Raw genomic sequence first — 71,158 nt, 5'->3', positions numbered from 1 at the left:
GCCAAGCCCCGTGGTAGATACAAAACAATCAGGTCAGATGCAGTCCCTGTCCCACATGGGGCTCAAAGTCCAAGTAGGAGGGGGAACAGATACTGAATCCCCATTTTACAGATGAGGCAAATAGGGCCCAGAGAAGTGAAGTGACTTGCCCAGGGTCACAGAGCAGGCAAATAGCAAAGTCAGAATTTGAACCCAGGTCACCTTTTTTATGGTATTTATTAAGAGTTTACTATGTGCCAAGCACTGTCCTAAGCACTAGGGTGGATACAAGAAAATCGGGTTGGACACAGTCCCTGTCCCATGTTGGGCTCACAGTCTCAATCCCCATTTTACAGATGAGGGAACTGAGGCCCAGAGAAGTGAAGTGACTAGCCCAGGGTTACAGTGCAGACAAGTGGCAGAGCCAGGATTAGAACACGTCTTCCAAGTCCCAGGCCCGGGGCTCTTTCCACTAGCCCACCCTAGCCCACCCCCCTTCCCCTATGGGTCTGGCCTGCCCAGAATGGCCCATCCAGACCCTCCAAACACCCCCACCAGCACCACCACCCGGGGTCATCAGCCACCTATAGGATTTTGGGGTGGTGGGGGGGGTTAGTTTCCAAACCAGCCACTCCACCATTTCCCACGCCCCACCAGATCTCACTGGGGCCCAGGCCCCATCTCTCCTCTCCCCCATCCTCTCCTTCCCACTCCCAGCCTCCTCCGCCTTCAAAAACCCAGACCTCTCCCCGCTGGCAGGCTCACCGTGGACCCCAGCAGAGGCCGGGGCGACGGTCAGACGCTTCCACTTAATTTCCTGTTTTCGGTTTTGTTTTCTTCCCGGTGATTTATAGCCCCCCGGAGACGTCCCTAGAGCTGTAAACACGCGTTTATTTGTCAGCTGTATCCCCAAGGCCGACGGGGTAATATATGGTTTTATTCCCCCTCTCACTTGATGCTGTCGGGATTAGGAGCCCCGACATATTTTATCGGCGTCCCGGAGGGATGGTCCTTTGTAAATCACTGCAGCGGGAGCGCCTCTGCCCACTGCACGGGAGGGAATAATTAACTCGGGGGGCGGGGGATAGGCGATTTATCCCGGGCGCTGGGCCAGCCCCGGGTGCATATGACCAGACTGGGAGAGTCCTCAGCTGTCCAGGAGGAGGGGGAGTTTGTGCCATGAACTTGTCGAATAAATCTCAGCCCAGACGGAAGGAGAGGGCGAGAGAAAGAGAGAGAGCCCAGTCCAGTGCTCTGCATGCACCAGGCAACCAGTACAGTACCCTGCATAGAGTAGGTATACAGTACAGTACCCTGCATACAGCAGAGCGGTGGTCTGGACAAAGTGGTTGCTCAATAAATACTGATGATAAGGGTGGTGATGATGATGATGATGATGTTGAACTCCAAGCCCCACGCCAGAGACACGAGCCCTCTCAGAAGTTTCCAGAGTGTGTGCAGTGTGTACCCAGAATAATGCAGTGAAAGGCTGTGTGTTGGTTCCCTGCTGCATGTGATGGGGGAATGGGGAGCAGGCTCAGGCACCTTCTCATTCTGCAGTTCTCACTGTCTCCATCAATCCGTCAATCGTACTTACTGAGCGCTTACTGCATGCATAGCACTGTTCTAAGTGCTGGGGAGAATACAATAGAACAGAGTTGGTAGGCATATTTCCTGCTCACAAGGAGTTTACAGTCTAGAGGGGAAGACAGGCATATAATAAAAATTATGGTACTTGCTGAGCGCTTATTATGTGTCAAGCACTGTTCTAAGCACTGGGGTAGATTCAAGCTAATCAGGTTGGACACAGTCCTACATGGGGCTCACACCCTTAATTCCCATTTTACAGAAGAAGTAACTGAGGCTCAGAGAAGTGAAGTGACTTGCCCAAGGTCACACAGCAGACAAGTAGTGGCGGAGCCGGAATTACAGCCCAGGTCCTTCTGACTCCCAAGCCCCTGATCTATCCACTGAGCCACGCTACTTCTCTAAACAAATAAATTACGGATTTAGTACATAAGTGTTGTGGGCCTGAGGGAGGGGTGAACAAAGGGAGCAAATCTAAGTGCAAAGGAGACGCAGAAGGGGGTGGGAGAAAAGGAAATGAGGATTTAGTCAATGAAGGCCTTTTGGAGGAGATATGCCTTCACTAAGAACCTGTGTTCTAATCCGAGCTCCACACTTGTCTGCTGTGTGACCTTGGGCAAGTCACATTACTTCTCTGTGCCTCAGTTATCTCATCTGTAAAATAGGGATTAAGCCTATGAGCCCCATGTGGCACATGGACTGTGTCCAACCTGATTAGCTTGTATCTACCCCAGCACTTAGTACAGTGCCTGGCACATAGTGAGGGCTTAACAAATACCATTAAAATAAATAATAAGGCTTTGAAGGTGGGGAGAGTAATTGTCAGTCGTATATGAAGAGGGAGAATGTCCCAGGCCAGAGGCAGGATGTGGGCAAGAGGTCAGCTTCAAGAGAGACAAGAATACAGTGAATAGGTTGGCATTAGAGCTTAGTACAGTGCTCTGCACACAGTAAGAGCTCAATAAATGTGATTGGATGAATTAAAGGAGTGAAGTGTCCGGTCTGGGTTATAGTGGGAGAGCAGTGAGGTTAGGTAGGAGGGAACAAGGTGATTGAGTTCTTTAAAACCTATGGTAAGGAGTTTCTGTTTCATGCACAAGTGGATGGGCAACCACTGGAGGTTCTTGAGGAGTGTAGAAACATGGACTGAACGTTTTTGTAGAAAAATGATCTGGGCAGTAGAGTGAAATATAGACTGGGGAGAGGAGAGACAGGAGGCAGGGAGATCAGCAAGGAGGCTGATACAGTAATCAAGGCAGGCTAGGATAAGTGCTTGGATTAACATGGTAGCAGTTTGGTTGGAGAGGAAAGGGTGGATTTTAGCAATGTTGTGAAGGTTTAACAGCCAGGATTTAGTGACAGATTGAGTATGTGGGTTGAATGAGAGATGAATCAAAGATAATGCCAAGGTTACAAGTGTGTGAGACAGGGAGGATGGTGGTGCTGTCTACAGTGATGGAAAAGTCAGGAGGAGAGCAGGGTTTGGGTGGGAAGATGAAGAGTTCTGTTTTGGACATGTTAAGTTTTAGGTGTCAGCAGGACCTCCAAGTAGAGATGTCTTGAAGGCAAGAGGAAATATGAGACTGCAGAGAAGGACAGAGGTCAGGGCTAGAGATGTAGATTTGGGAATCAAGCGATAGAGGTGGTAGTCGAATCCGTGAGAGCAAATGAGTTCTCCAAAGGAGTGGGTGAAGATGGAGAATAGAAGGGGACCCAAAAGTGAACTCTGAGGGACTCCCACAGTTAAGGGGAAAGAGATTGAGAATGAGCAGCCAGAGAAACAGGAGGAGAACCAGGAGAGGACAGTGTCATTGAAACCGAGGTTAGATGAGACTTCCAGGAGGAGGGGGTGGCCCACAGTGTCGAAGGCAGCTGAAAGTTCAAGGAGGATTAGGATGGAGTAGAGGCCATTGGATTTGGCAAGAAGGAGATCATTTATGACCTTTGAGAGGGCAGTTTTGTGGAGTGAAGGGGACGGAAGCCAGATTGGAGGGGGTCAAGGAGAGAATTGGAGGAGAAGAACTGGAGACAGCAGATGTAGACAACTTGTTCAAGGAGTTTGGAGGGGGATGGTAGGATGAAAATGGGGCGATAACTGGGGGGAGCCATGGGGTTAAGGGAGGATTTTTTTAGGAAAAAGGAGACATGAGCATGTTTGAAAGCAGTGGGGGAGAGTTGAACAGTTTAAAATGGTCCTCAGAGAGGGAAGAACTCACACAGCACTTATGTATATATGTATATATCTATAATTTTATTTATTTATATCGATGCCTGTTTACTTGTATTGATGTCTGTCTCCCCCCGGCCCCCTAGACTGTGAGCCAGGAGGGCCTCCCTCATCTGGTTCCTCTGAGCGTCCTAGTGCTACTGCTGTCAGTCAGAATCCTGGGCTGGATGGACCATGGAACTGAACCTTGATCTGATGAGAGAGACAGAAGCCCAGAGAGAGGGAAGTTAGGGATGTTAGATGGGCAGGGGGAAAGCTAGCAGACTGGCTCGGGACTCATCTCACATGGTGGAGGACCCTACCTTGGATCATAGGGTTGTGGGGCTGAGGGTGGGGTGAATATAAAGTGCTTAAAGGGTACAGACCCAAGTTCAAAGGCCACAGAGAAAGGAAAGGGAGTAGGGGAAATGAGGGCTTAGTTGGGGAAGGCTTTATTCCCATCCTAGTTCTCAGCCAGAGGTGAAGCCCCATTCCCACCTCCACAGAGGCCTCCCAGCCTCAGTCCCCTCATGACACACAGGACACCAGAGCTTCCAAGCAGGGCCGGAAAGACTCAAAAGTATATCTTTCTGATTGGTTTGCTCTTCCCCGCCTGCCTCAGGCTTATCCCACTGGCTCTTAGCCCTCCCTGCAAACCCTGCCCACAGTGAGAACTTGGCCCCTCGGGTCCCTCCTTTGCTCCTGCTCAGCTCTCCAGGAAGACTGACCAAAATTCCCTCTGTCCCCATCACCTCACACTAGATCCCTTCCGGGCCAGATGAAGCAGGGGGCCATGGCTGAAATCTTTTGCCTTGGCGCTCACCCAGGCCCCAACCCAGATCCAGCCTCTGGAGGCTGCCATACCTGGCTCACCTTCAACAGGTCCCCTAGGTTCTCTGCAGTTTCTCTTGCTTCCTCTCACCCCAAGTTCCTCTACCCTCTCTGGCTGGCCCAGGGCCACAGAACTGGAGTGACCTCTCCATGTCTTTCATCACCAGCCTGGACCTCAGGGCAAGTGGGCGGGGGATGGTGGGGGAAACATCTCCCATTGGTATGCATCCAGTTGACTCTGGGCAGCCGTATTTCGGCTCCTTTTCCAGCCCAGAGAGCTTTAATGGGAACGATTTCCCTCGGAGAAGCTGGACCAGCCGCCCGGCTCCCTCCGGTGAGATCTTGCTTTCCAAGGTAACCAGCATTAGCTCCAGACTGATTACTCCAGCGGGAGCCTCATGAATGTTACACAGCGTGTCCACCGCATGGCTTGGAAAAGACCTGCTAGCCATGGGGGAGGAAGGGCAAGCCCTGACTCTCAGTGGTGGGCACTATCCGGCCCCAAGTTAGGCAAAGTTGGCACCACAATATGGGACAGAGGGGTGGAGTGAGGGAGGGGTGAGCACCACTGACCAAGCGGTTGTGAGGGAGAAAGGCAGGAGGAGAAAGGGTGAGATGACAGGCACTGGATAAGCTAGTTCTCTCCTCCCCATTACCTGGCACAGCTACCCACGGTGCCCACTCTGCGTGAGGCCCCCAGATAGCTGTGTTAAGATGGGACCTCTCTGTTGCAACTCTTCCACTTCTGCCTCTGGGCCAAGTTAGGAGGAATCAGTCCTGGATTACCACCACAAGTGGAGTCATTGCCTGTGAGATGGGGGGGACCCCACTGTGACAAAGGGGCTCCGGGTACTCCTGGGGGAGCAGTTGTGACCTCGGGCAAGTCACTTCACTTCTCAGTGCCTCAGCTGCCTCATCTGTAAAATGGCGATTATGACTGTGAACCCCAGTTGGGACATGGATAGTGTCCAACCTGATTACCTTATATATACCCCTGTGCTTAGAATAGTGCTTGGCACATAGTAAGCACTTAAAAATACCATAAAAACAGGTGCAGAAAGCAGATACTCATTTCCTCCAAGTCCAGTTACCTCCAGGGAGAAAGAGAGAGAATATGAAACAGTGTGGCCTAGTGGGTAGAGCACAAGCTTGAGAGTCAGAAAGACCTCGCTTAGAACAGTGCTTTGCATATAGTAAGCGCTTAACAAATACCCACATTATTATTATTATCTGGACTCCACCACTTGTCTGCTGTGATCTTGGGCACACCACTTCATTTCATTGTGCCTCAATTCCCTCATCTGCAGAATGGGGATTAAGACTGTGAGCCCCATGTGGAACATGGACTGTGAGCAACCTGATGATCTTGTATCTACCCCAGCACTTAGTACAGTGCCTGGCACATAGTAAGTGCTTTACAAATACCATTAAAAAAAACCCAAACAGGTCTCAGGGCAGCTGGAAGGAGACTGAATGGGAGACTCCATCTTGGCTTCAGTGCAAGAAGTTGCTGGAGTTGGCCACTCTGCTTGGTTGATCACCATCTGTCCACTTTGTGTGCTGGCCCAAGAGTGTCCTTGCCACTCTAGTGACTGAACCTAGGACTCAGGAGACTTCAGTTCCAGCTAGGGCTCTGCCACGGCGTGACCTGGGGCAGGTCACGTAACCTCTCTGGACCTTAGTTTCTGTTAAATAGGGCTAGTACTTGCCTCCTGGGGATGAGGTGAGGATAAATGGTGCCACACAGACTAAAGTAGGAATGTCCCACCCCTCCAAGGAGATATGGAGGGGGGTGGTCCTGGCTTGGCTCTCCACTTCCCTGGGGTCCCAACCCAAGGCAGGGTCTGCTCAAGAAATATCCCGGAGTCATCACCTGTGAGGAGAGCAATAAAAGGAAATGGATTAAAAGAGACATTCAGAGTGAGATGATCAACCGACCCAGGCAAACAGGAAAAGAGACAGAGAAAAACAGAAGAGAGTTCCAAGGCAATGAAGGGAGAGGGATCCCTGAAACTAAGAGCTGACAGTGGGAAGTGGATCTGATTTCCTTTCTCCATCGTGCCTGGAGCCTGAGAGGTGGGAAGCTGTAGATGCATTTCTATTCTATTCTATTTCTATTTCAAGTCATTTCTATTTCCAGCCTGTTGCTCCTTCCCACGACCCCATGAGAGAGGTGGGGTGATTCACCTCATTTTGCAAATGGGTGCATTTAGTGCTGGGAATAAATTGGGATGGGAATAAGGCCTTCCCCGACTAAACCCTCATTTCCCCTACTCCCTTTCCCTTCTGCGTTGCCCTTCGCTTGGATCTGTGGCCTTTAAGCACTTGTTATTCACCCCGCCCTCAGCCCCACAGCACTTATGTCTGAATCTCTAAATCATTTTAATGTCTATCTCGGCCTCTAGATTGTAAACTCTTTATGGGCAGGGAATATGTCTATATCAACCCAGTTGTGTTATGCTGTCCTAAACATCAAGTGCAGTGCTCTGCACACTATTGTTTTTTTTTTAAATGGCATTTATAAAGTACTTAGTATTTACCAGGCACTGTACTAAGTGATGGGATAGATATAAGATGATCGGGTTGGATACGGTCCGTGTCCTTCATGGAGCTCACGGTCTTAATCCCCATTTTAGAGATGAGGTAACTGAGGCACAGAGGAGTTAAGTGACTTGCCCAAGGCCAAACAGCAGACAAGTGGAGGACCTGGAATTAGAACTCATGTCCTTCTGACTCCCAGGCCCGTGCTCTATCCACGAGGCCATGCTGCTTCAATGAATACCACCAACCTCCCTGTCTCACAAGCTCGTAACCTTGGTGGTATCCTCAACTCATCTCTCTCATTCAACCCACATATTCAATCTGTCACCAAATCCTGTTGGTTCAACCTTCACAACATTGCTAAAATTCGCCCTTTCCTCTCCATCCAAACTGCTACCACGTTAATCCAAGCACTTATCCTAATCCACCTTGATTACTGCATCAGCCTCCTTGCTGACCTCCCTCCCTCTTGTCTCTCCCTTCTCCAGCCCATACTTCACTCTGCTGCCCAGATCATTTTTCTACAAAAACATTCAGTCTATTTTTCCCTACTCCTCAAAAACCTCCAGTGGTTGGCCATCCACCACCACATCAAACAGAAACTCCTTACCATAGGCTTTTAGGCACTCAATCACCTTGCCCCCTCCTACCTTACTTCCCTGATCTCCTACTACAACCCAGCCAGCACACTTTGCTCCTCTAATGCCAACTTACTCACTGTACCTCCATCTCCTCTACCTCGCTGATGACTCCTCGCCCACGTCCTGCCCCTGGCCTGAAACGCCCTCCTTCCTCATATCTGACAATCACCCTCCCCACCTTCAAACCTTAGTTCATTCATTCATTCAATAGTATTTATTGAGCGCTTACTATGTGCAGAGCACTGTACTAAGCACTTGGAACGAACAAGTCGGCAACAGATAGAGACAGTCCATGCCGTTTGACGGGCTTACGGTCTAATCGGGGGAGACGGACAGACGAGAACAATGGCAATAAATAGAGTCGAGGGGAAGAACATCTCGTAAAAACAATGGCAACTAAATAGAATCAAGGCGATGTACATTTCATTATCAAAATAAATAGGGTAATTAAAATATATACAGTTGAGCAGACGAGTACAGTGCTGAGGGGATGGGAAGGTAGAGGGGGAGGAGCAGAGGGAAATGGGGGGAAAAGAGGGTTAAGCTGCGGAGAGGTGAAGGGGGGCGGTAGAGGGAGTAGAGGGAGAAGGAGAGCTCAGTCTAGGAAGGCCTCTTGGAGGAGGTGAGTTTTAAGTAGGGTTTTGAAGAGGGGAAGAGAATCAGTTTGGCGGAGGTGAGGAGGGAGGGCATTCCGGGACCGCAGGAGGACGTGGCCCAGGGGTCGACGACGGGAGAGGCGAGACCGAGGGACAGTGAGGAGGTGGGCGGCGGAGGAGCGGACCGTGCGGGGTGGGCGGTAGAAAGAGAGAAGGGAGGAGAGGTAGGAAAGGGCGAGGTGATGGAGAGCCTCGAAGCCTAGAGTGAGGAGTTTTTGTTTGGAGCGGAGGTTGATAGGCAACCACTGGAGGTGTTTAAGAAGGGGAGTGACATGCCCAGATCGTTTCTGCAGGAAGATGAGCTGGGCAGCAGAGTGAAGAATAGACCGGAGCGGGCGAGAGAGGAGGAAGGGAGATCGGAGAGAAGGCTGACACAGTAGTCTAGCCGGGATATAACGAGAGCCCATAGCAGTAAGGTAGCCGTTTGGGTGGAGAGGAAAGGGCGGATCTTGGCGATATTGTAAAGGTGAAACCGGCAGGTCTTGGTAACGGATAGGATGTGTGGGGTGAACGAGAGAGACGAGTCAAGGATGACACCGAGATTGCGGGCCTGAGAGACAGGAAGGATGGTCGTGCCATCCGGTGATAGGGAAGTCTGGGAGAGGACCGGGCTTGGGAGGGAAGATGAGGAGCTCAGTTAAAACACACCAAGAGGCCTTCCCTGACTAAGCCCTCATTTCCTCTTCTCCCACTCCCTTTTCTGTCACCCTCCCACTTGGATTTGCACCCTTTATTCACCCCTCTCTCAGCCCCACAGTGCTTTTGTCCATATTTGTAATTTTTTTTATATTCATGTCTGTCTCACCCTCTAGGCTGTAAGCTCCGCACGCTCTGCTCCTCTGCCGCCCACCTCCTCACCGTCCCTCGGTCTCGCCTATCCCGCCGTCGACCCCTGGGTCACGTCCTCCCGCGGTCCTGGAACGCCCTCCCTCCTCACCTCCGCCAAACTGATTCTCTTTCCCTCTTCAAAACCCTACTTAAAACTCACCTCCTCCAAGAGGCCTTCCCAGACTGAGCTCCTCTTCTCCCTCTACTCCCTCTGCCACCCCCCCTTTACCTCTCCACAGCTAAACCCTCTTTTTCCCCTTTTCCCTCTGCTCCTCCACCTCTCCCTTCCCATCCCCACAGCACTGTACTCGTCCGCTCAACTGTATATATTTTCGTTACCCTATTTATTTTGTTAATGAATTGTACATCGCCTTGATTCTATTTAGTTGCCATTGTTTTTACGAGATGTTCTTCCCCTTGACTCTATTTATTGCCATTGTTCTTGTCTGTCCGTCTCCCCCGATTAGACTGTAAGCCCGTCAAACGGCAGGGACTGTCTCTATCTGTTGCCGACTTGTTCATCTCAAGCGCTTAGTACAGTGCTCTGCACATAGTAAGCGCTCAATAAATACTATTGAATGAATGAATGAATGAAAGCTCATTGTGGGCTCATTGTGGAATGTGTCTTAGCAGCTCTGTTATATTGTATTCTTCCAAGTGTGCACAATAAGTACGATTGATTGATCAACTGACTGATGGACTGAAACTCTGCTCCGGTATGAGGAACAGGATCGGAGCTGCTTTTCTAGTTATGAAAATTGTTCTGAGGTGGCTGTGACCATGGCAGCGGCCCTTTTGGCCGGTGAGGAGAAGCCAGAGAGGGGTTGCAACACCCAGCCCGGCCGTCAGCTGGTGGGGCTGGCAGGGCAGGCAGTGAACGGGGTACAGACCAACCCCCCCAGTCAGAGACCTGGGGGGAGCAAGCCCTGCTGGAGGAGGAGGCCCAATATAACATAGCTAAGAGTGCAGGCTGGCATGGTGTCTCCCCAGTGCAGCCCAGTCCAGCCAGCATGGCCCAGTCCAGCTAAGATTTCCTGATCCAGCCAGTACTGTCCAGTCCAGCAAGCACAGCCCAGTCCAGCCAGCAAGGCCCAATTCAGCCACAACATAACAATAATATAATACTTGTTAAGTGCTTTCTATGTGTCAAGCACTGTTTCAAGCTCTGGGATAGATACGGGATAATCAGGTCAGACACAGTCTCTGTCCCACATGGAGCTCATAGTCTAAGTAGGAGGGAACTGAGTAATAGAGAACTTAAGTAACCTGTCCAAGGTTACCCAATAGGCAAGTGTTAGTTCCGGGATTAGAACCCAGGTCCTCTGACTCTCAGGCCTGTGCTCTTTCCATTATTTCATGCTGTTTCCAAGACCAGCCAGTGCCATCCAGTCCAGCCAGCACCACCCACTCCAACAAACATGGCCCAATAATAATAATGATGATGATGATGATGGTATTTGTTAAGTGTTTACCATGTATCAAGCACTGTTCTAAGCGCTGGGGTAGATACTAGCTAATCGGGTTGGACACAGTCCCTGTCCTACATGGGGCTCACAGTCTTAATCCCCATTTTACAGTTGAGGGAACTGAGGCTCAGAGAAGTGAAGTGATTTGCCCAAGGTCACACAGCAGACAAATGGCAGAACCGGGATTAAAACCCAGGTCCTTCTGCCTTCCAGGCCCATGCTCTATCCACTAGGCCATGCTGCTTCCCTGGGCGGTGCAGTCCAGCCAGCTCCACCCAGTCCAACAAACAAGTCCCAGTTCAGCCAGCCCTGCCCAGTACAACAGAAATGACCCAGTCCGGTCAGCATAGCCACCTTCCCTGTCCTCATCCTTCTTTCTAGATTTGACCCCATTATTCCTGATCATCACCCAGGAATCTCAGCCCCACGGGTGTCCCCCACATTCCAGGCTAAGAATCGCGATGCACAGCTCCAGGAACTCTGGGGGGTTGGAGCAGCCTGGATACAGGAGATATTTTTAGACTTGAGTGCAAAATCTTGAGTCTGTCATGTAATGGTTATATAAAGGAGGCAGCTCAGTCCTCCGCCTGGTCCCCAAACATATAGTTGCCAGGCCAGGCAACCATCTGAAGGGTGAACTGAAGTCTAGAGGGCTCAGGGTAGGTGAATGGGTATGAGTGGACATACAAAGGGAAGGCTGCTTGCCTGCCTGAGAGACTGGCTAAAGGCAGGTAGGCACTTGGGGATATTTGTTTATGTGTGCTGTGGGCACATACATGTGATGAGGATGATCTGCACACAGTCAGCACTCAATAAATACGATTGATCGATTGATTGATGATACTGGTATTTTGTTCAGGGCATACTATGTCAAGCACTGTTCTATGCGCTGGGGTAGTTACAAATTAATCAAGTCAGACACAGTTTCTGTCCCACATGGGGCAGGAGGAAGAAGAGGTGTTGAATCACCACTGTACAATTGAGGAAACTGAGGCACAGAGAATCAATCAATCAATCCATGGTATTTATTGAGCACTTGTTAGGTGCAGAGAACTAAACAAAGCGCTTGGGAGAGTACAGTGCAACCGAGTTAGCAGACATGCTCTCTGCCCATAAGGAGTGAAGTGCCCAAGGTCACACAGCAGGCAAGTGGTAGAACCAGAACTAGAACCCAGGTCCTTTAACTCCCAGGCCCATGCTCTTTCCATTAGACCACACTGGATTTAGGTTTATCTGGGTTGCATCTTGGTCTAGAGAAGCAGTGTGACCTAGTGAAAGAGCACAAGCTTGGGAGTCAGAGGGCCTGGGCTCTAATCCCAGCTCCGCCTCTCATCTGCTGTGTGACTTGGGGTAAATCACTTCACGTTTTTGTGCCTCAGTTCCCTCAGGTGTAAAATGTGGATTAAGACTGTGAGCCCAGTGTGGGACATGGACCATATCCAACCTGATTAGCTGGTATCTACCCCAGTGCTTAGTATAGTGCCTGGCACATAGTAAATGCTTAACAAAATACTATCAGTTAAAATAGGTGTGTATAGGTGCATTAAAGTGAATGTGTATGTGTGACAGACATCATCTTTTATTTTAATGGTATTTGTTAAGCATTTACCATGTGCCAGGCACTGTTCTAGGCACTGGAGTAGATACAAGCTAATCAAGTTGGACACAGTCCATGTCCCTCATGGGGTTCACAGTTTTAATCTCCATTTTACAGATGAGGTAACTGAAGCTCAGAGAAGTGAAGTGACTTGCCCAAGGTCACACAGCAGACAAAGGTCAGAGCCAGGATTAGAACCCAGGTCTTTCTGACTCTCAGGTCCATGCTACTTCCACTAGGCCACATTGCTTCTACTGCACCAGCCTCCTTGCTGACCTCCCTGTCTCCAGCCTCCCCTCTCTCCAGTCCCTGCTTCACTCGGCTGCCCCGATCATTATTCTAAGACATTGTTCTGTGCACATCTCCCCACCCCTCAGAAACCTCCAGTGACTGTCCATCCATTTCCGCATCTCATCGGCTTTATAGAGCTCACTCACCTCTCTCCCTCCTATCTATCCTTGCTTCTACTACAACCCAGCTCGCACGCTTTGCTCCTTTAACACCGACCTACTCACTGTGCTTCACTCTCATCCCTCTTACTGTAGACCCATTATTCATGCCCTCCTTCTTGCCTGGAACTCCCTCCCCATTCATATCCGACAGACCACCACTCTCCCCATCTTCAAAGCCTTACTAAATTCATGTCTCCTCCAAGAAGCCTTCCCTGACTAACCTCTCATCTCCCCACCTTATTCTCCCTCTCTTCTGCATCACCTATGCACTTGGGTCTATACCCCCTAAACCCTTTGATACTCACCCCACCCCTGCAGCACTTACATACATGTCCTTACACTCTGCCATTTCCCCTATCCGTAACTTATTTAAATGTCTGTGTCCCCATCTGGGCTTTAAGTGGGCAGGGATTGGATTAATTTTCTCTATTGTATTATCATCTCCCAAGCACTTAGTATAGTGTTCTGCACACAGTAATAATGTTGGTATTTGTTAAGCGCTTACTATGTGCAGAGCACTGTTCTAAGCGCTGGGGTAAACACAGGGGAATCAGGTTGTCCCACGTGGGGCTCACAGTCTTAATCCCCATTTTACAGATGAGGGAACTGAGGCACAGAGAAGTTAAGTGACTTGCCCACAGTCACACAGCTGACAAGTGGCAGAGCTGGGATTCGAACTCATGAGCCCTGACTCCAAAGCCCGTGCTGTTTCCACTGCGCCACGCTGCTTCTCTAAGCACTCAATAAGTAAGCACTCAATACATACCGTTGATTAATTGATTGAGTCCAGCTCAGACAGCAGTGAGAGTGGGAAAAATGGGGTGGGGGGGAAAGAGGGGAACACCAGTCTGCCATTACTCCTCATAGAACCAGAGCTGTCAGGACCAGCATGATCTGAGAAGACCCAACCTAAAAGTCCAGTTCCCAAATGAGGAGAACTGACCAGTGACCGCAGAGAATCCACCCCCGCAAGAAGTGACCCCAAAACTGTTTTCTGTCTATCCCTAGTTCTCCTGAAAGACTGAGGGAAATAAAGAAATGAAAGAGGGGGGCTTTTAGTCCCATGTTCACCCCTCAGCATCTACTCCTGACTTCAAAGTTTACTGTTCTTTTCATCTGTCCCAACAGGAAACAGGCAGGGCCAGAGAGGAATCACTGGGGGCCTGGGATTGAGGGAGCTTGTTCCTGGCACATCCTGCAGTGATGGGAGCCCTCCTGTATGGAAGCCATAATGGAGCCTGGCCTTCCCGAGGAGCTACAGGCTGCAGGGGTGTGTGGGGTGGGAGGGGGGTGGGGGGCAGGGGCATGTCTGGTTTTAAGCTTCTGTGTGACTGTATTTCTGTGGGCATCTCTCTCTGTCTTGGGGCCTCTGTGTATCTCTGTCAATAATCTCCAGCACTTATGCACTTATGCCCGTCCTGAACACTTTTGCATATTTGCTATTCAACTGTATGTTCAATCACTTCCTTTCATGACTCTGTAAATATTTTTATGTCTGCCTCTCCCATTAGAGGGTAAGCTTCTTGTGGACAGGGAATGTGCACCTTGTTTGTAGTTCCCAAGTGCCTAGTACAGTGCATTGCTCCATGAATACTATTACTGCCATCTGCATTCTTGTGGTATCTAAGTCTGTATCTCAGTGACTGCCTCTGAGTCTTGGGGTGTCTCTACATCTTTAGTTCTGTATCTCTGATCGTCTCGGAGTCTTTCTTTGTGTTTTTCTCTGTCTCTGTGTGCCTCTGCCTATTTCTGATCCTCTGGATCTGTTTCTCTCCCTTGCTTTCTGGGTCTCTCGGTCTTTGGGTCTCTGCCTCTGTTTCTCTGTCTATCTTTGTCTCTGTATTGTTGTATCTCTGCCTATCGCTGGCTCTGTTATGTCTTTCTATTTCTTTTATCTCCTTCTAGACTGTAAGCCCCTTGCGGGCAAGGAATGTGTCTGCCAACTCTGGTATACTGTACTTTCCCAAGCACTTAGGTCAGTGCTCTACAGTAAGTGCTCAATAAATACCACTGATTGATAGATGGATTCACTCTAGATCACTGTGTTTGTTTCTGTGTCTCTGTGTGTCTCTGGCTCTATATCTCCATACTTGTGTTTGGGTCTATGTGTGGGTCTCTGACTATCCCAACTCGCTCCCTCTGCTCTACCCCCCTCCCCAACCCACAGTACTTACTCTATTTATCTTGACTCTATTTATCTTGACTCTATTTATTGCCACTGTTCTTGTCTGTCCGTCTCCCCCGATTAGACTGTAAGCCTGTCAAACGGCAGGGACTGTCTCTATCTGTTGCCGACTTGTTCATTCCAAGCTCTTAGTACAGTGCTCTGCACATAGTAAGCGCTCAATAAATACTATTGAATGAATGAATGAATGAATATATAGGTACATATTTATAATTCTATTTTATTAATGATGTGTATATATCTATAATTCTATTTATATTGATGCTATTGATGCCTGTTTACTTGTTTTGATGTCTCTCTCTCCCCTTCTAGACTGTGAGTCCGTTGTGGGCAGGGATTGTCTCTGTTGCTGAATTGTACTTTCCAAGTGCTTAGTACAGTGCTCTGCACACAGTAAGTGCTCAATAAATATGATTGAATGAATGAATATCTCTATTTCTCTAGTTCTGTGGCCTTGATTCTGCGTGTCTCTGTATCTCCATGGCTGTCTCTGCACCTTTGTTATGACTTTCCATTTTGGTGTATCTCTGTCCCTAGATCTCTGTCTCTAATTCTATATCTCTCTCTAGATCTACATATCTGTGTGTGTCTCTATAGCTCTGCTTATGTCTGGGTCTACGTAGGTTTCTCTCTCTCTTCCTCTCTGTATCTCGCTTTGGGTCTCTCTCTGGATCTATGCCTCTGTGTGATTTTGACAGTGAGGGCTAGAGGCTGCTTTGGGGGGCTTGAAAATGGTGATTAATGAATGAATTAATTCTGGTATTTGTTCAGCACTTACTTTGTGCCAGGCACTGTACTAAGCACTCGGGTGGATAGAAGCAAATCGGATTAGACATAATCCCAGTCCCATGTGGGGCTAACAGTTTCAATCCCCATTTTACAGATGAGGTAACTGAGGCACAGAAAAGTTAAGTGACTTGCCCAAGGTCACACAACAGACAAGTGGAGGAGCCAGGATTAGAACCCATGATCTTCTGATTCCCAGGCCTGTGCTCTATCCACTATGCCATGCTGGGGCCCCACTCATTACCTGAACTCCTATCCGTGAGGCTGATGAGGGAGTGGGGAGAGAACCTCTGTTCTGGGTCAACTTTCCCCCTACCCTTCCCTGCACCCCCCATCTCATTGGAAATCAGGTGATCCATTTCGGATATCAGGTGGGCAAGAGAGCCCCAGGGCTGAGGAGCCAGTCCTCCCAGTCAGCCTGCACTCTCTTTGTCTCTCTAGCTCTGCCTCACTGACTCTCTCTCTCTCCATTTCTGGATCATTTCTAGATCTGTCTCCTCCATCTCTCTCTCTCTCTTTCTGTCTTGGTGCCTCACTGTTTCTCGGTAACCCTGTCTCTGGACCTGTCTTTGTCTCCCTCTAAAGTTAGAGATTCCACTCCTCTCATTTTCTCCCCAGTCCCTTGAAAACTTGTTCCTATGCTAATACCCCCCAGCAGCTGCTGCAGTCCAAGACCCATGTCTTCTGGTTCCATATCACATGTTCGATCCTCTTCCTACCTCTTCCCTGGCCCACCTTCCTCTTCCTCCATTCCCCTACCTCTAGCTTAAAGAATCATTCCCCGACCCTGCTTCTCCTGCCTCCAAAGAATCCCAGGCCCATATTCCCCCTTGCTGGAATGCCCTCTCCACTCCTCCTCCCCAGCTGCCCTCCTGCCTGTCGACTCCTTCAAAGTTTTCAAAGCCCACCTCAGATTCCTCCCTACCCAGCTTCCACTGGGAGACAGTCAGGTCTCACTGGGGATTAGCCTAGTAGGTTAGCTGAGTCAGAGGCATGGTCATGATGGACACCCTGGTAGGGTGGAAGAATGGGAGGAGGTGGAGAGGTGTCGGGCCGGGGGGTGTCACGAAGCCACGCCCCCCCCCCCCTTCTCAAACTCACCATGCTGAGTTAGTCTCAGTGGTCCCTTCCTAACCAGGTCCAATCTGCTCCTGCCCTACCTAGTCTGGAGGTGACCGGCAATGGTCCGTGCAGAACCCCGTATTGCTGACATTCGGATGTGACCGTTTCTGGAGGACGTTGACAGTGAGTGAAAACAGCAGATGGAGTGAAAAGCACGGACCGGTGTTTCCCTTTTACCTCCCTCTCCTCCCCCTGCTACCTCGACACCACGGGCCTTCCCCCGCTCCACTGAACCTCCATCCGTCCGTCTGTCCGTCAGTGGTGGAAGCCCGAGTCCTCCTGGGGTGGAGCTGCAGATGGCGGCCGGAACGAGCCAGTGACCAGAAGAGGGAGAGGCTGGGCAGGGCGGAGACCTGACCCAACACTTAGCTTGGTGCCCCAGTCCTGAGTCCTCCCCAACCTCCCCCCACCATTACTCTCATTAAAATACAAAATGAACATTTCCCTCCTCCTGTGGAAATCTCGGGCCCTCAGAAATGCCATCTTAGGCTGAATTAATTAACAGCGGATTGTTTCTTCCCTGCTAATTAGGCTGAAATATGCATTAGACACTGGAGATGAGCACGGGCCGCACACACGCCTGCCATAGGGCCAGAATGCTAAAAGAGGGAGCCTCCCCCAGGAGGACGCGCCCGCCCCCCTACCCCAACTCCCTGCTCTACACATGACCTCATGGGGGAAGGAACGAACAGTGTGGCCTGGTGGCAAGAACAGAGGTCTGGGAGTCAGAGGACCTGGGTTCTAATCCTGGCTCTGCCACTTCTCTGCTGGGTGACCTTGGGCAAGTCATTCTCAGCGGCTCAGTTTCCTCAGCAGTAAAATGGGGATCAAATATCTACTCTTCCTCCATGTGGGACAGAGCTGTGTCCAAGCTGATAATCTTGTATCTACCCATTCTTGACATGCGATAAAAGCTAACAAATACTACCATTGTTATTATTATTATTATTATTGTTGGGCACAAATCTCTGGCTTCATCTTGGCCCTACCCCATTCCCCGACCCTGCTTCTCCTGCCTCCAAAGAATCCCAGGCCCTCTGGAGAGATTTTGGAGATCGTGGATCTCTTGGCTGGCTTAGCGACTCCATATCCGACTTCTTCCCCTGACTCCCCCATTACCCCCATCTTTCAGCTTGTTGACATCTCTGCCTCTGGGAACGGTGAGAAAGAGGAATAGGGAAAAGATAAGGAGAAGAGGAGAAACATCCAGAAAAGATCACCAATGATCTCAAACGTCACCAATTACCTCCTTCTTGCCAAATCCAACGGCCTCTAATCCATCAACTGAATTTATTGAGCACTTACCTTGTGCAGAGCACTGTACTAAGCACTTGGGAGAGTACAAGTGCTTAGTACAATGCTCAGCACACAGTAAGAGCTCAATAAATGTGATTGATTGATTGATTGATTGGAAGAATACAATATAACAATATATTCATTCAATAGTATTTATTGAGCGCTTTTTGCAGAGCACTGTACTAAGCGCTTGGAATGTACAAGTTGGCAACAGATAGAGACAGTCCCTGCCCTTTGACGGGCTTACAGTCAGCAGAGTTGGCAGACATGTTTTCTGCCCACAATGAGCTTATATAGTCTAAAGGGATTGTTTTTGATTAAAAAGGTGGGAAAGAGAAGAAAATTCAACCTGATCGTAAGGATTGTCTCACCCCAGTCAGCCTACAGAGCTGGAGCAACACATGTATCCTTGTCTGAATTTGGGACATAAAAGCCTCCATCTTAATCATCCTCCACCACTCAGCTGCCTTCGACACTGCGGACCACCCCCTTCTTCTGGAAACATTATCTAACCTTGGCTTCACTGATGCCGTCCTCTCCTGCTTCTCTTCCTACCCCTCTAGCTGTTCACTCTCAGTCTCTTTCGCAGGCTCCTCCTCTGCCTTCCACCCTCTGTGGGGCTCTCTTAAAGCTAAATTCTGGGTCCCCTTGCATTTTCCATCTATATCTACTCCCTTGGAGAATTAATTCACCCTCTCAGCTTCAATTATTATCTCTATGTGGCTGATTCCCAACTCTACCTCTCCAGCCTTGACCTCATTCCTTCTCTGCAGTCTTACGTTTCCTCCTGCCTTCGGGATCTCTCTACTTGGATGTCCTGCCTTCGGGACCTCTCTACTTGGATGTTCCTTATCTTCCCATTCAAACCCTGTCCTCCCCGTGACTTTTCAATCACTGTAGACAACACCACCAGCCTCCCTGTCTCACAAGCTTGTAACCATGGCATTATCTTTGACCTGTCTCTTGCATTCAACCCACATATTCAATCTGTCAACAAATCCCGTCGGTTCAACCTTCACAAAATCACTAAAATCCACCCTTTTCTCACCATCCAAACTGCCACCAGGTAAATCCAAGCACTTATCCTATCTCTCTTTGATTACTGCATCAGCATCCTTGTTGACCTCCCTGCATCCTGTCTCTCCCCTCTCCAGTCAGTACATCACTCTACTGCCCAGATCATTTTTCTACAGAAACGTTCAGTTCATGGCTCCTCACTCCTCAAGAACCTCCAGTGGTTGCCCATCTACCTCTGCATCACACGGAAACTCCTTACCATAGGTTTTTAGGCACTCAATCACCTTGCCCCTTCCTATCTTACCTAGCTGATCTACTACAACCCAGCACCCTCACTTTACTCTCCTAATGTCATCCTACTCACTGTATCTCAATCTTGTCTATCTCGGTGCTGACCCCTCAGCCACGTCCTGCCTCTGGCCTGGAACTCCCTCCCCCTTCACATCGGAAAGACCTTCACCCTCCACTCCTCCAAAACCCTCCTAGAAAACACATCTCCTCTATGAGGCCTTCCCCAGCAAGGCCCTTATTTCCTCTTCTCCCTGTCCCTTCTGCATCACCCTTGCACTTGTATCCTTTTATTCACCCCACCCTCAGCCCCAAAGCACTTATGTCTGCCTCCCCTTTAGACTGTAAGCCCCTGGTGGGCAGGGAGTAACTGTTGTATTGTACTCTCCCAATCACTTAGTACAGTGCTCTGCACACAGTAAATAATAAATATGATTGATTAATTGAAAAGATTGGGTGAGGGAGCAAGGTAGATGGAACTAATAGTTCAAATGGGCAAGTTGGATTATCTGTTGATTTCATTTATCCACACATCCTGGCTGCCTCTTACTACAGAAAAACAGAGATGACTCAAATGAGAAACCTTTCTATGTTAACAAGCTGGGCAAAATCTCTAGGAGACTTTGGAAAGTGAATGGCCAATAAAGAACAGAGACTTTGGAAGAACTCAACTCGCAGGAGGTTTATTTTGATTTTATTATAAAAAAATACAGAATTCAAAGTAGATGGGGGGAGCAGGTTGGGGGAGCAGGGGGGGGGGCACAACGTCGAGAATGGGGTGGGAAACCAGGAGCTTGTCTGAGACCAGATCTGCAGGGCTGGGGTAGGGAAGGTCGGGGGGACCTTGGGTCAGACCCGGAGGAACCCCCACCCACAAATCCCTAGCCAGTGGGGTTTCCCGGAAGCCCCTGTCCACAATATATAGATATATATATATATAATATATTTATAAAACACCGAGTGGCGGGGGACACGGGGCGGAGTATGAAATCTGTATAAATGGGTTTACACCAGTAAAGGGTCTTGGGAGTGGGTTTGGGATCCATGTGTGGGATTTTGTCCTGCCTTTTTTTTTTTGTCTGTTTGTTTTTCTTAAGAAATGTTACTTGGGAAGGGGGATGGGGAGACGGGAAATGGGGGGGGGTTCATGGGCCGAGGCCTCGACGGACAAAATGAGTTTATTGCGAATTGTAGCTTCCTAGTCTAGAAAAATGTCCCCATCCCCGCCCGGCGCCCGCCCCCTCCCACCCCCACCCGACACACCCCGAAAAAAAAAGGAGGGAAATGAGAGAAATCTCCATCTGGTTCATTCTCGGCAAATAACATTAAAAAGAAATCGCAGCCGAGAGCCGCTGGTTTTATGTACAGGGGAAAGGAGTGGGCGGAGGAGGTGTGTAATCCCTCCAGCCCCACCCTGGACCAGGCAGAGTGTTTAGAAATTGGGGGGACTCGGAGGTAGGGGCAGCTGAAGAGGCGAGGCAAAGGGAAAACCTGTAGAAAGACAGGGGGCTGGACTTGATGACCCCTGGAGGAGCCTTTCTCCCTGCTCAAGGCAGCTTCCCTCCCGCCTGCCCCCAGCTCTCTGCCTCACCAGTCGCCACTGGGGGGACGGACACGGACGCCTTGAGTCCAAAAATGAGGGGTTCACTGGGGCAGCTGGCCTTCCTGGCCTGACCTCGGGGGCCCCAGGCCCCTTAGAAATAGATAATAAGGAAACACACAAGCTCCCCCACTGCTCCTCGCCAGGCTAGACCCCAAATTTCTTGCAATAGTGAGTTCTGCTCCATCTGGACCACCTCCCCCCCCTCCCCCTCCGCCCCCAAGGAGAGGTAGGGAGTTGGGGTGTGGAAGTGGTGGGGAGGATCATGGAACTGAGGAAGGAGGCAGACAGCCAGGGGAAGTGGGGCAGGGACTTGGATGGGACAGAAAGTTGAAGGGGCAGGGAATTGAGGATGAGGGAGGACTGGGAAGAGAATTGGGGAGACAAAGCTAGGAGGGACAGGGAGTTGTTGGGGAGGGAGCCGGGTGGGACAGAGATCTGGGGGGCGGGGGGGGAGCAAAGACTTGAGAGGGGGCAAGAAGCTGAGGGGGGATCCAGGGAGCTGTTGAGTTTCCCTCTCACCCCAAAATCAGTTCATGGGGGAGGAAAATAAAGAGAATAAATTAGAAGCCGAGAAGACACATTGAACAAACCACCAACGGTGACATTTCCTTCTCCCTTCACAGCCCCCCCACCCCGATCCCGCCCCCATCGCCCAGCCCACGCCTGCCCGCTCCGACCCCCCCTTCAACACGCTGCCGTGCACAATCTCCAAAGCTTGAGGGGGTTGTCCCCAGCCGGAGAGACAGGGCCTCGAGCAGGGAGAGGGTCCGAGGCTCCGTCCAGCGGGGCAGCCGGTCCAGGGCACTGGGTCTGGAGGAAACCCAAGATCCGTTGTGTGTGTCCCCCCACCCTCCCGCCCACCAAATCTGTCCTCCTCTTCAGGAGACTCCATGTCTGCTCCCCACTGGGGGGCATGGGGGGTGGGGGAGGGTGTCTCCTGGGATCACCATGTCCTCTGTCCATCCCAAGCAGAAAGAGAAGTCAGGGATGCAGAAGGGAAAGTCAGGGGTGGCGGATGGTCCGTCCATCCCTGGCCACGAGGACGGGTGTCCAGGAGGGCCACCGGCACCCGGTTCCTCCGAGCGCCCCAGCGCTGCTGGCGGAGACGCGGTCTTGGGCCAGATGGACCACGGGGCTGAGCCGGGGCGGCTTAGGGTCAGATGCTGGAGAGTCTCCCCACATCCTCCCATGTCCCCCGAGGCCAGCTCCCCCTCGCCCTCCATGTCCTTGGGATTATATCACGTATGGATCAGCGGGGTTGTTGGGTCCCGGTTGGTCCGGCAGTGGCCGGCACCCCCTCGCCCCTACCCCCACCCTGGGTCTGGCTGTCCATAGCCCTTGGGCCGGGCCGACCCGTCCCCCCCCCGCGGGCCGCTAGGAGGTGAACACGGTCCAGACCACGGGCACCACGCTGAGGAAGAGCTGGGACACGGCCGCCTGCCGGCTGCACGAGTTGTTGCTGGTGAAGATGGGTTCCGGGGACTCGTAAAGGGAGTCGTCTGGGAAGAGAGAAAGGGACGAGTGTCTGTCCGCCCCGCTCTCTCTCTTGCCTCTCCCGCCCCCCGACATCTCTTGATGGGGAATGTGTCCATTTATTGTTGTATTGTACTCTCCCAGGTGCTTAGTACAGTGGTCTGCACACAGTAAGCACTCAGTAAATATGAATGAATGAATCAATCTCTTTGTTGGTCTCTCTGCCTTTCTCTTTGGCTGTCTCTGTCTCTCTGCCTATGTCTCTGTGTGGGCCACTCTCTCTGTGAGCAATTCAGATCATCTCTAGTGGAGACCAGACCACAAGATACCCTGAAAGGTGGGGTGGGGAGGGTTAGTGTCCTGCCTGCCTGGGTCTCCCCTTTGACTGTGAGCCCTGTGTGGGACATGGACTATGTCCAACCTGATTATCCTATATCTATCCCAGTGTTTAATACACTACCTGACACAAAGTAAGTGCTTAATATATACCACAGTGATTATTATTATTATTTTTGTTCTTAATCAGCCAAATGGGGTTCAGCAAACAGTTTGGGTTTGGAGATGGCCAGAGAGGAGGAAGGAGTGGAAAAAGCTTGCGTGCGTGTGCTGGGGAGATAGAAGAATAAAGCTAGTGACAGTGTGAGTGTATGTGTGTCTGTTTGTGGGTGAGGCTGTGCATGTGAACATGCAAGGGATGTGTGTTCGGCTCCGTGTTGGAGAGAGGTGGAGGGTAGGGGGTGGGGGGAGGGGGAAGAGGGTGGTCTCCACCAGCCTGAAACCTGGCTATTTCATGGAGAAAGATGTTTTAAATTCTCTGTGATAGCCTTTGCCCTTTGGTCTGAAGCCTCCCTGTCCCGACCCCCAACTCACTCCCCTACACTAGAACATGCACCAACCTTGGGCAAGTCACTTTACGTCTCTGTGTCTCAGGTATCTTATCTGTAAAATTGGGCATTAAATCCCGTTAAATCCTCCTCACTCCTACTTAGACCTGTGAGCCCATCTGGGACAGGGACTGAGTTCAACCTGACGGATCTTTTATCTATCCCAGCACTTAATACAGTGCTTGACACAGAGTAAGCGCTTAGCAAATACCATTAAAGTACCCCTCCCTGCCCCTACCCCTCACCCCGCCACACACTCTCCTTGACTATCCAGCCCCATGGCTTCTCTTCCTCCCCTCCTTCTCAGCTGCCTCATGCAAGACCGGTAAACAAGAAGTTTATCCTGTTTACGGATGTGTGTGTGTGTGTGTGTGTGTGTGTGTGTGTGTGTGTGTGTGTGTCTGTCCCCTCATCTATCTCCCCTCTCCCCCTCATCCCAAGCTGTCATGCAGAGGCTTTACTTACTTGTAGGCCGGACATACACCTTCAGCTTTAGGCAGGGTCTGTCCACCGTGTTGGGGGGAGTGGCGGCTGGAAGAGAGAGCGCAGGATTAGCCCGTAGGGGGGGAGAGGAGAGGGACCTTGGGGACCGAGGTAGCTGGGTCAGCACCGACCCTTCCTCACTTCAGCATGAAGATCGCTGCCTTCACGCCCCTCCTCCCCACGGCTCCCGGTAACCCGGTCCTGCCCCCACAAGGGTGGCACCCTGCCCCCGCCGCTACCTCCCGTTTTTGGCGGCATCAGACTCGCATCATCCTTCCCATCTTCAAATCCTCCATCGCCGTCGCCCCAACTCACAACCCCCTTGGAAAAGCCGCCCTCTCAGGAAGACCTTCATCAGTTCCCCCTCACCTTCCAGGTCATGTCATGCCCTCTGCAGCCTCAACACTCACGGATTGATCTGTTGGGCCGATATCGGCCTATTATCCACTTGCTTTCTCGCATTTTTGAATCATTTGGGTCTCCCTCTTTAACCTATTGTCTTCTTGGGAATTTGGCTTTTAGGCTCCTTGAGGAAAAAGTACTTTAGTTCTCTAATGTGTTCCCCAACGCTGAGTACACTGCCCTGGAGCGAGTGGGCGTCCAGTACGGTGCTCTACCGACAGTAGCTGCCGGTAAAGGTGCTCTGCACATGCTGCGGGCTCTCAGTAGGGCATTCTGCACATGGTAGATGCCCAGGATGGAGCTCCATAGAGAATAGGTGCCCAGCGTACTCCCAGTAGACCCAGTATGAGCCCAGTACAACGCTTGCACCCCATAGGTACCCAGTAGCGGTGCTCTGCACAAAGCAGGCACCCGGGACACTGCTCTGCACACAGTAAGCACCCAGGATTATCGCTCTGCACACAGTAGGCACCCAGTACGTGGCTCTGCCCGCACTAGGCATTCGGTACATTGCTCTGCCTACAGCAGGCCCCCAGTACGGTGGTCTGCACCCAATAGATGTTCGGTACAGTGCTCCGCACACAGTGTGTGCTCGGTCAACGCTGTCGATGATGGTGACGACCACGATGATGATGGAGCAGACAGAGAAGGATGGGCCCGGGAACTCGTGAGGCTACGGAAAGGTGGGTAGGTTCAGAGAGCAGGCTTGGGGCTGCCTGGACATTGCAGGGCATGGGAAAAGAGAATCAGTTAAGACTGGAGGAGGCGGGAGGGGAGATTCCGGCAACCAAGAAGGTGAACTAGCGTGGGCCGGGCTGGAGGCGGGTTGATACACACAAGGTCGGGAGGCACACAAGTGTATGTGTACGTGCACACCCAAGAGACACACCCCAATATGCACACTCAGGTTTCTCTGCCTATCCACAAGTATGTACACACATATACTGACACCTATGTACATATTTGTACACACCCATGAATGCACATACCCATGCACCCCCATACCTAAGTCCATGCACAGACATACCCGTGCATGCACACACACACACACACACACACACACACACACACAAATACTTGCCAATACCCACAGGTAACTGCACACATACAAGCACACTCCCACAGAAGCACCCTCTCCTCCCATACCCCCACAGCTTCCCCAGCAGATCCCTCCCCCCATACACACACACACACACACACACACACACACTCAGGGAAACACCGATAAAAGTCCCGTAACAAAAATACAACTCATCCCGGGAGATAAAAACGAATAATTACAATAATTATCTTTGTGAAACTCCTGTCTCAGAGTGAAAAATGTAATTTCTTCTTCTATTAATGGAACCTCATTGAACACTTTTGTCCCCTGGATTCATATATAAAGAAAGAGGTGGGGGTGGGGCTGGGGACCGGGAGAGCAGCTCAGGGGTGTTGCAGTCCTTCCCTTCCCCCACCCCCAAACCAGGGGTTGATCTTGGACTGCTCCACCCCCACCAAGCAGTCCTTGGCCCTGGGGAGATGCAGCTGATTTCCGAGAGGAAGGGAGGGAGGGTGGCTGTGTTCACCCAGCCCTTCAATTCCTCCTCCCCCTCCCGCTTCTCACACCCCCAAGCACCACCCTCTATTCCCAACTCCCCCACCAATTCCTCCAGAGGGCGGCAGATCCAGAGCTTCCAGACCAACTTGGCGCTTCCCCCACTCTGCAGGGGACACTTCCTAGACCCCTTTACCTGCCTTCCTCCCCCGCTGCTAACCCCCAAGACCCTGACACCCCGCCCCCACCTAACCTCCCTGATTTAACTGTGACCTGGAACTCAGCCAGTGGATCCCCTAACCCCAGCCTAGAATGCGGCCATCGCCGCTCAGCTTTGACCTAGAACTCTTGACCCTGACCCAGGCCGCCCCGGTAACCTCGATCCGGACGGCAGCCTACCGACTGCCCCCTGCATCCTCTACCAGACGTTTGAGCTAGAACCCAGAAACCCCCTTGGCCAGACCGAGAAACCCCCTTAACTTTAGCCTGGAACTCAAACCACCCCACCCCACTATTCACCCCCATTCCGCGTACCACCCCCACACCCCTCGGAACCCCGGCGGCTGATAGGATTCCAATTTCCGAGTTCAGGAAGGGGAGGGACGGGAGATAATTTCTTTTCTTTTCTTCCTGTCCACTGAACGCAGGGCCTCCAAGAGGCATAATTTCTAATGTTCCGCATGACGTGAATTCTAACTGGTTTAGCCCCGATCCGTTTCACCATTTATTCCTGTGTAATCTCCCCGAACGACATTAAAAAATAATAAAAAAAAAAAAGGACGGTTGTAGATGCAAGTTATTTTACGTGTGACATTCCCCCCACCCCCCGCCCCAGAAACGGTAATTTAATGGAGATAAAGGAACAAATTAAGTGGCTGAAAATAGAGGCTTTGGGGAAGAGGAGGAAAGAAGGGGGGGGAGGAGGAAAGAGGGGAGGGGAGAGGAGGAAGTGGAGGAAAGGGAGACAGGAAGAGGGAGGTTGGGTGGGTGTGTGGATGGGGCAGTGGAAAGGCAGGGGGTGTCAAAAGAGCCCGGAAAAGGGAGAAGCCGAGCGAGTGGATGGTACAAACTGGGTGGGTCGGCGCGCCAGTTCCATGGGGGAGAGGGGGAAATGGGAGCTGGAGTGTGCTCCACCCCCCATTTCTCCCTGTGGGGCCAAAGCCACTATTTCTGCCCAGCAGCCATCTGGGTTGGACTCCAGGCCACGATCCCCCCAGGGCCCCCACGAGATTCTAGAGGTTCCAGCTGGGGCCAGAGACATGTCCCCTCCCCCACACCCCACCATCCCAGATCGGGAGCCTCTACCCCCCATTAGCTCCTCCCTAGACGGTCTAGGGGCTGCTGAGATGGGAAGGGGTGGACTGAGGGAGGGAAAGAGAGAGGCGGATGGACGGTCTGTCTTTCTCAGCATGATCCCTTCTGCCATGATGGGGAAATCAAGGGGACCAGGACTATCTCACAATTGTTCAAGGTTATCTCTGGGAGAGGGGAACAAGGATCTTGGCCATTCCTCCTCTACCTACCTCCCCACCCCCAATTCCCCTCCTTTTCCTCCAACAAACCCCCAGCCATGTCGTCTTTCCAAGCTTTATAAACAATCCCCAACCCCGCCCCTCCTCCCCGACAGATTGACACACATACATACACCCTAACCTGTCTGTTTCTGTCCGTGCTCTTGGGGGGCATGGAGCTGCTAGGGGTCTGCAAGAGCTTTGTGTCTCTGTGTGTGCCAGTCTGCATGCGTTTTGTTACTGTCTTGACTGTGTCTGACCTGATTATCTAATATTTAAGTATGTAAAACAGTGCTTGGCACATAGTAAGCACTTACTAAATACCACAGTTATCATTATTATTATTGTCTCCCTCATAATAATAATAATAATGGTACTTGTTAAGCGCTTACTATGTGCCAAGCACTGTTCTAAGCCCTGGGGTAGATACAGGGTAATCAGGTTGTCCCACGTGGGGCTCACAGTTTTAATCTCCATTTTACAGATGAGTTAACTGAGGCACAGAGAAGCTAAGTGGCTTGCCCAAGGTCACACAGCAGGCCGCGATTAGAACGCACGTTCTCTGTCTCCCAAGCCCTTGCTCTTTCCACTAAGCCATGCTGCTTCTTCAGATTGTCAGCCCCTCAAAGGCAGGCATCGCATCTTCTCCTCTTCTTCCTCCTCCCTGTCAGTCAGTCAATCGTATTTATCGAGCGTTTCCTGTGTGTATCCCTCCCCTCGGCTCCCAGGCCTGCATGTGTGTGCATGTGTGCATGTGTATGTATGCGTATGTATGAACGTGTGCATCCGGTCTCCCCACCAAAAGGAACCCCGGCACTCACAGATGTAGTAATACTCATGACCCGGCCGGAACTCGAAGCCCAGCGAGAAGGGGGTGAAGAGCTGAAACTTCTCGGAGAACTTGAGGGGTCCGTTGGGGGAGACGGGCCGGTTGCACTCCCAGCGCTTGAAGCCCCTCTGCCGGTGGTCACAAGAGGCGTGGCCGTCTGCATTGACCATGTACAGGATATAGTGCTCCAGCCGCTCCCTCGGTCCCGGCTCCTCGTAGTGGGGGCAGTAGATGTCCAGGTAGTCGTTGATGCTCACTTCCACCGTGTAGTCTCCGCGATGGAACCTGTGTGGGGTGCGGGGGGAGACACGGACGGACGACACCGGGGAGAGGGGAGGACAGGACTTGGGGTCAGCCCTGCCTGGGATCCTACCGCCCTGGCCCGTCCCGGGACTCCCTCCCTCCGTCCTGTGTCTCCACCCCACCCAGAGCCCAGGCCAGGGGACGTTGGGGGGAATCTGGGGCTCCTCGAGCCTCCCTGGATGCCTGGAAATAGGGAGGGGGGAGACGGAGGAGATGCTGCTGTCGGACCCTGGGGCAAAACCGGAATCAGGCTGGGGGGTACTGCCGGGAGCCCATGTCAGGAGTGGGCCAACCCCCAGCCAGATCAGGAGAAACCTGAATTCTCCCCAGCCCCCGCCCCCCACCTCCAGCCACCTCCAGGCCCACCGGGCCCTCGGGAGACAGGTGGGTGAGGGGTGGGAGTGGAATGAGTGGGACACTCACTTCGTCATATACGAACCTGCCGTGGGGTTCACACTGACTCACACATACACACAATGACACCCCTCTCTCTCTCATACGCACACTCAGTGACATCACACACTGACACTGGCGTCCCCATACATTGAGCATTATACTGCGACACCCACCCAATGTAACACCATGACACAAACAGTAGGTGCCCCCCTCCCCAGACTGCCCTCCGACGCTGGCACCGTGACACCCACTGATGCAGTCCCCTGCCCACATGCACTGTTTTCTGTCCCGGTCTGCTTCCTGGCCAGGAATGGAGAAGAAGCAGTCCTGTCATTAATAATCCAGCACCTTGCACCTCCTTGCAGCCCACACCTGCCAAGGGCCCCCCGATAGGCATCTAGGCATGGCAGCTCTTCACACCCCGCCTGGTAGGGAAGGGGGTGGTCACACCTGATGGAGCCTGGGGGGCAGGTGTCACACCTGACTCATTCTACACCTGGAGAAACTGAAACCGAGATAGTTCCCCCGGGGGCGGACTGTTGGGCTGGAATCCCAGGAGTCTCCAGATCCCAGTCCTTTTCTTCCCTCTACCAACCAGGGCCCCTGTCAACACTCTCCCCCCCCCCCCCCACCAAAGCTGGGGGAGGGGAGAACAGGTACTTTCTCCCCATTTTACAGATGAGGAACCCGAGGCACAAAGCAGGTTAAGGGAGTTACTTAAGGTCACACGGAGGTAAGTAGCACCCAGGCCTGTGCCTCAAGTGCGGGGACCGTATCTTTTATTTCTAGTGCATGTTTCTGAGCATCAAGTACACTGCCCTGTACCCAGCATGTGCTGAGCACACAGCAAGCACCTGGTAGGCCCATGGCATAGAAGCAAATAGCCTAGTGGAAAGAGCACGGACCTGGGAGTCAGAAGACCTGGGTTCTAGCCCTGGCTCCTAGTCCTGGCTCAGCTGGTTGCCTGCTTGGGACCTCGGGTAAGTTGCTTCACTTCTCTGGGTCTCGGTTTCTTCATCCGTAAAATGGGGGCTCAATACCTCTTCTCCCTCCTACTTAGCCTGTGAGCACCACGTCAGACAGATACCGTTTCCGATCCAAGTACCTTGCATCTACCTCAGTGCCAGCAACATAGTAAGTGCTTATCGAATACCGCAATTATCATTACTACAATAGGCAACCGGTACCATGTAGGACCCCCCCCCCCGCCCCAACTTTGCCATTACCCCCAGGAGACACCACACCAGCAAAATGGATGACTAAGAGCCGGGAGAGGGAGGAGGCATGAGTATGTGGGGGTGGGGAAAAGGAGAAAGAAGAGGGGTCATTGAGATACTCCCTCATTCCTTCTCTCCTAAGGACTCACTTTGGTCATCTCTGAGAGGGGGAGGGCAGATGCCCATGAACTCCAGCGGAAGAGGAGGGAATGGGTTTCTCCTTCCTCAGTCTGGCTCTCCTCATACTGGCTCTGGCAATGCCATTTTCCCAATGGAAAATGCCCGTAAAGCAAGGTGAGCCGGACAATACACGCACATGCTCCTCCCCACCCCCACAAGGGCTGATTCTCTCTATCTCTCTGTCTCTCTCTCCCACTTTCCCTCTCTCCCTCTCTTTGCCTCCCACAGGCTGCTCACTGTCCTAGATTCTCCTTGGACTTGCTGACTCATCAAATACCTGGGCGGCTCTCCTTGAGGGGCGGTGGGGGGGGGGGTGTTACCGAACCCCTTAACGAGCTCGTGCTCCCCCCCCCCCATTTCACCTGGGAAGGGAGGGGGGCAGCCGGCATTCCCAAGCCTCCCCCGACCCAACAATCAGCATTCCCAAGACCCCCACCCTACCTGCCGGCATTCCCGTGTGCACGCCCAGCCCCGTGCCAGCCGGGGTTCCCGTGTCCATTGGATGCCTGATAGCACTGGCCAGCTGGGCAACAGACCAACACCCCGTTGTCAGCCACTGGGCAGAGAGGAGTCTTCCCCTCTCTCAGGGGTCTCTCTGCCTCCATAGCTCTGAGTCTTTCTCTGCTTCCATCTTGTTTCCTCTGCATCTCTTTTTCTCCACCTGGTCTGGGTGGCCCTTTTGAGAGGACCATTTCCCTTGTGGGACTTAAAGGGGAGGGGGAGGGCAGAGCCTTGACGGTCACCTGACTGTCCATCAGTCAGTCCCTGTGCCCGCTGAAACGGGCACACGGCGACTCGGGAGGCAACTGAATCCAAAACCCTCACTGTGGCCTGAACTGTTCTACTGTTTCCGGGCCCAATAGCCCACCTCAAAGCACACACACACAACCTCGTCTCTCTGCTTCGATCTCTGTGACTGTCTGCCTCAGTCCCCGTTTGGCCTCTGGAACTGTCTCTCCTCTTCTGCTTATCCCTTCATTTCTGTTTCACTCTGTCTCTGTGTCTAGGTGCGATGCACTGTACTGAGTGCTTGGGAAAGGTCAAGAGCGGCATGGGACCCAAACTGTGCTCATCGGAAGGGGCTTACAGTCTAATGGGAGAAGGCGACATAAAGATATTCACCACTAGAGTCATCCAAGTAAATCATCGACGGTGCCATCAATTAGCCAGATACACACAAGGGCTGAGAAAGACTATGTGCTCTCCCTCCCCAGGTTTAGGATCAAAAAAGCCAGATATCCCGAGACCTTCTCCTTGTGCCCTCCTAACCCCCAACTGGGGGTGGCGGGGGGGGGGGAAGGAGAAGGAGGATGAGAAGAGGGAGAAGGCGGAGACCCGCCAGGCTCGTGGCTGCTTCGGTGATCCTGGGCAACTGGCACTAATGAGGACGGTAAGGATGGCGAGGACGGCGAGGAAGGGGTGGGGTGGCGACGGCTCATTAAACAGTTGGAGGATGGGGTCGGCGGCACAAGAAGCAGGGATCGCGCCCCGGATCTCTCTCCACATCGCCCTCCCCACCAGAGCTTCGGGTCCATGTTACGTGCAGCCTCACGGCGACTCCATCCCGCACCCAGCCCCGACTCATGTGTATTTGTGTGTGTGCGTGCGTATCTGTGTGTGAGGGTGTGGAGGAGGAGAAAAGGAAGAATTGGAGGAAAAGGAGAAGGAAGAAGAGGAGGAAAAGGAGAAGGAAGAGGAAGAGAAACAGGAGGAGAAGGGGGAGGTGGGGGAGGAAGAGTAGGAAGAGAAACAGGAGTGGGGGGAGGCGAGGGGGATAAACAGCAACAGCCACAATAACCACCCACCAGCTGGGGCATCTGTGATTGGGGAAGTGCAGCCTCAGGCTGGAGGAAGTTGAGCCAGAGATGGGGGTGGGCCCGGCCCCCTGCTGGGTGCAGAGCACTACACTGGACACCTGCTGTGGGCAAAACCCCATATTAGATGCATATTGGGTGCAGAGCACTACGCTGGACCCCCGCTATGTGCGGAGCACTGGACTCGCCTCCTCTTGCGTGCAGAGCCCTGTACTACACGCGGGACTGTTTTCAGAGCATTAACCCGGTCGCTGACTCTGTACAGAGCACTATACTGAATGCCTACCGTAGGCAGAGCGGTGTACTGGACGCTTACCTTGTCCAGAGCACTCTACTATTGGATTCCTAGGATGGTACCTGGTGCATAACACATATGGAGCACTGTACTGGGCAGCTACCTACCATGCGCAGAGAGTACACATGTGCAGAGTGTTGTCCTGGGGCTTAAGGTACAGAGCGCTGGACTGGTTCTTCCTGTGTACACACCTACTGTGTGCAGAACTCAGAACTGGATACCTACTGGGTCTACAGAAATGCACTGTATCCCCACTGTGTGCCCAGCACTGGATTCTGTAACTACATGGCGATGGTGCTGGTAGAAGCGAAGCAGCGTGGCCTAGCGGAGAGAGCACGATCCTAGGAGTAAGACGGACCTGGGTTCTAATCCTGACTCTGCCACGTGTCTGCTGTGTGACTTTGGGTAAGTCGCTTTACTTCTCTTTGCCTCAGTTCCCTCATCTGTAAAATGGGGATTAAGACTTTGAGCCCAATGTGGGACACTGACTGTGTCCAACCCAATTACCTTGTATCTACCCCACTGTTTAGTACAGTGCCTAGCACACAGCAAGCACTTAATAAATACCACAATTATTATTATTACTACTACTTCCAGCATAGATTGAGCACCTACTCAGTTCACTGCCCTGTACTAAGCGCTTGGGAAGTACAAGAGTAGCAAAAGCCATATCCAGACCTCTATGCTGGATACTACATTTTTACCTGGCTTCTTGCAGGGCACTGTCTTTGGTGCCAACTGGGCACTAACAGGGCTTCAACCGGATGGCTCAGTGGAAAGAGCCTGGGCTTAGGAGTCAAGGGTCATGGGTTCTAATCCCGGCTCTGCCACCTGTCAGCTGTGTGACTTTGGACAAGTCACTTCACTTCTCGGTGCGTCAGTTACCTCATCTGTAAAATGGGGATGAAGACTATGAGCCTCACGTGGGACAACCCGATTACCCTGTATCTATCCTAGTGCTTAGAACAGTGCTTGGCACATAGTAAGCGCTTAACGAATACCAGCATTATTATTATTATCCTATTGGGTATAGAGCACTGGACTTTGCGATCACTGTAGGCAGTGCAATACCCCCTCATTCTGCCCCCACTAAGGGTTGCTCCTATGGCACCCACAGTCCTGTGCTCGGTGCCTTCTCTACTGGGTGCCTACTAGGCACCTATTTTCTGCAGAGCACTGAACTGGACCACTACCGCCGTGTGCAGACTGAAGGAGGGGCACTTGCTGGGCACCCTCTCTGCGACGATGATGATGGTGGTGCGGTGGTGACATCTCCTGCCCGGGGGATTTCTCGTCCCTACCGGAGACAGGCGGGAGCGGGACTAGAACCCACATGTCCCGACGGCAGGGCGGCCTATAGAACTCTATTGGGCGGGCAGCGAGTGTGTCAAGCCCTTCCTGTGGGCCCGGCCCGGTACTTGCCGTGTGCCCGGAGCTACGCTGGGTGCCTTCTGCAGGCAGAGCGCCGCACTGGTCTCTTCAAGTGGGCAGAGCACCATACCGGGCACCAGATGTGTGCACAACACAAAACCGGGCACCGGATGTATGCAGAAGACCATACCGGGCACCGGATGCGCAGCTATTATGTCAAGAGCAGTGGATCTGGCCACGACTGCATGCACCGCCCTATCCTGGATGGCCACTCTGGGGGGGGGCTCTCTGTCAGATCCTACCTTGCCCTTAGGGTGTGCTAAGCGCTGAACTGGGCCCCAGCTGGGTGCCCGGAGCTATACTGTGGGCCAAAACTGAAGCGAGCCCCTCCTGTAAGCCCGGCCTTGTTTGGTGTCCATTGTGCACAAAGCACTTTCCTGGGCACCTATCGTGGTGCATAAGACTCTACTGGGCCCCGGTGCAGAACCCTGTACTCAATGCCCACTCTGTGCCTGGCGCTGTACTGGGTACCACACATGTACTGGGCACCCACTGCACTAATAGGGTACTTACAAGCATGCACAGCACTGCTCTGGGGAACTTCCAAGTGCAGAGCCCTACCTGGGCGGACCGGGTGCCAACTGGGTGTGGAGCCCCAACTCGGGCACCAATTGGGCACATGACACTCACTGTACTGGTTACCCTACTTGGCGCCTGCTGGGGACGTAGCATCGATTTAGGCCCCATACCGGGTGCCAATGTGGGCAAAGCACTGTGCTTGGCACCTCCGGTATGCCCAGCTCTGTACTTGATGCCCGCAATGCTTAGACTGGGCCCCTACTGGATGCCGTGCACTTGGCAGGCGTTCAGAGTCCTATACCGGACTACTTCTCCCCGAGTGGATGCCGATGTGCACAAACGCACTCTCCTCGGTGCCCGGCAAATACGTGGTTCTGTACTGGACATCTCCTGGGTGCAGAGCCCCAGACTAGACACCTGCATTGTGCGCAGACTGTACTGGGCTTTTACTACGTGTTCACAGCATGAATCTGGGCCCCAACAACATTCTACCTGGGGCACGGTACAGGGCACCCGCTGCAAACCGACTGCATGAGCAACCCTGAGCAGGGCACTTTCTGCGGGCATGATAATGTGTTGTGTTTCCACTATGTGCAAAACACTCTACCTGGAGCCCACTGTGCGCACAGCTCTGTACTGGGTGCCAGAGCACTACACTGTACTTACTTAGTCCATGGCAATGCACCAGGGCCGTCTCGGAGGGCGGGAAGAGCTCAGCCCCCTGCCTTGCAGGGGTGATGTCTCGACACTGTTCAGTACACTCTGCTGGGTGCCCGCTGGGTCCTGAGCAGCGACTGCTCGGCCAAGAGCATTTCACTAGCTTCCCCCTGATGGGGGCACAGAATCGGACCAGGAATTCCCTCTTTGAAGAGTACTGCACTTGGCACTTTTGGGCACAGGGCAGTGAACTGGATGCCTATTAAGTAGCTGGCACCATATGGGGTGCCTGCTGTCTGCTGAGGACACACTGCGAATCTTTCGTCTTCTTGGCTGGGCTGAAATGGGCACCAACTTCTGTATGCCCAGCACTGTAGGCTGGCTACTGGTGTTGGGTGCGTTGGGCAAAGCACTATATTGGGCCCGCGCCGTGTGCAGGACTCCGTGTGGGGCACTCGCTGCGTGCAGGGCACTGTTCTGCATACCTGTCGGGTGCCGAGCGCTGAACTGGGCACCTGCCGCCTGCGCAACACCATGCTGGGCACCTTTTGCGGGCAGAGTGGTAGACAGGGTGCCGACCGTGTGCCGACCACGGGATTAAGGGCCCAGTGGAATCTGAGCACTGCTCTGGGCACCTTCTCTGCAAAGAGCATTTTCTCGGCCTCCTGCTACATGAAGAGCACCCTAGTGAGTGCCTCTGGTGGGCAAAGAACCCAGCACTTTGATGCTTAGGCAGTGTAGAGCACTTTAGCTGCTGTGCTGGACCCCAACTGGATGCAGAGTGCTGTACTGAGTGCCTGCTATGTGCACAGCACCGTCCCAGGCCCTTAAAAAGAGCATCTATAGTGAGCAGCGCCTGTTATCAGCCATACCCTGGAAGCACAACACCGAGTTGGGCACCTAGAACGGGCAGGGCACCGTCCCGGGCCCCTGCCATCTGCACAACATAATAATAATAATGTTGGTATTTGTTAAGCGCTTACTATGTGCAGAGCACTGTTCTAAGCGCTGGGGTAGATACAGGGTAATCAGGTTGTCCCACGTGAGGCTCACAGTTAATCCCCATTTTACAGATGAGGTAACTGAGGCACAGAGAAGTTAAGTGACTTGCCCACAGTCACACAGCTGACAAGTGGCAGAGCCGGGAGTCGAACCCATGACCTCTGACTCCGAAGGCCAGGCTCTTTTCACTGAGCCACGCTGGGCTGAGCACCACAATGGGCACACAGCCAGCTTTTCCTCCACACAGGGGTCACTGTGGCAGGCCAGATAGGCCAGATCTTGACATCACTGGAGAAAACAGTGTGGCAACCTGAGCCCGGATCTCTGCAGCAGCCCGGTCAGATAAATCCCGGAGAAGAACGGGGAGCAGCCCCAAGACCTATGTCCAGCTCCCACAGACCCGACGGAAGCATTTGACAGGTGGGGGGCACTCGGCAAACCGTGACCGTCCCGAGACATTTCCGGAGGTTCCGGGAAAGCCATCCGGCGACACGGCCGGGGCTGCGGCCCAGCTGGACCGCTCCTTGGGGCCCCATCACCGATGGGGAGAAATGGGGGCAGGGGAGGAGCCAGGCTCGGTCCCGTTCAATTTAGTCTCCGCAGCCACGCCGGAGGATGCCACGGGGAAACTGGTAGCTGGAGTGGGAATACGCTCTTGGCGCTCGAAGAAATACTTCCGACTTGACGGGCTTCGAGCATCATCGAGAGTCCTAGAGGCGGTGGTTCAAGAGTTGCTGGGAGCGGGTGATTGCACCCTGGAGGCCCGCAGCCAAGACGACATGCGGAGGACTGTAAACTGCTTTGTAGAGTCGGCCCGGAGCTGGAGACCGATCGACCGTGGATCTGCAGAAACCCGAAGCCGGGTCCCGGTGGGCACCGGGAAAATCCGGCTCTGGGGACCGACCGACCGTGAATCTGAAGAAACCTGAGGTTGGGTCCTGGGGACTCTGGGGAAGCCCTGCCCGCAACCAGGGGTCCATCGTGGGCCACAGAGAGCTGAACGTCATCGCTGGATTCCGTCACCTACGCGGCCCACTGGCCGCAGATGCAACGCTGATAGACGAGGAAAACTCAAATCAAGGAAGGCCGCTCCACCTCTGGGAGACTGACAGATGTTTTGGTTTCTCTGGATTTTTTTTCTTATGGTATCTGTTAAGAGCTTCCTATGTGCCAGGCACTGGACCAAGAGCTTGGGAAGATAGAAGATCAGGTCGGACACAGTCCGACCCATTTTCCAGATGAGGGAACTGAAGTCCAGAAAAGTGAAGTGACTTACCCGAGGTCACCCAGCAGACAGGTGGGGAAGCCGGGATTGAGGTGGGGCGGTGGCATGAGGCTTCAGGCCAAACTGAAGCCCCGTGGAGTGGAACTGCCATCCGACCTGTCCTGGGCGTGTGAGACCAGGATCCCCCCGTCCTCGGTCCCCCCCAAGATGCCACAGCCAACCAACTCCTTCAACGTTTCCAACGGCGGCACTTACAGGCCGTTCTCAACACCAAGGGGCAAGACGGGATCATGGACAAGGAAATCTTACAACCAAGTCGGCCTCCGAGCATTGAAGCAAGCCTCTCCCCCACCCAGCCGTGCTGGGGGACTTGGGCGGGGGGGCGGGGAGGGGGGTACGAGGAGATTGGATGACAGGAGGAGACCCCAGCAGCTGCTCTATGGCAAGCTGAAATTGGGCCACTGAAAGCCAGAAGGGCAGAAGAAGCGGTTTTAAGGATGTGGCCAAGGGAAGCCTCAGACGATGCCGCAGCCCGGCTGAAAACTGGGAGACCCCTGCAGCAGGCGGACCCGCCTGGCTCACTGCGATCCAGAAAGGAGAGGCGCTTTCTGAGCCGAAGCTGCGAGAGGCTGATGAGACAGAGGCAAAAGCAAAAGCGGCGCCGGGCGCTGCCAAGGACAACCACAACAGCACCACAAAAGACCCACTGTGTGTGTGCACGGTGTGGTCGGGACAGAAGGTCCCACTTTGGCTTTTTCAGCCTCACTCGCACCCATGGGTGGCTTCTTCTTCGAGTACAAAAGATACACAAATGAAAACACACAAACACACATACACACAAGCATACATACAAACGCATTAATAGCTATGGGCATGCAGAGATCTATACTGGGTATCTAGTGTGTGAGGAGCACTGTACTGGCACCTACTGTGTAAAGAGTTCTGAACTGGATGCCCACTGGATGTTAAGCACTGTTCTGAGCATCTACTTGGCCCAGCCCGTTAAACTGGACACTGTCTGGGTGCAGAGCACCATACTGTGCTTTGTGTGCAGAAGGATGAATTGGATGCCAACTCCGTGCAGAGCACTGAACTGGGCACCGACTGTATGCGGAGCACTGAACTGGGCACCGACTGTATGCGGAGCACTAAATCGGGCACCGACTGTATGCGGAGCACTGTGCGGGGCCCCGAATGTGTGCAAAACATTAGACTGGACACCAACTGTGCGCAGAGCACTGTCCTGGGCACACACTGGGTACCGACTGTATGCAGAGCACTGAATTGGGCACCATCTGTGTGCGGAGCACTGAGTTGGGCACTGACTCTGCAGAACACTGTTCTGGGTATCTATTGTTCATCAACTGTGTGCAGAACACTATACTGGGCACCTGTTGTGCACCGACTGTGTGCAGCGTACTGAATTAGGCGCTGACTGTATTCAGAGCACCACACTGGGTACATAAGGTGTGCCGAGCATGTTACTGGATGTCTATGGCATGCAGTGCACTGAATCAGGCACTGAATGTGCAGAGCACTGTATTAGGTGCCTACCTTTTGCAGTGCACTGAATTGGGCACAGAATGTGCGCAGAGCACTGAATTGGGCAATGACTGTACAGAGCACTGCACTAGCTGCAAAACATGTGCAGAGCACTGTCCTAGTTGTCTATGGTGTGCAAAGCACTGAATTAGGCACTGACTGTGCAGAGCACTGTACCAGGTGCCTACTTTTTGCAGTGCTGGAATGGGGGCACCGACTGGGTGCAGAGCACTGAATTAGGCACTGACTGCAGAGCAATGAATTGGGTAATGATTGTGCCAACCACCACACAATGTGTGCAGAGCACTGCTTTAGGTGCCTATGGTGTACAGAGCATTGAACTGAGCACTGTGTGCAGAGCACAGTACATGGTGCCTGCTTTTTGCAGTCCACTGATTTAGGCACCGACTGTGTGCAAAGCACTGTCCTGGCCGCTGTCTGTGCAGGGCATCCAACTAGAGGCTGACCGTATGCACGGTACTGTATCAGATGCCCAGTTTTTGCAGAACACTGAACCGGCTGCCAAATGTGAGCAGAGCACAGTACTGGTGGGAAGAGCACTGTATTCGGCACCGACTATGCAGAGCACTGTACTAGGTGCCTACTTTTTGCAGCGTGCTGCACTGGCCACAGACTGAGTGCAGAGCCAACTTCATGCCAAGCACTGTACTGGGCACTAATTATGTGCAGAGCACTGTGTTCGGTGCTTATGGAGCGCAGGGCACTAAATTAATAATGACAGCATTTGTTAAGCGCTTACTATGTGCAAAGCACATTAGATGCAAATTAGATGCTGACCAGGTACAGAGCAATGTTCTGGGCACCCACTTTTCCAGAGCAATGTACCACCTGCACGCTGTGGGCCGAGTGTGGTACCAGGTGCCAGAACAGGGCACGTATTTTGTGCAGAGCACTGAAGTGGGCACTGACTGGGAAGAACACAGCAATGGGCAGCTACTGTGAGCAGAGATCTTTACTGAGCACCTAACTATGCCTGGCTATTGTGTACAGAGCCTGAATCAGGCACCGACTGTGTGCAGAGCACTCTACGGGCTGGGTCCTTTGTGCAGAACACGCACTGAACAAGCACTGAATGTGCCTACTTTGTGAAGAGCACTGAATGCCGGGTGCCTACTTGGTGCAGAATGCTGTACTGGTTGCCTACTACCTGCAGAGCACTGTAGGGAGAACGGATCGATCGATCGGTCGATCAATGGTACTTATGGAGCATTTACTATGTGCAGAACACTAGACTAAGCGCTTGGGGGGGGTGCTACGGCCTAATTGGCAGACCCGTTCCCTGCATTACATTACATGCAGAAACCCTTTAGTGGGTCCCTACGTTGGGCCTTTGGCGAGCAGAGCACCGTACGTCTCAGAGAACCTCGATCTCGCCGCCGATCCCTGGCCCACGTCCTGCCTCTGGCCTGGAACGCCCTCCCTCCTCAAATCTGGCAGTCGAAGACTCTCTCCTTCCCCCACTTCAAAGCCTTATCGAAGGCCCATCTTCTCCAAGATGCCTTCCCTAACTCAGCCCTCCTTTCCTCTTCCCCCTCTCCCTTCTGCGTCATCCTGACTCGCTCCCTTTAGTCACCTCCCCTCCCGGCCCCCTGGCGCTTACGTCCGTATCTGTCATTTACTTATTTCTATTAACGTCTGGCTCCCCCTCTAGACTGTAAGCTCGTCGTGGGCAGGGAATGTGTCTGCTCTATCGTTACACTGTACTCTCCCAAGGGCTTAATACAGTGCTCTGCACACGGTAAGCGCTCGATAAATGACTATCGAGTGGCGTGTGTGTGTGTGTGTGTGTGTAGAGCACTTTATTGAGCCCTGACCCACAGATAGAAGGGTTAAAGAGCTGCTCTCCAGGGTTGGCCGCCCGTGTGACATTGTGTGATCATTATGAACACTAAGCTTCATTCGATTGGAAGCTCTTTGATGGCAGGAACTGGGTTCTTTCACTCCCTCCCCCTTCAAACCAGCCAGACCAGCTCGTCATGGGCAGGGAATGTGTCTGTTGTATTGCTCTAGTGTACTCTCCTAAGCGTTTAATAATAATAATAATAATAATGTTGGTATTTGTTAAGCACTTACTATGTGCAGAGCACTGTTCTAAGCGCTGGGGTAGATACAAGGTAATGAGGTTGTCCTCATGAGGCTCACAATCTTCATCCCCATTTTACAGATGAGGTAACTGAGGCACAGAGAAGTTAAGTTACTTGCCCACAGTCACACAGCTGACAAGTGGCAGAGCCGGGATTCAAACCCATGACCTCTGACTCCCAAGCCCGTGCTCTTTCCACCGAGCCATGAGTGCTCTGTACACAATAAGCGCTCAATAAATACCACTGACCGACTGACACGGCTCCCCAATCCCACTTCCTCAATCAATCAATCAAGGGTATTGTCTGAGCACTTGCCAGGTGCAGAGCACTGTACTAAGCGCTTGGGAGAGGACAATCCAACAGAGTCATTAGCCACGTTCCCTCCGCCCCGAAGCTTTCCCCGACTAATTTCTCTTTTCCCCCGTTCTCACCTCAGTCCTCCCGCACTCAGAACTTTTTGTTGCTGAACTGTACCTCCCAAGCGCTTAGTACAGTGCTCTACACACAGTAAGCGCTCAATAAATACGACCGAATGAATGAACGAACTTCTTTCCACTGCACTGGTGTCCCTCTGGGTTTTCCTACTCTGCTACTTAAAGCCCGTCTTCCTCCTCTCTGGACACTATCTGTCTTGCCCGGTTGTACTGTAAGCGCCTTGTGGGTAGGGACGGTGTCTCCTACATCTGGTCTGCACCAAGAAATACCATTGAGTGGTTCATCCCTGGCTCTGCACACAGCAGGTGGTCAGTAGAGCACTCTCAAGAAATGCTGTTGCTGCGACTGTGGCAACCGCTGCTGCGACAGTTGCCACCGCTGCTGCGACGGTTGCAACCGCTGCTGCAGCTGCAGTCAACATAAATGCCCAGGCGCACCCCTCCCTGTCCCTGTTTCCACAGCCCTAACCTTTCCCCCCGACCCGGCAGCAGCAAACGCCCCTTCCGAAAATCACTTTAGAAGAAAGACCCAGGCACAGATCCACACACAGACACCCCCCTCACACCCACCCCCGGACACCCACAGACACACACATACCTACTTACCTAGCTAGCCGTCCCCACTCCCCACCCCGCCCCTCCTCTGCCCCCGGCTCGGCTAACTTTCCGGGCCGCCAGCTCTCCAGCGCTGACACAATGGGGTTATATGGCGAGCTCGGCACTGGGGAAAAAGAGCACACGCACACAGTTTCTCTCGGAGCCGAGGGCCGGGCACTGTGGGTAGCGGTCTGTGCAGATTGTCGTGCAGAACCACCACCCGGAGGTGAGCGCCGGTCTCAGCCACGCGGGGCGGGGCGACCGGAGAAGCCGGGAGCTTCAAGGGAAGGAAGCCAAAGAGCCAGGTGGAAAACCCCACCGGCGGGATCGTAGAAACGTATACACACAAATACACGCACACAAACACCTACCCCATGGTGCGTACCGTCCCACTCCCCAACGCAATCTTCCCTACGCAGTTTCACATGCACACAAATGCCGCCACCTAGGCACACAGACATCCAGGCCAAGGCAGTTGTGCACACACAGTTGTCTATGCTCACCAATGCAATCACACACATCATGACGCACAGTCTGCTCACACATCCACACAATACAGTCGCGCCTGCCTTGCCACACAATCCCCGCGATAGTCCAACAGTCATGCAGGCAGACACAATCACGCTTATATATAGACACAGTCGTGCCCCTCCAACCCCCCCGACCTGGTCTCACCCCCGACAATCAACCGCATACAAATGTGGTCACCCGTACCTGTCATGCACAGAAACACATACACACACATACACAGGAACCTCTATGTACAAATGTCATGTAGACACGAATGGATGCGTGACCGCAAATGCCCAGATCCATGCAGGCAAACATGCACCCTCATGCAGGCCCTCAAGCACAGGGACCATATGGATAAGAGTGTCAGTGATCACCATCACGTATACACACACACGTCCGCTAAGGTATACATACATTCATGAGCCTTCAAGCCTAATGTATGCACATGAATGTATCTTCATCAGAGCACATGGTCTCCCCAACAAGAACACACACACACAAACACACACACCCACACACACCACACACCGCCCCCTCCATGAAAACAAAAGCCTTTCAGAAATCTGGGTTGGACTGCCCTCAACCCACCCCAACATTCCTGCAAACCTGCAAGGTCCTGAGGTTGACGTCTTAGGGAGCTGGAACAGCCTCCCGGGGGGGGCAAGCCGGGTGCCGCGCTCCAAGCGGAGCATGGGGGAGGCAGATCTCTCCTGGTTCCAGCCACCCCTGCCACCCCCCACCCCAGCCCCAGGGAGTAAGAGGGGGAGTGGGGAGTCAGGGCAGGATCTGTTGGAACTAAACCTTGATAAAAGAAGAAGCGGGGACTGGCACCCTTCACCTCTCTGGGCCTCAGTGTCTCCATCTGGAAAATGGGCATAACCATCCCTGACCCTGGGAAGATTGGATGAAAGTTTTGTTCAATAATAATAATAATAATAGTAATTGTGGTATTTCTTAAGTGCTTTACTACGTGTCAGGCACTGTTTGAAGCGCTGGGGAAGATACAGGCCTCACAATCTTACAATAGGAAGAACAGGTATGAACAGAAAATGGAATCCCCATTTTCCAGATGAGGGAACTGAGGCCTAGAGAAGTAAAGCGACTTGCCCAAGGTCACCAGTGGGCAGGTGGCAGAGCCAGGATTAGAACCCATGCCCTCTGCCTCCCAGGCGCAGGCTCTATCCACTTAGGTCACAAACTATCTAATTGCAGGGGGTTGCCATCGGCACACTGGGCTGCCTACAGGGGCTACTGCTCTAATGCTGCACCGGGGACGAGCACTGTGGCACGTTGGGGAGGTCAAGGATGGGGAGCTGGAGGGGCTCGCCTTATACGTGGCACTGACTGTCTCATAAGTGCAGCGGTAATTCCCTTTGGGCAGTGAGGTCCAGGTGCTGGCACCGCCCATCCCCACAGCTGGGGATTTCTGCTCGTTAGCACAGGGTCTTCTCATTAGCCGAGCATTGGGGGGGGGAAAGGGGTGGAGGAGGTGATGTGACCCCGGGGGGCGCACAGCACATACGCGCGCACACACACACACAGAGTCACACAGTCACACCCAGCCCTGCCAACTCACACACAGAGTCTCAGCCTCACACTCGCCCAGTCCCCCAGAGACCCGCCACAAGCACTCACACAATCGGAGCCGGATTGGGCTGGGCAGAAGGCCGTATCCTCGATTAATTATTGATCCTTCCTATTGCCAGAGTCCATTAGCCGGGGTATTGGCAGCTCCAAGCTGTTTGCATTAGCCAAGGTTGGTGGGGGGTAGGGGGTGGGGAGGGGGTGAGGGATGCCCAGCCCAATGCAGGTGCAGCCGAGAAAGCAGGGTCTTGGACACCCTCCCCAGCGAGCTCCACCCGTTGGTAGGGGGTTGGAGGGATGGAGATTGGCGACTGCAGATGTTCGGAGGGGATGCTGCTGCCCCCCTGCTGTGGGGCTGGGACTGGCACCGCCCCCCTCTGTCCACAGAGCACCGGGCGTGACCCCTCGCCTCATCACCCACAGTGCCTGGGGGTGAAAGGCCACGACTGGGTGCCAGCTTCGCCTGGCAGGGGGCTGAAGGGTGAGTCGGGTGGAGTTCAGTAGGTGCCAGGTGTGAGTGAGAATGTCCAGAGGGACTTTCACGCCACCGTCCCCCCACCCCACTTTCCTCTCCGCTCCCTGCAGGCCTGGCAGCCTCCAGGGCCTGCCCTTGAGTATGCCCAGCTGGAGAAAGGGCATCTGCTGGGCTTCCCCCTCCCTGATCCTCCTCCGCCTGCCCCCGGGGGCTCTACCCTGCTTCCCCCAATCTCCCCCGCACACACACACATACCTCTTACCCCCTCTCCCCAGTCCCCCTCTCTCCTTTTCCCTGCTGCTCTCGCCGCCTCTGGCTAAACAGAGATCAGAAATGTTAGATCTTTCTTAACATCTCCTGCCAAGGCTGTCAGAGGCCTCTCCAGAGTCCCCCCGCGCCCTCTGTTATGTACACACAGCACACTCTCTGTCAAAGATTAAAAAAGAGAGAGAGAGGGAAGGAAAGCGGGAGAGAGAGAGAGAGAGACAGAGAGAAAGAAAGAGGGAGAGAGAGAAACTCATTTCCACACAAAAGCCGCTTCTGTCCGGGTTGGGGCTTGGCGGTGGGTGGGGAGGGAAGGCCGCAGGGTTCATTCAGCCGGCATCGCCGCCACTGCCAGGATGCCCGGCAGCGGGAGAAGACATCTCTGCCCCTTTCTCTCTGCCACTCCTGTCTCAAAAGCGTTTGCCTTTCTGATGATGAAACCGAAGGGCGTTGGGTGGTAGAACAGGGGAGTCACCTACCTCTGTGAACCTCTGGGTTTCTGGTCGTGGGGGGTGGGGGAGGCCACGGTTCCCAACCCTGCCTTGCTCCACTCCCCGGGCCCCCGACCGGACCCCAGGCCTCCTGAGCAAGGTCGGAGAGTTGCCCCCCACCCCAACCCCTGATCAGGTCTCTCCCACCTTCCCCAGTTCCCCTCAAGGCCCTTGCCTCCTTCTTCAACCTCAGATCCACAATGAAAAACTGGCCCCATATCATCCTGGACTCTAAGTGCCCCCACCCCCTTCTCGCCCCCATCTTTCAGCAGGAAAAGCCTCTCAACGGAAGCTCCAAGATATGGGGTGGGGGGGGGGGGGGGGGAGAGGAGTCCAGGGCTTCCTCCACCCTTCAAATTCACCAGACACTTTCTTCCCAGGACCTCTCCTTTCCCGATGATGCTCATTTTCTTTCCTGCCCCTGCACACCTATATGCCATTACCATACAGAGACACACACACACACCCGTTCTCAGAAGCCCTCCCCAGCACACACACTCGCCCCCCTCCCCAAATGCACTTCCATCCAACCTCTCTGTGGGAGGGGATCTCAAAGCATGTTCACTCATTCCTATCCCTCCCCAACCCTGCTCAGAGGTGGTGGGTGGCCAAAATCCTTAAGTGCACCCTATTTCCTGGCAGCAAAACTGACGCCTAGGAAGGACACGACGGGAGTCAAACTCAGGTAACCTGGCTCCCTTCCTGATGGCAGCTTTCTCCTCTGGTGACCAGCTTTGGCCAGACAACCCCTACCCCAACCCCACCCCTCTTCTCTCCCCCAGTTCCCCACCCCAAACCTCTACCCAACCACCATACAACCCACAGGGCGATGAACACAGAAAACTCATCCGTCTTTCCTCTCTGCTGTTCTTGCTTTCCCCCAATGCCTGGCCCGAGGCAGATTCTAGGATGGATACGCAGGCAAACATGGCAGGACCCCGTGGCTACATCTTGCTACTCCTGGGGCTGGCAGCCTTGGTTCTTTCACAAGGCACGTGAAGGGTCTCTTGCCAGGCACACCAATCGGGCCCAGTTCATCTGGTGGCAGCAATGGGAAAGTCCCTTCCCTCAGCCCTCTCCGAGGTCTCACCGCCCCACCGCTGAAGGATAATAGAGGTGAGGGATGAGAAAAGTGGGGGGAGGCCCAGTGCCCACTTGGGGGGCCCGTCACCGGCCACTCGGCTGGAACCATACATACACAGGTGGCCGGGGAGGGGGTCGGGGCCGGGCATGGGGGGGCGGCGGAGGGGAATGAGGGGCTGGAGAATGACACGGGCAGTTGAAGCCGAGTTGGGAGCCAGCTGTGCCCAGCAGGGTTCGGGGACACCTGCCCACATCAGATGATCTGGGGACTCCGAGGAGGGAGGAAGCTGGGCACCGGCTGGGCGGTCGGTGGGTGGTCGCCCACGTTGGCAGCAGGCCCACCTGGCTCACATGCCAGCCCCATCAAAAGGCAGGGGAGGAGAGAGGGAGGGAGGGATAGCCGAGGAGCCCGCAAGCCCAGTCACGACCAAGCCGGGACACCCGCATTGGGACGGGGGCGGGGGGACACACATGGGAACGTACACGAAACCGTATGCAAATATGAATGCATAGTCTCCGCCAGCAGATTCCCCATGCCCGGCCAGAAAACTGTCTTCCTACAGCGGCGGGCACAGGAGATAGAAATCAAATCTGGGTCTCTGTCTATCTTTCTCTCTCTCTCTCTCCCTCCTTCCCTCTTCATTTCTGGGTGTGTACGTGTATCTCTCAAAGAACAAGCTGGGTGGGTGAGTGTTACTGGGGATCTCAAAGCCCCAAACACACTAACACGCTGATCCTCCCTCCCTACAACCCCGCTCTCTCCCCTGCCAGACACCATCATTCAACCCAATGCAGGGAGAGAGAAACTGAGACTGGGAAGGGGGAAAGGGGTGGCTGGAAGACAACTGAGTCCCTGAACTTCCAGCTCCTCCCCTTCCCTCCCCCCTCGGCTCCCAGCAACCTCTGTTTCTCCTTCTCCGTCCCCTCACAGCTTCCCAGCAAGTGGGGAGGTGGACCTGCTCCTTAGTGAAGTGGATATGCCATGGGTCTAGGGGGGTGGGAGGAGGGGGAGATGGGACTGGGAAGGTTGGGGTGCATCTCTGTACATCTTGGGTCAGGTGTTCCCTGATCAATTGCATCTTTTGAGCACTTACTGTGCACAGAGCACTCAACTAAGTACTTGAGAGAGTACAACGGAATTGGTAGACATGTTTCCTGCCCACAAGGGGCTTACGCAGTCTAGAGAGGAAGACAGACAGGAAAATAAATGACAAAGTAACTGTGGTATTTGTTGATTGCTTACTGTGTGCCAAGCACTGTACTAAGCGCTGGGGTGGATACAAGCTAATTGGGTTGGACACAGTCCCTATCCCACATGAGGCTCACAGTTTCAATCCCAATTTTTTCAGATGAGGTAACTGAGGCCCAGAAAAGTGAAATGATTTGCTCCAAGGTCGCACAGCAGACAAATGGTGAAGCCAAGATTAGAACCCATGACCTTCTGACTCCTAGGCCTGGGGTCTATCTTTTTCAATTTTAGCAGCACTGTGGCAGCAGTGCTGTGGGACTGAGTGGGGTGAAGATTAATAATAATAATAATAATAATGGTATTTGTTAAGCACTTACTCTGTGCCAAGCTGGGTGGATCCAAGATAATCAGGTCCCACAAGATGTTCACAGTCCAAGTAGGAGGGAGAACAGGTATTGAATCCCCATTTTGCAGATGAGGGAACTGAGGCACAGAGAAGTGAAGTGACTTGCCCAAGGTTACACAGCAGACAAGAGGCAGAGCCGGGATTAGAATGCAGGGCCCCTGACTCCCAGGCCCAAACTCTTTCCACTAAGCCATGCTGCTTTTCAGGGTTAAGATTCTTCAACCTAGAGAGATGCAGGCTGAGCGGGGAACAGAATTAGGGTTTACAGAATAATAAAAATAATGATGATAGCAATATTAATAATAGCATTTGTTAATTACTTACTCTGTGCACACATTGTACTAAGCACTGGGGTAGATAGAAGATAAGTTGATCAAATGTAGTCCCTGTCCCATATGGAGCTCAGAGGGAGGGAGAACAGGTATTAACTCTCCATTTTTACAAGTGAGAAAATTGAGGTGGAGGTGGATGAGTAACCACTGGAGGTTTTGAGGAGTGGGGAGACATGGACCCAAGAGCAGTTTCTCAGCAAATCGATTCCAGCTCCAAAATACACATCTGGCTCAGTGATTTCCCACGGAAGGCCTTCAATCCACATGTCCAGACACAGTACCCATAGCTCTCTGCTTCCCCTTGACCGTGCTCTATCCGTCCATCTATGCCTGCTGCCTCCTCCTGGGACTGTAAGCTCTCCGAGGGCAGATATCACGGCATTTAGCACAGTGCTTTGCACTTAGTAGGTGCTCAAGGGAAATCATTGGACAATTTAATGCCTAGAGCACGGACCTGGGAGTCACAAGGACCTGGGTTCTAATCCGGGCTCCACCACTTGTCTGCTGTGTGACCTGGGGCAAGTCACTTCACTGTCCCTCAGTTACTTCATCTGTAAAATGGGGATTTAGACCATGAGCCTTATTTAGGACATGGACTGTGTGGACCCGATTAGCTTATATCTAATCTACCCCAATGTTTAGTACAGTGCCTGGCACATAGTAAGTGCTCAACAAATTATTATTATTCCTTCTGTCTGTCCCCCAGGCTCTTAGTACTGTATAAACCATCGCCACTACCCAAAACCAACTCAACCTCATGTCCAACCTCATAGCTCACTCTCAAAAAAGGCAGGCGCGAGTAGGCGGTCCAGGATACCGATCGCTGGGTTGCTAAAGAGCCAGCAGTGCTCTGAATAACTGAGCAAACTGCTTGCTCCGAATGGGGAAGAAGTCTAGTCATTGGTGACTTCTTGAGAAAGAGTGTGTATGTTGGTTTGTACTGGTCTCTGTTGTTGATGACATTCATCTTGAGAGTAACAAACCCAACTTTCACCTGAAATAGCTGCTGGGAGTATAAACCTTGATATGTATGTTTGGGTCAGTCAGTCAATTGTATTTATTGAGCGCTTACTATGTGCGGAGCACACTTGAGAGAGTACAACAATATAACAGACACATTCCCCGCCCACAGCCATCTTACAGTCTAGAGGGGGAGACAGACATTAATATCAATAAATAAATTACAGATATGAAGCAGCATGGCATAGTGGATAGAGCACAGGTCTGGGAGTCAGGAGGTCATGGATTCTACTACCGGCTCCACCACTTGTCTGCTGTGTGGCTTTGGGCAAGTCACTTCAATTCTCTGGGCCTCAGTTCCCTCATCCATAAAATGGGAATTAAGACTGTGAGCCCCATGGGGGACAGGGACTGTGTCCAGCCCGATGTGCTTGTATCCAACCCAGTGTTTAGCACAGTACCCGGCACATAGTAAGTGCTTAACGAATACCCCAATTATTATTCATTATTATTATTATTATTATTATTATTATAAGTGCTGTGGAGAGTGTGAGTGTGGACAGCCAGGGTCCTTGAGTGTCCCTGGGTATGAGCGGCAGGAGACAGGAGGTTTGACTGTCCCTGCAGTGGGCAAAGAGCTGCACGGGGGCCGCCCATGACACTCCAGGGACGGGACACCCGGCCCCGACACCCTCCCCCCCCTTCCCTCCAGTCCCCATCCAGAAATCTGGCCCCAGCCATGGCCCCAGACACTGGCTTTGACACTGAACTCTTTGTTTCCCTCCTGAAACCCAATCACTAACTGCAAGGACCACTTCCGGCCTGTCTGTGCCTCCCGTGGACCTCTCCCAGCTTGGGTCAAAAATTTCACACCTAAAGAGGCTAGAAATTTGAACAAAGAGCAGCTAGAACGGTCAGGGGGACGGAGCAGTTTCTGTACAAGTACGGGCTGAAAGGGTCTTGTTGGGGTTTTTTATGGTATTTGTTAAGCGTTCACTCTGTGCCGTGCACTGTACTATGTGGTGGGGTAGACACAAGCTAAGCAGGCTGGACACCGTCCCTGTCCCATGTGGGGCTCACAGTCTTCATCCCCATTTGACAAATGATGGAACTGAGGCATCGAGAAGTGAATTGCCCAAGGTCACAGAGCAGCCAAGTGGCAGAGTCAGGATTAGAACCCAGGTCCTCTGATACCTGGGCCCGTGTTCCTTCCACTAGGCCATGCTGCTTCTCGGGGTTAAGATTCTTCAATCTGGAGAGATGCAGGCTGGTGGGGGGAACAGAATTAAGATTTACAGAAAAATAAAAGTGATGATGATGATAATAATGGCATTTTTAATTGCTTACTCCACACATGCACTGTACTAAGAGCTGAGGTAGATAAAAGAAAAGGTGATCAGACGTAGTCCCACATGGGGCTCAGAGGGAGGGAGAACAGGTATTAAATCCCCATTTTTACAGATGAGAACACTGAGGCACAGAAAAATGAAATCATCTGCCTAAGGTCACTCAGCAGACAAGTGGCAGAGCCGGGATTAGAACTCAAGTCCTCTTAACTCCCAGGCCCGCACTCTTTCCACTAGGCCACACTGCTCCTCAGAGTCACAAAGCCAGGGCAGACAGAGTGAAAAACAAGAAACTGTCGCTCCCCAAATCCCACTGCACCAGGACAAGGGAGCATCTGCCGGAGCTGGAGGGTGGAGGGTTTACAACAAATCTTAAAAAAAAAAAAGGACCACATCCTCTCCCACTGTTGGAGTGGGGAGATGGAATTTATTCCCACAGGAAGCTGTTTAGCCCAAAATACCATTGGGTTGGAAACCGCTTGGGTGCAGGTGAAGTAGGAGGGGGCCAGGCGAGGAGGAAAGACTGTCATCATCATCAAGAGAATTTACTGGGCACCTATCGGGTGAAGAGCACTTTACTGGGCACCTATTAGGTGAAGAGGGCATCACACAAACAAGGTCAAAGACACGGTCCCTACCCTAGAGGAGCTTACACTCTAATGGGGGGAGATCAGAGGACAAAAATTGCCAAATAGTAGGAAAGAGTCAGGAAGAGATATAAATAAAAAATAAGTAGATAGGCAGGCAGATAGATGCGTGAGTGGTAGGGTGAGCGAGAGGGCATGTTTGAGCAGGAAGATGGGGAGATTAACCAGGGAAGGTCTCCTGGAGGAGGTGACTTTTTCAGAGACTGTGACGGAGAAGCAGCGTGGACTGGTGGAAAAAGCACAGGTCTGGGGGGCAGAGGTCTGGCATTCTAATCCTGGCTTGGCCACCTGCCCGCCATGTGATCTTGGGCAAGTCATCTCACTTCTCTGTGATTCAGTTTCCTCATCTGTAAAATGGGAATAAAATCCTTGTTCTCCCTCCCTCTTAGACCATGAGCCCCACGTGGGACAGGGACTGGGGCTGACCCGACGATCTTGAATCTACCCCGGCGCTTGGCACGTAGTAAGTACTTAACAAACATCACAATTATCGTGTAATTTGGGGAAGCTGAGGAGAGGATGTTCTAGGCAAGAGGAAGGGGGTGTGCTTTGGGTCACAAATAGGAGAGTCACGAGCAAGGGACAGTCGGCAGATTTAATGAGCCGGTCTGTCCCTGCTCCTCCCACCCCCTCGACCCCCACCCCAAGGCAACATGCCCTAGCTCAGTGACTCTACTTCTGCCTCCAGCAGCATCTCCCTCCAATCAGATGCCTCTGTGAAAGGGGAAGGGACAAGGGGAGAGTGCGGGATCTATTTAATCTGATTGGCATCTGTGTTGTGCACTTGTCTAGCCCTATAATAATCACCTGGGGCTACCAGGGGTCACCGGGGTTGGGGGAGAATCTGGACACTGTCTGGAGGGATGATGGCCAGGACCCCGGCACCCCTGCCCCACCTCCCGGCCCCCTCTTAGGGCACCTGTGTGCTTGAGCTTTCTGGAACTTGAACCGAGGGAGGAGAGATGGACGGGGAACAGAAGATTTTAGCGTCTCTCAATTTTAAGCAGGGAAGTATATATCCCCTTCTCACCCCACCCTCATCCTAACACAGCACCCATCAAGTGAAAGTTGTCCCACGTGGGATGTACTACTGACTACGCCCCCTTCATTCTCCCACCCGCTTCAAACATCTGGGGAGAGAGGAAAGGTTCCCTGGGAGAGGGGGGCTGAGGTGCTAGCCCTGAGGGCTCTCGGGCTCTCTTTTTCTCTGTCTCTCACCATCTGCCTGGCCTCTGGTCTCTTCCCCTCGGAAAACACAAACAAGACTTCATTTGCTCCATCTGAAGCTTGCTAATGACCGGTCTAATTGATCCCCCATCCTTCCCCCTTACTCCCCCCCCCCAACCCCTTCCCAGGAAATCGATGCTGGAACTATTTCAAGGCTTTCGGAAAAGCCATTTTCACTCCCTCCCTCCTCCCCCCACCCCCGTTCGCCATCCACCCACCCGCGGCCCCCACCCCACTCCACCCACCCCACAGCGATGAGAAAGACCCACTGATCAAGGACGAATCTATACAATAGAAAACGAGAGAAGCCCAAAGGTGGCAAACGGGCTGAGGTTTCAACACGGCGGGAACGGGAAGCAGCCAAAGTCGGACTCGCCAGGGAAAAGGATGGTTGGGCGGGGGGAGGGGGCTCTTCCCTTGACTACAGCTCCTGGGAGGAATTGGTATTGTGAGACGCCCCCCTCCATCACCACCCTCTTGAGGCCACCCAGGATTTGGACTGCTGGATAGTGTTAAAGATGAAGTGCGAGGTGTGTACAGAACACTGTACACATACGAGGTGTGTACAGAACACGGTATACACCTCACACCTCATCTTTAACTTTTGTGAGCAGAGCCCTGTACTGAGCCTGGCACCTGGAGGGGTCGGTCAGAAGAAATAGAAATGATCCCTACCCCTAAGGATCCTTTAGTCTAAAGGGAGAGATAGTAGGTATGAATGGCTGAATACACACAAGTTAAGAATAAGAGAATAGATAGTAATAATAAGCAAAAGTGAATAAATAATTCGATACCAAATATATAAGTAGATAAATCCATTCATGAGTGTTGAGTTGACTGAGGAGGGGACGTGACCAAGAAGTTGGGAGTGGGGGTAATCAGGGAAGGCCCCCTGGAAGAGATTTTTGGGGAAGGGTTGGGGGCCGGGGAAGGGATGATTTGATGGTTCGGGGGAGCCAGGAGCAGAATATGGAATGCAGGACTATAATGCAAAATACTAATAGTAATTGCCATCTTGGACTGAAAGCTGAATGCTTGTTCCGTACCCACCAGACAAAGCTTTTAGACACCCACAGACCCATTTTATATGAGCCACTTCACCAGGGCTGCATCATCAGTGAAACCTGGACCCTTTACTGTCCTCTTCCCTCTCCCCCACCAGGCTTGGTGAGCAACCCGGATGGGCTTCGAGGACTGGACACCGGTAGAGCCAAAACGGTCACTCAGAGAGAGCAACGTGGTGGCTTTTCCCCCTCTTCCCTCTCCCTCGATGGCCAACCAGATGATGCTCCTGGGAAGGGCCCCGCCTCTCCCTTCCCCTCTCGGCCAGTTCCCTTAGTTCATGGTGCCCACTGCCCCCTGCTATTACCCACATATCCCCCTTTCTGACCTCCCCCTCCCCCTGCTCCTGAGGGGGGAGGGGTCCGGGCAGCGGGGGAGGGAAGAGGCAGAGCTGGAGAGGCAGTATCCACGTGATTTCATCGGGGGTGTCCTTCCTTCCGTCCGTCCATCCGTCCAAGTCCTGTCCCATTCCATCCCATCCCGGACCTGGCCGCACACTGCTCACCCACCCGGGCAGAGCGGTCGGCCTAGCGAAAGGGCCCAAGACGGTGATTCAGACTGACGCAGCGCAAGGGAGAGACCCAGGGACAGAGGCGGAGACGACAGAGGTGCAGAGAGACGGCAGAGGGACACAGCTGCGGAGATACGAACACACCAGACAGGAGGAAGACAGATAGAACGGGAGAAAGAATAGAAACAGGAGGAAGGAACGGGAGGAATGACGAGAGATGCAAAAAGACCCAAGGCAGTGATGGGGGGAGAGAGAGAGAGACAGAGAGAGCGACAGCAACGGACGGAGAGACAGACAGAGATGCAGCGGACACAGAGGCTCGGGGAGGAAACAAAAACGCAGAAAGACAGCGAGGTGGGGAAGAAATAACAGAGGAGAAACGGAGAGCGATGTGCAGCGAAAGACTCGGAAACTCAGGGGAGCAGATCGGCGCCCCCTCCGGGCCACTGCCGGCCCCTCCACAGGCACCCCCCCTCCGGTGCTGCCCCCTAGAGGCCACCCACTCCCTCCACAGGAGGCAACATTTCCCGAGGCCGCCAGCAGGGGAAGAAGGATCACAGAACAAAAAGACCCTCGGACTGAAGAATTCCCCTTTCCCGCTCAAGAGAAGCAGTCAGGGACTCCACGCCGAGCCGAGCCGTGTCTGGGATCTGTGTCCATCCAGAAAGTCCATTGGCAGCGGAAGGGGGGAAGCCACTAGACTGGGAAGCCAGGAGCCCTGAGTTCCCATTCTCAACGGCAGGCAGGGCCGGGGGGGCGGTGTTACCTGCCGGGTCTCTTCGAGACTCAGTTTCCCCACCGCTGCCTTGTGAGGCCCCAGCTTCCTGACGCTTAATTAGGTTATAATAAGCACTAATTGCCCAGTCGCTCCTTCCTAAAGAGCTAAGAGCTAATTAGGGCCGCCCGAAACGACGATGATGACCTGATGACCGGGAATTTCCTCCTCGGATCCTGACTCCGGGTTGAATGATTGATGGAGAAAAAAAAAATAAAAAATGAGAAATCGACCCCAAACCGGTCAATCCTCAAAGGAGAGGAGAGGGTGGGGCAAAGGGGCAGGGGAATTGTGGGGAAGGAGGGGACCCAGCTACACTGTTTCCCCACCATCAATCCCCGAACAAATCTGCCCCCTCCCCCGGGGGTCCCCCCTTAATATAAAAAAAAAACAACTTTTAAAAAATTGATTGAAATTCAATTGGCCTTCAACCGGGTTCACAAATGCATTAGACACGGGCCTGCTCCCCAGGCTGAAAGTATATGCAAAGGCAGCCGGGGCACTGATGAATAATTCATGTGCTGCTGTCTTTCAGAATTATACTGTGGAAAAATAAATCGGGGAAACTCTATAAAAAAAAAACGGGGGGGGGGGGGCGTTGGGAATAAAGTCCTGAATCTGGGGCTAGAAAGGGGGGCATAGAAGACCCATGGAAGACCCTGTGCTTTGTGGCTGTCCCATCCTCATCCCAGCCCTCCCCGCTTCCTGGCACCTTTCACTGGGGTTTTAAAGAGGTGGGGAGCCAGGGGCCTGCCTCTGGGGCCGCTTTGATAAAACCCAGTCATCCGTTTGGGTAGTTGAGTTCAAGGGGCTCAGGGGACAGGACTGAGGGGTGGGGAGGGGGGAGAGCAGGAGCCTGTTCCCTCCACATCCGTTCGGCAAAACACACACACACACACACACACACACACACACACAAAATCTCCCCAACACCCCCAGCCCGGCATCTTTCCTCTCATAATGCCGAGAATCATCCCAAGATCTCCCCAGCACTTGTAGGGGGGACGGTTAACTTTGCACCGCTCCCGTTCCTCTAATCCATTCTGGGGTTCAAGCCCCATGCCTCTCCCCCCATCTTGAAATCCAAGGTCTGCTCTTAAGCAGATGTGGGGAGGGGGATGGACGGCAAGGTGAGGAGAGCCCAGAGTCAAAAAGCCACGTTTGCCCTGAGCTTGGGTCTTTGACCTGACAGCTAGTCCTCCAGCTGACCCAGGAAAGGGTCGGACAACCCCGGGGGACATCCAGACATTGATCCGAGGAAGAAAGCTGTACCGCAACATCAGCCTTTACTCAAAAGAGAGTGGTGAGGCGAAAATCCTCAATGCCCCACAAAGGGCATCCCCCAGATTCCAGACTGCTCCCACCCAATGGCCCACCTGCACCCCACCTGCAGACCTCTCTACTCCAGGGTGTTCGGTCCCCACCTGAGGCAACAGACTGAGGACTTGAGGGCCCCGGAAAGCTCCCGGTTCCTCAGAGACCCCAATTCCCTTTCCGTCTCCCACCGAGGCCCCCGAGAACGGGAACGTGGTGGGAGGGAAGGGGAAGAGAAGTTGAGCAGTGCGCTCCCTTTCATTTGGCCATTTAAAAATAAAAATAAAACGGGCTTTTGAAAGGCAGCAGAGGCCCCGCCGGAGAGACCTTTTCTCCCTCATCAAAGGCGGCCGGGGTGGGTGGCTTTCTTCTACGGCGCCCAGCGCGCCACACTTTGGTCTCTGTGGAAAGACCCCGCTTAATTGGCTCCAAGCAGAAGGTGAGGAACCCTGCTCCCCATCCCTGCTCTCAGGGAAAAATCGAGCCCAAAATTTTGAAGGGGGGGGGGGCATGCCACCAGGTCCGGGGTTCACTGTCATCACCTCTGGGGGAGCTGGAGGGAGGCGAATGGGGAGAATCTGGGGCCACACAGCCCCTCAGGACCCAAGGAGTCAGAAACTTAAAACAGGGAAAACTCGAGTAACTCCTGTCTCTGCTCCCAAATCTCTCTTTGCCCCCCAATCCCTGCCTCCACTGTCTCCCTGCCGCTCCACCCCTCACACACTACAGCTCCTGGGGCCCTTCTCTGTGGCTGACATCTGCCGATCCGATCCCATTTCATCTTCCCCAGGCGCCAAAGGGGAAACTGAGGCCCTGAGCTGTCAAAAGGAAAGAGCGGGCAGTAGAGACGCCAGAGGAAAGCCCTCGCCCCCCACATGCCTTCCTCCCTGTTCCGGAAACGGCCTCCCCCTCCCCCCTCTCTCCTCTCCCCTGCTCCAGAGCCCCAAGCATGTTAACAGCATTCAGTCTGTGTCCCCCTCCCCCCTCCCCCACACAGCCCCTTGCTGTCCCTGATTGGAACCAGACCCTCCGTCTGCAATGAGAGCCAGATGGAAAACAGACTGTGGGGGCTGGGGGGGAGGCGTCTTTAATGGGGTGAGGAGGGTGGGCTGGGTGGGGGGACGACTCTGAGAACTAAAATGGGGGTCCCCAGTGGAGAGGGTCACAAACCCTCAAAGAGACCCCCCCTTACAGAGACAGCACTCCCCCCTTCCCTTCTCCTCACCCCCCCAACCCGGATTCAGATGAAAACTGGGCTCTGCCAGCAGGTCCAATAAGAAACAGGAGGGGAGTCCCATCTCAAAGTCTCGGTCCCTGGCGATCATTGCAGGATGAACCCACCCTCTCCTGCCCCCCTGGGGCGGGGGTGGGGTGGGGTGTAGAAGCAAGGAGGAATTGGTTCTTCCCTAGACCTCACCCCAGTTTAGCCTACCCATCTACCCGAGGACCTTGGCGATGCATTCCCTCTCTGCACCAAGAATGAATTCCTGCCTCCTCCTCCTTTTCCCCTCCCTCTGCACCCCAGGGTCAAGGTTTTCCTTTGGATATGTCTGGGGTTGGGTGGAAGGCAATGGGTCAGGAAAGGATTACTCTCCCCTAGTTAGAACCTCTCCAAATCTTCAAATTGTCCTTTTTTTTTTTTTTTTACAGTATTTGTTAAGCATTTACTATGTGCCAGGCACTGTACTTAGCACTGCAGTAGATACAAGCTAATCGAGTTGAACCCAGTCCACGTCCCACATGGGGCTCACGGTTTTAAGCCCCATTTTACAAACGAGGTAACTGAGGCACAAAGAAGTGAAGTGACTTGCTCAAGGTCACACAGCAGACTTATGGCAGGGGTAGGATTAGAACCCAGGTCCTTCTGACTCCCAGGCCCATGCTCTATCCACTAGGCCACACTACTTCCCTTCTTCCTTCTCCTCACTCTCTCTGCCCCCTGCAACACAGATCCACCCAAATCCAAAACCCAGCTCCTGGTCTTGCTGCTTATCTGAGCAGGGGTAGGATCTCCTCTCTCTCCCCTGTGCCACCCTTTCTGCTCAGCCCCATCCTCTCCTGCCCTGGGCCATCCAGGACCTGGGGAAGGGAAGGAGCCGGGTCCTGGTTCTAGGAGTCCCAGACCCATTGAACTGAGCTGACGGAGGGGAGAGAGGAAGAGGAAGAGGAGGAGAGCATCTACCTGGCCCAGCCTCTGGGGGTTGGGGGCGGGGAAGGGGCGGCCTGCCTGTCTGGAAGTCTGAATCGCTTTGTTCTCCTGCCCGCAGCTGAGCTTTGTCCCCTCCCTGGCCCCAAAGCCGCCCAGCCCGTCCAAGCTGGCTGGGAAGACGGTCAAGGAGCCAGCCAGCTGTGGGAGACACAAAGGGGGATTGGGGAGTTCCTACCCAACCCCCGACCCCCACCTCTAGGAACCCAGTGCCATACGGACAGGCCGTCTGCGCTGGTGTGTGTGAGCACAGTTCCCAGCTGTCAGGGGATTGGGAAGTGAGGGGCGGTGAAACTGGACTGCCAGCCTTGGTCCACCCTCCCAGAGCTCCGACGGGACTGATAAGACCCCAAATCTGACCTGTTGGCTAGCTCCTAGTGGCCTGTCCGCCCCCACCCCCACCCCCAGAAGACAGCCTCATAGCCACCAGCTTCCCCCAGCCCCTGGCAGGGATCAGATGACAAGCAGCCCTGCAGCTCTGCTCCCAAGACACTCCCCTCCTTCTAGGACCCCATCCTGCACTGAGACCCTACTGGGCGCGGTTATGAGGGATGGGGGTGGAGGGGAGGATCCAAACTGGAACCCTGGGAACCTTCTGCTCTCCTTCCTGCCACTGCTCACCCCCTGCCCTGTATCCCCCTCCAGGGGAGAGAGGTCACAGCAGAGGCCTACACAGGGGAATCAGAGGATAGAAGTCAGGGCAGAAAGGGAGGAGCAGAAAGGGGAGCAAGCCCAACTAAGGGTGGAAGAGGGGGCTCGGGCCACTCAGTACTTCCACAGATGGGATGAGTGCTGGTGAGAAATGCCTTTTACCCCTCCCAGGGGGGCCCCTGGTTCAGTTGGCCTTGATCAGCTGCTCTAAGGAGTGGCAGAAGTTGGGGCAGTATCAGTTGACTGGATCGGGGCACCTACTGTGGGCACAGCACTGAACCGGGCACTTGAAGGACACAGAAGTCAAAGACACAATCCCTGCCCTTCTGAAGCTGACCACCTAACAGGGGAGACCAAAGATCTATATCGTCAAGTAGGCGATAGTTGAGCCATAGTACAGAAATGAATAATAAACGCAAGGAAATGAGTACCTCAATAACCAATAAAGAAATAGATCAACTCACGAGTACTGCGGTGGCGGGTGATGGGATGGTGGATGGTCGGGAAGAGGTGGGGGGGGGGGGCAGGGGGGATTAATTAGGGAAGACCTCCTAGGGGAGGTGGCTTTGTAGGAGGCTTTGAAGGAGGGGAGGGACTTGGTTTGGCAAAACTGATGGGGGAGAGAGCTCCAGCTGGAAGGAAAGGCCTGAGGAACAATGAGCAAGTTTGATCTGGGGTGGAATAGGAGACAAGAGACCCAGTAGGTGAGAGGGAACCAGATGGTGAAGCCAGTGGCGAGGGAGGCTGTGAGGATCCCCTGGAGGTGTTTGAGGAGGTTCCCATCAACATTTCAGAATAAGCAGGAGAGTCCAGTCAGAGGAGCTAAACTTCAATCTCAGCTAGATTCCATCACGATTCCCAGTCCTGGAAAAATGGGGATTTTTAGTGCTCCCAGTTTCCTCTTGGATGGACATGAAATCATAAAGTGGCCCACATTTTGCTAGAGGAAAACAATCCCTGGCAGCATCTCTGGCATCAGAATCTTGATGGAGGGGTTGGGGGGGGGGGGGGGCGCAGCAGGGAACGGGACAGGACTGTACCAATACAACAGGTCAGAGAAACCCAGTCTGGGATTCTTCTGGCCCCCGCTCTGAAGCTCTGGAGTCTGGATGGAGCCCCAGCAGGGAGCAAGGCCAGAGGTCCAGCCCAGATGGCCATGGGGGCAGGAATGGCGGCTTCACCTTCGGATAGAAACCAGGGAACGGGGAGATACCGTTCCCTGTTGCCTTCACTCAGTTGACACCTCAGCAGGACGAGGGCTTCAGCCCCACTGTCTACCTGCCACTTGTCTCTTTGCTCCTGGGGCCAGGGCCTCCATGCCCGCCCCCCCCCCCGCCCCATTCCCTCTGTCCCCCACGACCCCCCGGAAGAGAAGCAATGCATGAAAAGAAGCTAGCTTCCCGCAGTGACGTTGAGAGGGATCACATTCCACCTCTGCCAGCCTGCCCAGTGGGAGCCAGGTGCTCAACTGAGGCAAACACTTGATTTCTAGAAGGCAATATTCTACCCCCCAGCCAAAGAGTTGGGGAGGTGCTGTGGGAGGAGACCAAGGTTTCTTGGGTTGTGGGTTACAAACTTTGGGTAAATGCCCTGCCCTGCCCTGCCTGTACCCTTGGCAAACAGAATCAGAATCATAGGAGCCTGAACGGACCTCTACCCGTGCCTCCCTGTAAACACACCCTTGTGGGGGAAGCCAAAGTATAATCAGAAGCAGAAAACTGCCATGACCGGCACCAGAGCCGTGACCCAGTGACACCAGTTCTGTGGGGCGATAGCAGCCGATCCCCCAGCAAACCCAGTTCCCAGCCAAGGGTGAAGCCGCCGGTTCCCACTCCCAAGACTGGACCAGGCCTCCCAGCCTCGCTCCCCCTGGAGCTCCAATGAGACACCAGGGCCCGAAAGGGGCCCTGAATGGGGTTTTCTCTGTCTCATTTGCTCTTTGCAGCTTGCCTGCCTCCCTCAAAGCCCCTCCCTTTTTACACCCCCTCCCTCCTCTCCTCACCTTTACAGAGAACAATTGGTTTCTATGAGCATGACTGCCACCCCCCCTTGCTCACAGAGGAAGGCACCCTTGGTACAGCCCTAAGCAACTCCCCCGCCTCCATCCCACCCTCTCTCCACCACCACCATGAGCCACAGCCTGTTTTCAGTTTTCAGAGTGAGCCTGAATCGCAGGACCCGGCTCAGGAAGTTTAAGGTTCCCCAACACCTGCTCCTCTTCCCCTTTTGCACTTTCCCAAGACTCACCATGGGATGGGGAGGAAGGGCTGCAGGACCTCTCCTCCAAGGGAAAGACACCTCTGTGGGTGTGGGTGAAGAAGATGGGGCTGGGGGCTTTGCAGAGAGATGGAGGAAGAGGGTGGCACACGCCCAGCAGCGGGGGGGGGGGGGGGGATGCTGTCCCCTCAACTCCCAGGGGAGCAACTTTCATCTTTGCCACCCCTCCCACCTCTGCTGGCCCTGATGCCAACCTGCCTGGCCTGATGGCCATGCCCCTTCTCGCCCCCCCACCCCAAATCAAAGAGTTCAGGGGCATGAGATCCAGGGTGGGAGAGAGACTAAAATTCCTCATTCTGAGTCAGACAGCAATAGAAGGTGGTAGGGGGACAGGGTGGAGATTGCTTGGGCTTGGCAGGTTGTGGGGAGAGGCCCCCAAGAACCCCTGACTCCTCCATCTTGACTTTGGGAACTGAACCCAGGTATTCGGTCAGCTCCCCCTCCCATCTTCCTCCCCCTGCCCCTCCCCAGTCCTGCCAACCCCTCAGCCACCCCCGCCCCCTGGCGGCATGATCTAGCTGAGTTCAGAAGTCTCCGTTCCTATTGAGGTTAAAATACATATTTAAAAAAAACAAAAAACCCTGGTTTCACTCTCTGAGTGTTCTCTCTCTGGGGCCATTTATCTGCAATGAAAGGTTCAACTTTGCCTGGAAATCAGGATGGGAAAGTTCTGGAGCTGCCCCCCCGCCTCCTCTCCCCTCCAACCCCCCCAGGAGAGAAATCAAAATCATGTTCCTTTTAGTGGGGAAAAAAATCCTGGTCGAATTGGGGCTTTTTCTTTCTTTCTCTGGACAAAAAAAGGAAATAACTTTAAAAGAAACCACTTTGGAGAAAGACTCTATGTTGGGGAACCGAAATACCAACAGGTTGGGGGCAACCGCTCGGCAGGAACAGAAGATAACGAAACCAGGCTTAGAGAGCGGTAGAGACGGAGCCTCCACTAAGAGTTCAGACTCTGAAACGTAGGCTCTGTAGACTGACGCGGAAACACCCCACCTCAAGGGCAGGCCAGGGGAATGGGATGGAGGGGGGGCATTTTTTTTGACCAAAAAGATTAGTCATTGCCCACCCTCCGCAGGGCCTGCATTGGGAAACGGCTCAAGACTTGATAGGGTAGACCAAAAGGGATGAGTTCGAGTTCCGCGGAGGAGTTCATTGAGACTGTCGTTCTGTAGCTAACGAAACCCCTGGGGCATCACAGGGGTCTGTGGTTGGAGAGAAAGGATAAAGGCATCAATCCCCTGGGGGGCTGGGGAAGGAGCCAGTGTCAGGTCGGAGGCCCACTCTGTGAGGGGCTGGGCCAGGAGACCTAACCTACAAATGCTGGATCATTTTTCCTTCAGTCTGCCTCGGCCAGGTTGGACTGCAACATGTTCAGTGAACAGCCAGAGAGTTAGAGTGGGTCAAGCGCAGGTTCACCGGAGAACTAGAAATGCCCCCTCCTTCTCCTTCTACATTAGCTCCAAGGTTTCAGCCTGTCCCCAGCACCCCAGTTTGAACAGAAAAGAAGCACAAGAACTAAAGAACAAGAGGCCGACAGGGAAGAATTGAGGGCAGGGGTTGTTTCTACCAACTCTACTGTTCTCTCCCAAGCATTTAGTAGAGTGTTCTCTCTGTACGTAGTAAGCGGTCAATAACTGCCACCGATGGATTGAATAAGGCACAGAAATGGAAATCCCAAGATGCGAAACCATCCCTTCTCTTGCCCCACTCACCCTAAACTGCCTAGGAGAATAGTCAGGACCGCCCCTCAAGTCTACTGCGGACTAATCGCTCCCCAACTCCATGGACCTCGGGGAGGGAGTTCGACGCGCATGAACCTGAATGGAGGGTGGTACAAGGTGGTGGAGACAGGAGGGAGCGGAGTTGCAGGAAAGGAACCCGTTTGCCCAGCGGAGGCTGATGGTGTTGCTGGGGAGAAGGGGAGGGGGAGACCCCAGGTGAGGCAGAAAAGATGTGGGCAGGGATTTTCTCTCTTTATTGCTGTATTGTACTTTCCAAGCGCTTAGTACAGTGCTCTACACACAGTAAACGCTCAATAAATACGACAATGAATGAATGAATGAAAGATAGCAGGAGGCTGAGGAAAGGAGCCGGGGTGATTGGAAGGGAGGCTGCGGCACAAAACCAGGGATGAGGAACCAGCTTGAGGAATCAGACACTTCCGCGCCCTCCCAACACTGCAAAGACATCCGCCCCGCCCCATCTTGCTCAGCCCTCCCCACCCTTAGGCCAACCTCCCTCCCCCATGGCGGCAAGTGCAACGGGCACTCCCCTTGCCTCCGGCATCCCCACCCAGGACCACCCATCCTTCCAGGATCCCCAGTGGTCAAAGGGGGGGTGTGGGGCTGGGGGGGTCACCCTGCAGGCAGGCACTGGGCTCTAAGTGCATATCCACCCTGAAGGGCCATCAGCCAGAGGCAAAGCCAGGCAAATCCAGGCGTGTCTGAGGCCAACCCACCCTGGAGTGTCCCACGCGGTCAGCGAGCAGCTCCTGACACGTCTGGCCAAGCCCCATTAGCAATGTCTTGCATCTGTTGGGTCTGGCCTGACTTTTGTGTGTTTATGCCGCCAGTTCCCACCTCCAGTGTGTCCTGCCCCAAAGGAGTCGGCACTCCTGACCGACGCTAGCCTGCTAGACCCGCAGCCCCTCCCACCAGGAGTCACCCCACCCAAATAAAACCACTTTCTGTCCCTCCCCCCGGCGAACTGCGCCTGCTCGATTTCTAGGGGCAGAGAAAGCCCAAGACAAAAACCCATGCCAGGTGCACTGCCACTGGGCTGGGACCTGCCTGGGTATCGGGACAACTTCAGGAGGCTTGGAATGTGGAGGTGGGATGGAGGTCATCATTAGGTAGCCTAAGGGTACCAGGGGGTGGGGGCTTGTAGTGCAAGACAAAATAGGCTTAGAGACCAACTCCAGGGGTTCCAGCTTTTCAGCTGTCAGCAGGAAGGGGCTGTTGGGGGGAAGGGTGGGGTGGGCAAGCTGCACAAAGCCATTTGGAAGCTCTGGGGTCTCATCATAGCCCCGGGGTTCGGGGTGGGGGCGGCCGGGAAGTGAAGCTGGGAGTCTGGCCCAGACAGCCGCAGGGGCAGGGCCAGCGCCTTCTCCCCTGGCTGGGAACACGGAATGGGCACCAGCCCTCCAGGGCTTCCAGGCAGGGACAGGAAAAACCTCAAATTGGGGCTCTCTGACCTGTTCGAGAGACGCAAAATCGGTCTTCCGTTTCATCTCAAGAATCCTCCCAGCCCCTGCCAGACGGGCATTTCTTAAAAGTCAGCAGAATGCCAGGTGACTCCTGGTGTGGAAATGCAAACAGCCCGCAAACATCCCGCTTCCCTGCTCTCCCCAAAATTGGAAAGCAAGAAGACGAAGAAAAAGAGGAGGAGGAGGAGGAGGAGGAGGAGGAGGAGGAGGAGGAGGAGGAGGAGGAGGGAGCAAAGAGAGCAGGCCCTTAAACCTGCCCTCATATCCCACCCCAAGGGAAAGAGAAAATGAGATTTCCTCTCTTCCGCCTGCCATCACCTCTAAACCCCCTTTCGATCCAACAAGAAATCTGTGGCAGTCTGCACTGTCGCGCCTCCTTCACCAAAGGGATCAGGGGCAAAAGGAAAAGAACCATCCCACAGGAATCGATCATAGGGAACTTTTCCCTCCTGACTCCCCCCACCCCAACAATTCCCAACCTCAGCAGGGATTGGGGGTTCCAGCCACTGTTCTGCCTGACCCTCAAATGTTGTCCTGGGGAGGCAGTGGGGCAGGGAAAGGCTTTCGGTGAGAAATAGGGCTGGTTTTAAATGGGTCGCCCTGCATTTCTCCTCCCGGACTCCCTCCCGCTCTGCCCCAGCTGATACTATTGGCAAACTTTCTCCCAGGTTTCGGGGGGGGGAAAAGGGCCAGAATGGCAGAAGGAACAGCCCCCGGGCTCCACTGCATGCGTGGGAACCCCCAGCGCTGGGCCCGCGGGAGACGGATCATTAATTCTGCCCGCATCTCAGCGAAGTAGGGAGGTGGCAGGTCGTGTATTCTCTGCTACAGCGAAGCAGCAGCTTTCTGCACACGCAATTACACATGGTATAATGTAGGGGTAGCATGCACACCGGGGGGGCCTGAGTGTGTGTGTGTGTGTCTCTCGAAGCGTGTGTGTGCGCGCATGCATCTATCAATGTGTCTGGTTGCATATGTGGGTGCATGTCTATGTGCATGTGAATGTATCTGTGTGTTTCTGTGGATGTATGAGCATGTGTGTCATTGTGTAAATAGCTCTGCATGTCTGCATCTATGTGGGTCTACCGTGAGTCTGGGCGAGCATGTATGCGTGTATGTGCGCAGCAATGCAGACCCAAAGATTCTGAGTGAGGAAGGGATAGGGTGGTAAAGCGTCCCCAAAAAGGCAAAACTGAGCTCCCTCAAATCCACAGGGTGGCCCCCCCATCTGGAGCCCCTCAAGCACAGATTGGCCCTGGGGGACAGAGGATGGAGATATCCATCCGCAGCACCCCACAAGACAGGGCTCCGGCCGCCTACACTGTCTTCCCCCTACACTTTTCTCCACCTAGCCTGCTCTGCCACTTACCCACTTCTCCGCCTGTGTCGTGCCAGGGCGCCAGGGGCCCCCATCCACACCAGTCCCTGGGCATGAGGTAACCAGCCCCTCCCTCTCCCCAACACACCCATCTTTGTGGCCCCATCCAGGGCCTCCCAGCAGAGCCGATCCAAGCAGTGGATGGATTCGGAGGGGTCCTAACCCACCCACCCAGCGATGGATTCCCCAGCACCAAAATGGAAAGTTCCTTCGGGAAAGGTCGCTTTGGCCTTAGGCCCAAGGGGTGAAGGACCCCTGGCCAAGCCAAGCCAGCCTGCTGCCCCAGCTCCACTGCCCTTGCCCCCCGCGACGGCTCTGCCCTTTCCCCGGCCTCTGCCGGTCCGGGGGGAAAAAAGGCATTCCTGGCTAAGAAAGCCCGCGGCTCCTCAGAAAGGTGGCGGAACGGGTGGGGGTTGAGGAGGAGCATCAGATATCCCGACAAGTCTCAAATCCACCCAACACCTAGGGCGGACAGGCAGACGGACAGAAAGACGTCCCCCCTTCGCCGACTGACTTTTCGTTGGAGTGGATTCCAGGATCCCTGGTAAGGCATATTGCTTACCCGAACAATTTCATCTTGGCTTTTCTGCCGCCAGCCAAGCACACATGTTTTCAGGATTATATCTTTTTACTCCTAATTTATTACAGCTGGCAAACCCATGGGAGGCAATAGAGAATGACAGACTCCAAAAGGGGAGTCTTTTTCCTTTAAAACAGAGCTAGGGTGGGGACAGACCAGCTGCCCCTCCCTCCGGTCGAAATATGACAGCTTTTGTGGTGCCGTGGCTGTGAGAACAGGTTAGGGATGGGGGCAGAGGCTGAGCGCGGGAATGGGGGTGGGGGACAGAGGCTGTGGGGAGGGGGGTCGTGGGAGTTTGAAACGATGGAGGTAGAGAAAAGTACAGAAACTTTTTCTCTCTGGAAATCTGACCCTGCCAGGTCTCACACCTAATTGCTCCCAGGGAGCCCAGGGAGATGCCACAGGAGGGTCTGGGTACCTTTGGCTACAAGGGGGCGATCTGGGGAGACCCCACCCTGTGCACTCAATTTCGGGGCGGGAGCCTCTCCTGCTCTATCTGCTGTCACCCAGATAAAGGGGACCGACCCCGCAGGCCACCTGGGAAATGGAGAGGGCAAGGGGCCGGTGCAGGGGGCTAGGGGGCGGAGGGCGCCAGAGAGCAGACCCCTCAGAGGAAGGAACCAGAGAGGCCGGGGCGGGAGAAGCCATTTCAGGAGCTGTTGCTTCCACAGAGGACTGGGAAGGATTGGGAAGCCCTTCCCCACCACCCTCACCCCTGACACACAAAACAACCCCCACCCGACCCCATCCCAAGGTCCGACAGACCCCAGGGCCGGCAGGCCCTCACCCCAGCCGGGTCCTCATTCCCTCTTTTAGAGCCTGAGCATATGTTTGGTATTTAGCAGAACAAAAGGACCAGCCCCGCCACAAGCTGGGAAGGGATCGAAGCTGTAACCAAAAACTTAGGAAGAGACATAGAGCGAGAGAGGCAGAGAGAGAGAGAAAAAGAGAATTTTAAATTCCCTCCCCCCCACCACTAAAAAAGACGAGAGATAATAAAATCCATATGGAACATAATCTGCTCCTGAAGGAGAGAGCATTCAACTCGGACAGATCTCCCACCCCCAGCCCCCCACCACCAGGCCCCCAGACGGAAAGGAAGACAGAGCCGAGAGGTGATGGAGAAATACGATGTGTTTCTTCCTTCCTCCTCTGTTTGGGCCTCACGCTCCCCGGTCATAGGTGCCAGCTTTTCACTGTGAGGGTGGAGGCAGAAAGGGGTGGGGGAATCAGGAGGATTGGGGTGGGGGGGTGGGGGAGCGGGAGGAGGCGTGCTGCGCAGAGGGAAAGGGTGGGAGAGCCCCGATCTGGGGTCTCTCTGTCCAGTCCCGGTCGGAAACTCTGGGGTCTCGTCGGAGCCCTGGAGGGAACAAGGCTGGTAGTCCAGCCCAGACGGCCACGGTGGGGTGGGAACGGCGGCTTCATCCCCGGCAAGAAACTAATAGGGGTGGGGGTGGGGAAATGAACAGCACTGGCCCCCATCGCCCCCCACAGGGCTGGCACCCCATGTCTACAGTTATGCGCAAGGTCACATGTGGGGGTGACCAGCTTTGCAACACAACCCTACCCTGGTCGGCTGCCCAGAAATGCCTCCTCGAAACCCACTTATGAAACTTTCCGACTGGAAATGAACTCCAGAATGAAGGGGGTATTCACGTTTGCAGGAAGCCGACTGGAAAATAGAAACTTCTCTGTCAGGCGTCCCCACCCCTTCCTCACCCTTGCCCCTGCCTCCGAGGTCTCGCCTCCTCCCTCCTTCCCCAGGAAGAGGCGAGGGCAGGGGCATCCACAACTCAGAGGAAGACACTGAATATCTCCCACCTCCCCCCTACCCCATGCGGGCTAGCTTTTCCAGAGCCATCAGCTCCAGGAAACTCCTTTCCATCTCTCCAAAGGAAGCAGCAATGGGATAAGCCACAGTTGGGTGGTGAGGTGAAGGGGAGAGCAGGGGGGCAGGGGGGTAAGAGAGTGGGCATTCGACAAACACTTCAGGTGAAACCTTGAAGCCGCAGTGGGACCATTTCTAATATACACACCGGAAACCCTTGGGAGAAACATTTCTCTTTGGGGAGCAGACAAAGGTGTAAGAAATTTCAAGGGTGGGGGTGGCAGAAGGGGAGAGAAGGAGGGGGTCCAGTTACCAAACTAAATCTCCAGTGGGGCCTCCTTCTCCTTGATACTCCCCCACCCAATTGGCCCACAGATTACCTCAATACCCGCCCAGCGCATTCCCAGTGCCCGCATCCAACGGATTGCAAATTTTGTCTTTAAAAGAAAAAATTAACTTTCTTTTAAAAACCAGAGATGAATCCGATTAGAGTCCAGATGTGTTTTGGGAAGATTCGGGCGCTGGGGAAAGGACAAGGGGAGTGTGGTGGGGGGGAGCCTGGGAAACAAATGAAGGGTGAGATTTCAGAGACACTGAGTAGAGAGAGAGAGATATCCAGAGAAAACTGCAGGGGGGCAGGCTAAAAAAAGGGAAGGGGTAACTTGGAGGAAAAGGGTGGGGGTCATTTCATACCAAATCCGCCTGGGGCCTGCAGGCGAGCCTTCTGGATTTAAATCTGGGATGGGTGAGAGAGGGGTATTGGGCTGGTGGTCCGGGTTAAGAGGTCTCTAGTCCCAAATCCTGCATTTTCCACCAATGGAGCCCAGATGAAGTCATTATGTGGCACTAACTGGGCACCTGCAAAATGCCCAATGCTAGTTGGTTTGAGGTGGACAGCTTCCCCTGCACCCAAGAGCACCAGACTCGGGGGATACCCAAAGGAGAAAGTGACTAACAATGCAGGGGGTCGGGGGGGAAAAGAGCAGGATTAATTCTCCCACCCAAAGTTTATTCAAGAAGAGGAAGGGCCTGGCTTGGACCTGAAATTACCTTCCTACTGCCTACCCCGTCCCCCTACCCTTGTAGGAAGAGGGTGAACATCTCGGGCTCAGACAGTGCATACAAAAATATGTGTGTCCATGTGCATGGGGTGGGGTGGGGGAGGCCTGCATGAACAGGTAAGTGCATGGCTTTGTGCATGCGTGCAGGTGAGTGCATGACTGTGTGCGAGCACCTGCAGGCATTCATGTGCATGTATATGTACGAGTGTACATGCATGTACTTCTCACCTGTAACACCCCACCGTCCATCACTTGGGACCCACCCGCCTGAGGGTGGGAAAGCTCGCACACCCACTGGAGAGAGACCAACCCCAGGGAGGCATGCATGTGGTGTATGCAAAGTGGCTACTCGGGGAAGGGGTGTGTGTCATGCTTCCCTCTCACCCCCATCTACCCGAGCAGGTCTTTGGGAGGCCAAATATTCCCAGGACAACGCCCCTGCCCCGACTGCCTCCAACTTTTCCATTTCAAGGGGATCCCTCCCCCAGCACCCACGGGGCTCCCGCAGAGGGACACTGTCTACGGGTCCTCTTTCTCCCCCGTCCACCCCCGAATACAAATACACCCCTGAAATCACACCAGGCAAGGGCAGAGAGACCCTATGGGGGGCGGGGAGGGGGGCGGAGGGGACTGTTTCACTAAGAGGTTTCCTGACTTGGAGACGGAACAGACCCCTTTCTGAAGAGTAGGGAGCCCCTCTTTCCCGCCCCAGGAGTCCAGGGCACAGACCCACGCGGTCGGGGGCTGGGGTGGGGGGCTGGGGTTCCAGGGCTGCGCAAGGGGGAAAGTTGCAGCGGCAGCAAACTCTGCAACTTCGCCTCCTCCCCTCCTCCCCTGACTGTGCATGCGACTCCTACTCCCTGGGGGAGGGGAGGGAGGAAAAGGTGTGTGGGTGGGGGTGGGGGGTCTCCTGCACCCCATCGCCCGCCACCCCTGCTCCACAATCCCCGGTGCCACGGATTGAGGGAGGGGGAAATTCGGGGCTGCAGGGGTGGAGGTGCAGAAGGGGAGAAGGTGGGGGTGCGCGCGCTAGGAGGTGGGGTGCACGAGGGAAGGAGTGGATCGGAGAGGGGTGGGGTGCGCGGAGAGGAAGAGAAGATGCAGGGAGGGAGTGCCCGGGGAGAGGTATCGGGGGAACGGGGTAGGGGTGCACAGGAGAAGGGGGTGCCGAGGGACGAGGGGAGCATATAGGAGGGAGGGGGGAGGCTGCCTGAGGGCCGGATGAGGGGGGTACCCGGGGGAGAGGTGGGGGTCCAGGGAGTAGGGGGCGGGGTCGCGGCGGCTCTCACCTGGGGTTGCTCTTGTTCCAATACACGGCGTAGCGATCCGAGATAACTTTGCTTGCGTCGTCGGTCCAGACGGAAACCCAAACCAGGGCGAGAAGGAGCCCCGGCAGCTCCGCCTGCACCATGGTCCAGCGCTGCGGCCGCTTCTCCTCCTCCTCCGGCGCCGGCTCTGCCCCCCCCGCCCCGCCCCGCCCCTCCCCCTCCCCGCTCCGGGTTCGCCTCGCTGGTCGCTGCCTGCCGGGTGGGGGTGGGGGAGGGGAGAAGGGGGACAGGGAGGAGAGGGGGAGGTCTCCGCCCGGGCGCGCGCAGCCGGTTTTTCCCCGGGAAGAAGAAGGTCGTCGCCTCCTCCTCTTCTTCCTCCTCCCCCTCTCCGCCTGAATGAGGTTGTCGGGCGCTTGGAGATCCGGGGCTGAGTGAGGTGGGGAGGGGGCGGCGATTGGAGGGAGGAGGGGCTGGGATTGGGGCAGGGCTGGGGGCTGGAGCCGGGGACCGACTCGAAGGGGCCGGGGCTAGGGACTGGGGGGCCGAGGGCTCTACCGCGTCTTCGTCCGCCCGGGTCAGGGTGAAAGTCCGAGAGGAAGGGGAAA

At 53.9% G+C, this 71,158-nt stretch overlaps 1 protein-coding gene across 1 annotated transcript; it reads right to left on the bottom strand.

Moving 5' to 3' along the window:
- Window positions 1-21,740: 21,740 nt before the first annotated feature.
- On the bottom strand, window positions 21,741-70,729 carry EFNA2 (ephrin A2). Its single transcript, XM_029051477.2, has 4 exons — window positions 70,575-70,729; window positions 28,193-28,485; window positions 23,904-23,969; window positions 21,741-22,580 (listed from the first exon to the last, which is right to left on the bottom strand). Exons 1-4 carry the CDS (start codon window positions 70,694-70,696, stop codon window positions 22,456-22,458), a joined length of 606 nt encoding a protein of 201 aa, XP_028907310.1. The 5' UTR covers window positions 70,697-70,729; the 3' UTR covers window positions 21,741-22,455.
- Between the last annotated feature and the right edge of the window lie 429 nt (window positions 70,730-71,158).

Source organism: Ornithorhynchus anatinus, chromosome X1 (assembly GCF_004115215.2).
Source record: "Ornithorhynchus anatinus isolate Pmale09 chromosome X1, mOrnAna1.pri.v4, whole genome shotgun sequence".
Taxonomy (NCBI): Eukaryota; Metazoa; Chordata; class Mammalia; order Monotremata; family Ornithorhynchidae; genus Ornithorhynchus; species Ornithorhynchus anatinus.
This window is presented reverse-complemented; position numbering and strand designations above follow the sequence as displayed.

Excerpts from the sequence above, each read along its gene's own strand:
- EFNA2 (XM_029051477.2), bottom strand. The coding sequence starts at position 70,696 with ATGGTGCAGGCGGAGCTGCCGGGGCTCCTTCTCGCCCTGGTTTGGGTT. Across the intron at positions 28,486-70,574 it reads TGGAACAAGAGCAACCCCAG|GTTCCATCGCGGAGACTACA; the intron begins GTGAGAGCCGCC and ends CACCCCACACAG. Across the intron at positions 22,581-23,903 it reads GGTGTATGTCCGGCCTACAA|ACGACTCCCTTTACGAGTCC; the intron begins GTAAGTAAAGCC and ends CTCTCTTCCCAG.